Below are 72,089 nucleotides of genomic sequence, written 5' to 3' on the forward strand. Positions count from 1 at the left end.
GCATCTGCGGACGGGAAGTTTTGGAGATCTCTCATTCCTGAGGTCACCATACACTGGGAGCCACTTGAGGGCACCTAACAGCAACAGCAACAAAGTTGTGTTCTCGTGTTAACACATTGCTGTTGTTTTTCTAGACCGAGGAAAGCTCCTTTGTCAGCCGTCCTCCCCTTCTTCCCAAACCCCCAAAAGAAATCAGTAAAGATTGTGAATTATTTTTTTTAAGAACACACGCACACACCAGTAAACAAAGAAAGGAATCTCTGTTCCATCCTGGTAATTATTTCCCCATTAGAAATCAATCAAGGACGTTCATTACCATTAGCAAGATGGCTCATAATGTTTCCCCACGCCAATCGTGTTAATGGAAGGAAAGGCACCCTCTTTTTCCCACCCCCAAGGTGTCAAGGGAGGGAGAGGAAAACAAACAGCATCGGTTAATGGCGCCGGGCATCCTTCACTTCCAAAGTAAACAGATTAAATGTTCATAAAAAGAATACACTGGGTAATGGTGTCATTGTGTGAAAAAGAAGGCCTGAAAAACCTTTAGCGTGAGAAAATCCTGGTGTAGAGATACACCTGGATAGAGGCAAAAGGAGTAAGCTCAGTTTCACTGGCACTGCCCTGCATGCCAACACCTGAGGTTTACTCTGTGGAATCCACAGGTAGAATTGGAAAAGTCCTTATCGGAAGCTCCAGAAGGCCACGGGTTAGCACACACCATCCAGAGCTGAAGGGTCCACTGGTCGAACTCAAAGCAGTTGAATGACTCTGGTTACATGGTACCACCATGCCACCCGGAATACACCCACATCTTCTCTAAATTTGGGAGCTAAGCAGGACAAGCCTAGCCCGTTTAGTACTCCGATGGGAGACCACCGAGGAATAATGGATGTGTCACTACTTAGGGTAAGGACAGAGTCATTCCTGAAATCCCAAAGAAGCATTCCTGCCAGTCAGAGCTGACAACACCAGGCTCAAGGGAGCACTGCTCTGATTCAGTACAAGGCACGCTCCTGTGCTTCTACGCTCCTCTAAGCAGCACGGTGTAGTGGACAGAGAGGCAGACAAAGGACTCAGAAGAGCCAGAGTCAAATCCTTGCTCGGCCCTGAAAAGTCATGGCAGGGTGGCCGTGGTAAATCCCTCCTCAATCATCTCACTCTCCTTGAAAACCTTATTTGGGTCGTGGTAAGTTAGGAACGTGGTGGCGCTGTGAGCTAAACTGCAGAAGCCTGGGCTGCAGGGTCAGAAGACCAAGCAGTCATAAGATCGAATCCACGCGACGGAGTGAGCGCCCGTCGCTTGTCCCGGCTCCCGCCAACCTAGCGGTTCGAAAGCATGCAAAATGCAAGTAGATCAATAGGGACCACCTCGGTGGGAAGGTAACAGCGTTCCGTGTCTAAGTCGCACTGGCCATGTGACCACGGAAGATTGTCTTCGGATAAAACGCTGGCTCTATGGCTTGGAAACGGGGATGAGCACCGCCCCCTAGAGTCAGACACGACTGGACAAAAATTGTCAAGGGGAACCTTTACCTTTACCTTTAAGTTAGGAACAACTTGACGGAATCTGAACAAGGAATGAGCAGAAATGTGGAGGGTCTTTGAGGTGACTCATAGACTGAACTGCACCCCTTGAGTCCTTGAGAACTGTATTTGGCCTTTGCTGGGCCCACCGACCTAGAAAACATCCAAATCCTTCCCAAAATGAATCACCCTCAAAATTGTTTCCGGGGCCAAATGGAAAAGGCGTCTCCTCCAGACAACCTACAGTCTGGGAGTGACGCAGAATTCTCCCACTTACTCATCCAGGAAGCCTTTATACCCAACAGTGTCTTGAGAAGTTCTCCCTTGAAGGACTCAGCATCTAGACCAGTTCGTCAGGAGACAGGTGGCCCTTTAGGTTACCGTGGCCCAAGGGGTGTAAAACCCTAGGGCCAACATTTGTAGAATGCAGGTAAATCACAGTATATGGTAGCAGTTTGTGACCTAGCTGCTTAGCGATACGCACCTAAACAGTATCACATGCAAGGGCTCTTTCTTGATTCGTAACCTTCTACCTTTTCATTCCCTGTGACCTCCCTGTTTATGGAGGGCCCATTGTGGATGACAGGCATTCTGTCATTTGAGTTGGCTGTCAACAGAGCAGACCAGGAAGCCTCTAAAAAAGTTCCTGATGTAAATACTTCCCTTTCTAAAGGGCTCCCTGGTGCTTCTTTAGTTCCTTCCTAACCAGGAAACTTTGGTTTGTAAACTGCATGGGGGCAGAAAGCTTTCTAATCCTCTACTAGCCCCACACCCACCCCTTTGCTTATGCTGTAAAATGCTGCTTTACATTCGTTAGCTAGGAGCTGCCTAGCTAATGAAAAATTAACAATAATTAATGTTTCATTTGGCCTGACACAAACAGACAAGAGGAGGAGTCTTTCCCTAATTATACACACACACACACACACACACACACACACACACACACACACACACACACACACATTTCTGCTCCTTCATTGTGTCTTCTCCTCCCCGGCTGTATCAATTCTTGCTGAGTCTTTATATTGCTTAACCCAGTCTAATAAGAACATAATGATTCTGAATTCAACTAATGAATTTCTGGGCAAGTGCCAGCAAACTTGAGCTGTGAGGAGAGAGCTGGAGGGCTCATCTAATCCTCCACAGGAAGGACAGGGCAGAGGTGTGTGTGTGTCTCTGTGTGTGTGTGTGTCTGTCTAGCCTGCACAGATTCCACATTTACAAAAAGAAAGAAAAGTACTTAAATACTTGCACTAAAGTAGGGGTGGGCAACTTGTGGGCCACAAGGCCATTTTTGTGGCCTCCAGACAGCCCATCTCACCCTCCCCAACTTAGGAAAAATGTCAGCTGGAAAAAAGCCAATGCCCATGTTTGTGACTACAGAAGGAATCCTAAACAGAATGAGCCATAAATACTAAATACTAAACAGAATGAGCAAGCAAACATCTCTTCTTGATAGCTGGAGGGTTACATATGGATGAATTAAATGCAGATGGGTGAATCTTTTCCATGGTGGCACCTTGCTGATGGGTTACTCTCCGGTCATCATCCCTAGCTACCACAGTTTTGCTGCCTGGTAATAACGGAAGGGAATCTTTGCCAGTCAGAGAAGAAAACTTTGGACTAGGTGTTGTGATCCAGGATAAGAGAGGGAAAGGTTAGTAGCTCTATGACAGAACCCACTTCTGGCACAGAGAAGGTCTCAGTTAAGTCTCTTTGGTGTCCCCAGGTAGAACAGGGAGAGGCTTCTGCTTAAGCTTTAGAAAGTGGAGCAAAGGGGTGCTCATACCAACCTTTTAGGGCAGTGGTCCCCAACGTTGGGCCTCCAGATGTTTTTGGACTACAACCCCCAGAAGCCTTCAGCACCACCTCTGCTGGCCAGGATTTCTGGGAGTTGAAGTCCAAGAACATCTGGAGGGCCAAGGTTGAGGACCACTGTTTTAGGGTACTTCCTTTCCAAAATCATGGACCGCCTCTCACTTTCGCTACCACAGCCCTTTTCCTTCCCCCTTAATAAGTAAGGAACTACTTGGAGAAGCATCAGAGATGTTTCCAACTTCTAAATATTGTGAAGGCCGTCCCCTTTCCTGTGTCTGTCCTTATTTAAAATCTTTTCCTCATCTCTTCGACAGAGGGGTGTCCCCTTCTTACTTTCCCACTTTGAGGGCCCAAAAGATGCTTTTGCCAGTTCTGACAGGGCAGGTCAATTTCCCCACCACTCTAGTCAATTTCAGGTCAACCCTTTAAAAATTGCTTCCAGGTTTTCTTTACACCCCTTGCGCTTCCAAGCGCCGGATTTCTGTTGCCTTTCACGACTTCCCCTTTTCAAAGAAAGTAATTAGAACGAGAGTCGTTCCCAGCTCAGACTCGGTCGTTTTCGGTGGAGTTTCCCAGTAATTACTCCTCTTGGCTTGGAACGGCGGGGGGGGGGCTAGTTCAGAGGAAATCACATGGAACGTTGTAGGGCTCCGAGGAAATAACGTACGTTCCTCGAGAATATCCGCCGTTCCGCGTTTTCCTGCATAGCTGCGGTGGGTGGCGAGCGCGTAGCGGCGGGGCGGCTATAAATAACGGGGCGTAATTTACGCGCAGGCGAGACATAAATGGGGTCAACCGGGGGGCAAAGGTAAAAAATTGCTTTAATATAAAACTCAACGAGGTTTCACGGAAAGAGGGAATGACGGCAGAAAGAAGACCCAAGACTTCAGGGGGGAAACTACATACCTGAAATGTTTTCAGGAGCATTTACACCACAATTTCTCCATGCATGCGGAGTCGGAACATAAGGGTGTGTTAAGAATTGGCCCCAGGATTCTATCCCAGGCGGGTTTACTCGGAGGTAAGATCCAGAGGTTGTAAATGGGGTTTACTTCCAGGAAGGAAACAATCAATCAAGCAAGCAGAAGGAATCTGGACTATTCGTGTTTATTAAAGTGAATGTACTCCAGATTAACTCCGGTTGTTGTAACTTTTCAGTTCTTCATTGGAACTTGAAGCATAAGTGGATCGTTTCCGTCACTTAATTATTTAGATTCATATATTTAAAAAGTTGATTAAAACAAACGCTTCCATGAAAGCAGCTGACTTTGAAAAACAAGAACGCACGACTTAAAATAAAGTATTTTACAAAGAAAGCATTTCACAAACCCGCCTGGGGTCCTTTTAAGGAGAAAGACGGGGTAAAAATATTTTAAACATATAAATTAAATAAAGAAGGGGGGGGGGATGAGGGAGCAGACTTCCCACCGCTTGAACGCACGCTTCCTAAAAGAGAAAATAAAATGGATTAGGACCGGATGAGGTCTTACTTACACCTACCGAAAGCAGCAGCTGATGTAAGTCCCATTGATTTCAATGGGTATGCGCTGAACACACTTGAGCCATTTCAACGCCTCTGTTTCCCCTTCGGAAATGAGCGCTTTGTTTCTGTGCAAATATAGGTAGATTTAACGTATGGAATGAACTTGTTTAACTCCAGTGACCGAATTCCTAAAATAGTTCCGCTACGGTCCTGAAATAGGCATGCTCTCCTATTAGGGGGGTGCAGGATTGCAACCTCAGGCTCATCCTGTACCCGGTTTCGAGAGAGGGAAAAATTGCCCCGTCGCTCTGTTCCAAGGAAACCAGCGAACACTCCTGTAGCACCCGAAAGCTTCCCAAACTTTATTCCGCCTAAGCTTTGGTGGAAAGCGCTAGGCAAGGTTTCGGGGAAGGGGGCTGCCACAAGTCCCAGCATGCTGGCTGCGGAATCTGGGAGCTGTAGTCGGAACAGAAACTTTTCTTTTTAGCTTTGTTTAAAACCCACGTCACCTTTTGCGGTGTAGACCGGAGGCGTGCGCGGGCTCTTAAACCGTTCGCCAGCTGCGTTTTCTAAACGAAGTCCGAAAGAGTGGTCTCGGAAAGCTTGTGTGTGTGTGTGTTTTGGGGGGGGGGGACCCATTATAAGGAAACAATTTCTTCCTCCTAAGTCTTCTGCTGGCCGCCTGGAGTCCTTTTTTTAGGAGAAAGGCGGGGTAAAAATATTTTTGATAAATAAATAGAGAAACCAGTGGGGGGATATGGGAAGAGGAAGGTCATAATTCCTAGTTTTAAAACACTAGGACCACCGTGTGAGGGCTGTTTCCTTCTCTTGAACCTATTTTTCTCAAAAATAGAGGGAGAAGAGAGAGAGGAGATAAGAAAAAAAGATTTGTGTGGCTCAAGGCACAGGATCTGTTTCTAGGGAATCACTGAACCTCACCTCTCCTTTAAGTCTATCTGACAGCAATAAAATCGCCTTAGTCCCTGTTTCCTAATCCGCCCATCCTTTTCTTTGCCTCTGCCAGTTGAAGCCAGTCCTCTCTTCAACAGCTGGTGGCAAGGCCAGAGGTTTCCAGAGGCTGGAACTTTTCAGCTCAGGGTGGCCCCCATCCTCCTTCGGCTAAATTCTCTGCCTGGAGGCTTGTCAAAGGACTGGCTTTATAGAGTAACACAAAGGACCAGAAAAGGGGCTTTTTAGGGAGCAAACTATTGACTCCAGGCCCGGCAAGAAGAGAGCATCAGCCACAAAGAGCTTAGAGGGAAAGAAACCTGTTGTTTGCTTTAAAAGTTTACCAGACTGGTTTTCTTTACCTGCATCATTTCCGGGTTATGACACGCGAGAGGGGATTCTTTGAGAATCCCTCTGGTTGAGGGTGTCTTCTACTGGAGGAGGTGTACAATCCACACCCACACCAAAGCACACTTGAATAGCTAAGGTCAGTCTTGTATTTCCATTTAAAATACAGCAACAGGTGTCGAATCCAGCACCTATACCCATGTAAAGTGGGGACAGTCTGTTTCTCCAAGCCCCTTGCCCTCTTATTTTTGGGGGAGGTGGGGGTGGGGATTCAGGTCCTCTGGGCTGCCACCAAAATTGTTTTCCTACCCCGCCATCCAGAACTCAGGCGATGACCTAAGAAGCAATATTTTTCTCTTAACTATTCCATTTGGCCTTCTGGAGGAGGGCAAAAAGCCCCTCTCACTTCTAAAAAAATTCCCTAGGGAAAGGATTTAAACATTCCAGACTAAACATTGCATCCTATACTAAATATAGTGACAGGATCATTACCACCTGCCCCCCCCCCCAAATTGCACAAAAACAATGTGAAAATGTATAGAGGAACACCTGTATTATGTTTTGCACTTTTTCCTGACTTTGCACCCCTGTCCTTTCCATCTGCTCACCCACATGCCCCTCTGAGCCCCTCTGTTCCCATAACTTCTTCTTCCTCTCCTCTCCAGAAAGCTGTACACCCAACGCTAGCAAAGAAGGCACCAGTGCAGTTCTGGATATTGTGTCACCACCAAGGATTCCCTCATCTGCAAAGGCCAGCCGATGATCTGAAGCTCAGGACGCTCTCCCATCTGACTTCCCTTCTCCTGAGTCTTGAAAGCATCTCATGTAGGTGGCCACTTCAGCAACCTTACAAAGAAACTCCACCTCATGAGTCAGGTGTACACCAGGCATCATAGAGGAGCTTAAAACGAGATACAATGAAGGACACCATTAGGAGGGCTGAAAGCAAAGGAACTTGCATTGACTTCACCTAACCCAATAAACTCAACTCTGACTTGCAGCACTCCAGCATGCACCTATCCACCCACCCCACCCCATATTTCAGGCCAGGTCATTTCCTAGTCCTATGTGGAGATTTCTGATAGTATCTAGCTATCTCCCAACCAAATACTAACCAGGCCCAACCCTCATGCTTATCTGCCAAAGTTGGACGAGATCTGTGTATTAAAGACCGGCAGGATACCCTTTGAACCCTGATCCCACTTCTTCCCTTTGATGGGAACTGACTGGCTCTAATGCTAGATGGGAGTTCTATTCCACATGGTAGTAAATCAGGAAGGGGGAAACAGGGTGACTTCAAGGCTGTATTTTCTCCCTGCCAGCTGAAATCTTGGATCTACAGCCAAAGTCCGGGGTGGATAGCATAAAGCCAATGCTGAACCCAGGAAGTGAGCACAAAATTGGACAAAGAGGTGACCCCCCCACACACACACACATATAAACCTCTGTGCTTAATCATCACCACCTTAGAACTCCAGAGCTGGAAGGGATCCCCAAGGAGGCCTCTCCTGTCAAGGAGACCCACTGGGGTATCGAACTCCCAACCTCTGGCTCCACAGCCAGAGGCATATTGAAAAAGTAAAATTTAAAGGAGAAGGGGGGGTGGAGCTCCATTGTTGTGTTTGTTACAGAACCAAAAGGCAGAAACTCCTGCCAACTCCATGCCAGTCTCGGGCCCATCAGCCTTGTATTCAAGTCTTCCTTGACAGACCGCCAACCTCTAACACACCTGCTTCTTCGCTTGCCTCCCACCCTCCCCGAGGCTTTTAAAATATGGCAGTCTCTATTTGCCGTATGAAATTATTAACAAGGACACACGCTCACCACCACCCCCTCCCCGACAATCAGGACTGACCATAAAACAACACATTGCTTATTAAGCTAAAATTAACAGCCCCCCTAGGAGCTAATTAAATTTCTTCTTGGAACCCCAGTTCAGAAAAGGAGAGAAAAAGCCATCCAATTTTAACCGTACAGCAGCCACTGTCCACATTATGGTTACAAATTGAGAAATCGGCGGTTTATACCCAGCCGTTATTTTGATTTACAGGTGCACGATTAAATGGCAGATCGGAGCGGTCTTCTTCCCTGCCCGAAAACAATGAGGGAGGGACAGAAAATCATGCCTGCTTCAGATCATTTCTGAAGTCCTTTAGTTTCTTCCACTGGTTTTATTTCACATTGTTTCGATTACAATCAAAAGTTATTTTTTTTTAAACCGTACTTTGATAATAAAAGTATCTGTCCTTTTTTTTAAAGAGTGCTGCAAAATTATAGCATTTACATATTTGAAAGGCTGTACACAAAATAATACTTGCAAATAATGCTACTAGCAGCTATTCCCTTGCCCAACTTTCTGTTCTTGTTCTGTTTTAATTAGACAGGTGTATAAAAATGCTATTGGACGGAGCGAAGACCATACATAAAACCGTTAAAAAACCCCTTCCCAATACGGAGAGCATTCTGCTGCAACTTCAGGAGGGGATCTCGCCTCCTCCTTGTAGAAGTTGTTCAACCCGGCAGTCTTATCAGAGGGCTGTTCCTCCTGACGGAAGCATCTCCCCTCCCGTTTTGAAAAACAGCACAGAAAACAATCAAGGGCAGAACAAAGAGAAAGATTCCAGTTCGTTAAAGGAAAGGTTTGGTCTTATACTCATCTTTTGGAAGGCTGTGTTCTCTACCCTTCCCAAATCGCCCTCTGAACAGAAGGGAACCTGCATCAAACAATTCTGGATATGACATATTTATTCCCCTTGTTTTATCTGACTCTTCCTCTCTCTCTCTCTTTTTTTTTCCCCAAATCCCTCCTCCCAGATTCAGATCACCTGAACAACACCCTATGCTTCCTCTAAGAAGGGGGGAAAAATCGGTTCAACCAAAAACCCAATTTAAACATCATTAAACTCAACCCAGAATTAGTCTCTGCCAATATTCACACCTCATCTTACAGATTATACTTCTCGGCATGTAAGTTGGGCCACAACGGACGACAGCAGAAATTTTTAAAACAAAACCATTTTAAAACAAATTGTAAAACAAAACAAAACCAAAAAGCCTCAAACATCAAGCAGCCTTTAAATTCCACAATCACTCAGATTTACATAGAAATAGTGAAAATGAGAACTTGGCTATAATAGTTCATGTCAATGTGTAGATATATATATATATTTATATTTATATTCATATTTCCCATTTGCTTCTTAGCACACAGCACAGTTTGCATTGAGCTCTTTTACCATGGCGCCCATGTATTCAAAAATATGCTTTTTTTTAAAAAAAAGTTAAACTCAGGGAAAGAGTTAAAAATATATCTAGAATGTGAGAAACAAAATCAGGTGGGTTGTGAACGGATAGTGCAAAGTAGAAACCATACAAGGGTCCTCAGTATTTGGTACGGGAACGGCACTGAGGTGGGAGAGGCGGAGATAATAAATCTGTTAAATGGAGAGGCAACTAATTCAATTTGCAAAGGAAAAAAAAAGGAATATTACTGAAGGACGGATTCAGGTATCTTCTGTCTGTTGCTGCCTTGTTAGAGATCTTCCAAGCAATGTACACAAACCTAAGTTAAGGGGTTAACTTCTGCCATAAGTAGACATTATCCAGAAGTTTGCTGTTCGAATCTCTTTCGATCCAGTTCAGGGGGCCACGAAACACATCTCAGACTTTCCTCCTTTGCTCCTCCTTGAGCCGACAAGTTATTTAAAGAGGGAATACTAGAAATCCAGAGAAGGTGGAGTATTTCCAGCCCCCCATTAAGTTTCCTCGCTCCAGTTTTAAATAAGCTCGGTCTCCTTTCTCCATCTGGATCAGGACTCCGTTGCTGGCAGCTTCTCGGGTCACATCCTGGTCTCCAGCAAAGGCAGAAATCACTGGCCACCCGTTGAGCATCAAGCTCACCTGAAATCCGGGAGAGAGGAGAGAAGAAAATAGGACAAAGCCCCCATCAATGAATGGAAAGGGGAGAAAACAGCAGGAAAGTGTCAAAATTGAGGAAGTTATTTTTAGTATTAAGGGAAAGCAGATCCCAATGGAATGCATGTTTTCCCTATCGGTTATTTGATGTTCAGCTGTTACGGCAAAGGAATGACACACACACTACAATCTCATCTGCCTTTTCTCAAAAGAAAGCTTCCAATCAATCCAACAGGTCTTAATCTCAAGGCTGTAAAATCAATGGGACTCAGCCACCCACTCAAGCCTGGGATCAACTTAACACAAGCTCCATCCATCCTCTGTCCCCCCCCCCCCACAAGCCTCTGTTGCTATCAAACCCGTTGGGTGTTTTCCCCTGCCCCCCTCCCGACCTCTAATGTGGCCTATTAAATGTCTGGGCATAAAAATCTTGTACAACAGAATCTGTGGCGGGGGTGGGTGGGAAAGGTGTAAGAGAGGAGAGAAAATAGAAAAGAAAAATCATCAATAGGAAGGGGGGGAAGCAGTTCCCAATAATGCATTCCAGATAAGGATTTTATCCATTTCTTATAAATAAATAAATAAAGGTCAACATGTTCACTAATTGCAGCTGTCAGGAGGAAGTACTCTTGAGTGGGAAAACAACTGGTAAATTTATATATAAAAATTTAAAAATTGGCCATCCATGCCACTGTAACTATCTTTACCATCGCCCCCTCCCTGATATTAATCTGGATTTGCATTTAGCAGATGCTTCCCCCCCCCTTTTTTTCCCACCCAGAAGGGCTCTTCTCTGTTGTGTGAACAAATGGAGCCATCGGAAAGAAAGAAAAAGAAGACAGGGATGGAGGAAAGGGAACCGAAATGGTTTTCTGGGCTACCGGAGAAGCCCTGTGTTGGCCAGCCCAAAGCATCCCAAGATCGGGTGGCAAAGCACGGAGACGATCTGGATTTTTGTGCCTCGATCAAAAGCAAGCGTGGGTGCCTTTCATGTGGATGCCAGCCCTTATCTTTCAGGGAGAGAGAGGATTGTGTGTCCTTCTGGAAAGATGGGCTCTCCCCCCTCCCTCTTGCTCACGCTCCCAGATGAGACAAGGGGGATCAAGGCTCTGAGGCCCGAGGCGGCATCTCTGAAGTGGATGGGTGTGTGTGTGCGCACACGCTGCTGTTGCTTACTCCTTTGTAGAGCAGCAAACCTGCTGAATCCCAACACCGCTGCTTCATGCCCTATGGAGCTGCAGCTTTCTCCCTGTCTAAGTGGGTGGGAGGACGATGGGCGAGAGGGACAATGGAAGCCTTCTTCATTTTGATACATCTACTGCCAGCAACGGAAGGGCTGGTCAACCATGATGCCCATGACTGCAGAGGTCAAACCTCCCCTTTTGACAGGGCAACAGTGACTGATAGCTGTCAAGGCTTCTTGATCGGCAGAAGATTGGTATGTCAAATATCAGCCATCCTCAGATTATGGGAGAATAAATAGCGGGGTGGTTTAAGAAAATGCCTAACCCTTATCCCCCATTTTCATCTGAACCCCATGATCCCCCCCTCTCTGAATTATCCACAAAGGAAAGGAGGCAGGCCCCCCTCCGCCCAGTCAATTCAAGCAGCCTCTAGATCTAACCCAAAATGTAGCAATCACCCCAACCGTCACTTGTGAGGCTACTGTCAAGGCTTCCCAAAATGTACATTTCACACAGGTACGGCCAGATTCTATATTAGACACAAAGAATGTTCATTCATGGCTGCAAGTCCTACTGAATGCAGCACATCTTAGAGAAGATGCATGCAGGATTAGGGACCTTTTAGATCCATTATCGGATACAGAGCTTTAGCCACAAATGTGCTAGACCCAACTACATGGCTAGACAGAAAGGAACACACCCCAACTCACAGAGCCTGTGATCATCAAAGAATATGCCAGGAAAACAGTTGAAAGGACTCTCGTGCAAGGCATGATCTGAGACAATAATCCAGATCAATAAGTATTATTTAAATAGCTGAAGACAAAGGCTATCAGGTGTCAACCTGGAAGGCCTACAGCTACCAAATGCTCTCAACCAATGACTCAACCAGACCCAGCCATAGTGGGGGGGGGGGAGGAGAAAGGGAGTACTAACAAGCCGGAAAGAACACCAAGCCAACCTGTAAATTCCTCCTCCTGCCTCCCTGCAAGAACTGTGTTTTTTTGGTTCCATCTCTGGAAAGATATTTCCAAGGATCATAAACCCTCACTCTACTCTGATATCCCCAAACTGCCTATGAAGGAAGGTGCCATAACCTTGCAGGCTATTCCCAAGCCAGTTAAGAGAGAGGGTCTCCGTTCTTCTCCGGCTACTCTCCTCTTTTCTGATAATAAAACTGACTTAATGCAAGCTTTAAGGCATATGCAGACTGCAAAGCTAGGGGTACCCCGTCACAAATACTTCATCAAGCCCAGAGAAAGAAGTAAAGAAATGTGTAGTTGTGCAGGACTATGAGAAATGCACAAAGTGATGCTTCAACAGTAGGAAATGTACTACACTCTTGGGATCCAATGGAACAAAGCAACCATTCTTCATGCATTCATCTTCATCTCTACCCAGGTTAGTTTTATTTTACTGGATTTATATTGCAATCCTGTGCACACAGAGACTTACAGTAGTTCTGACTGGGCACGCACAAGACTGCAGTTACTATAATCTCCCTCCTTACTAGAAAGGGGTTGAGTGCCTTCTATTTAAGCAGCTTGGGATGTTAAGAATGTTACAGATCTTATCTTACACTCAGATAGGCAGAGGCGTCAAAAAAAATATTAATTCCACATGGGAATGCATGCTATAGATGAAGTTTATGCCAGAGGGAAGTTGTGGTGATTTGGGGGGCAGCAGTTAGAGGGTGGGATAGGCTGTAGGTGTAGATTTCCATGGGAAATGGAAATGGGCAATACCTAAGCAAACATAATCTCTCTACAGCCTAGATGTCCAGTTCATGTCCATCCCCATCAGTTTGCTTGGAACCAATGCCAACTTCGTTCAGTGGGGTTTACTTGGAAGTAAATGGCATTGGATCACAGGCTGGGTGGCATGAAGGTTGGAGGGACTGAAATCTAGTGCTCCCCCCTCCCAAGGCAAGTGAGAAGGCAGGAGAGCAGGTTTAATTGTCTGCTGATCTTAAATGCTCTGCTTGGAAACCTCCTAAAGGATTTCACGCCGGGAGAATTCCCTGTTCAAGGGGTTAAAGAAAATGAAGACAAAGAGGCCTGGATAAGAAGGCCTGGAAAGAACAATAAAGTATTTTTGGAAGATGGGTTTTTAAAGCTCCGCAGGACAGACACGTACAGCCTGATTGCCAAGGGTTTTGAAAGAAGAGCTGCAACCGTCTGACAGAGCCCTCGTTCTGCCCGGAGCAGGTCTCGGCTCATTCCTCAGTTCCTAGACAGAGCTGGAAAACTTCCTCTGTTTATCCCTGAAAACCTGCTGCTAGTCAATGTCTAGATGAATCAGTGGTCAGACACAGGATAAGGCAGATGTCGGTGTTCTCATGCCCATGACTCCTAAATTCTTGATTTTGTAAGGGGGGGGGCTAAATGACCAGTTCTTTACCATTTTATTTGGTTCTGCCTGTATAAAGGCAGAAGGAAAGTTGCTCGTTGGGGTGGGGGGAGAGAAAATGCAGCACTAGGGCTTCAGCAGCTGGGGAGTGGGGTGTCAAGAGGCCTCGATCTTAATGAATGTTGACTGAGAAATAAGCCCCACTGAATTCAAGGGGGTTTGTGTCATCCAAACCCACAAAAGATCAGAAATAAGTCTCTGGGAGTTTCATTGGGTTTCTTTTTCTTATGTTCGGATTGTGTCTCTTTCACAGCCAACCATCCCATCAGAGTTGGCTGGAGGTTTTTTTGGGGGGGCAAACCTAGTCATCCTATCCGGGCCTCAAAAAGGAAAGATTGGCTAGCTCTGCCCCCCTCCCCCCTCCCCACATCCCAGTGGCCCAGCTCCTCCGAATCCCAGCCCTCTCTGACCTGGATGGTCTGCCGGTTGTACACCTTCACCACGTGAAAATTGAAGCTGTAGATGCCTTTTCGGGGCGCTATGAAAGTGCTCCGCTCCGAATCAAAGTTGAGTCCGATATTCACTAGTACCTGGGGGAGGAGAGAGGAGAAAAGGAAGGAGAGAAGTGAGATGGTCTTGAACAGCTCCCCATAGCCGGGCCGGTGGGACCCCCTCCAGCTGGGACAGACCTTCTCTCCCCCCCCTCCAGCCCCTTCCTTCCAGACATGGATTTAGAAAGACCCTCCGGTTGCCTGGTGTGACACCAGCCCGTCCTGGCAGGAGGGGAAGGGCGCGCCCGGGATCGCCACCCGCGGGAACGCCGGAGCTTTCTCCGCCGGCGCCGGGGGGGGGGCAGCCCGCCAGCGCCCCCAAATCGGGGGTCCTTCGCTCCCTTTGAAAGCTGCCGGGGTTGGATTCGGACTGCCCTCGGGGGATGCTCCTTTCCCTCCGGGAACGAGATCGGCTGAAGGAGATTTTTATTTCCCGGGAGGCAGAGGGAGAGAAAAGGGAGCAGTCGCCCTTCCCGTCCATCTCGTTTCCCCGAGGACCCCTTCTCGCCCTTGCCTGGTCCCGATCCCCCCTCCTCTTCCCTCCTCGATCCCCCCCCCCGGCGAAGGGGGCTCGTCGGGTCCCCTCACCTGGTCGAAGTAGATGATCATGGTCCGGTTGCTCATCTCCGACGGCTCGTGGTTGGTGCTGCGGATGGCCGAGAAGGCCACCTTGGCGCTGCCAGAGCGCACCGAGATGCCCAGCGCCGTGCCCGTCGGGTCCGAGGCCGGGTTAGAGTCGCACACCACCAGGCACTTGCCCTCCAGGATGATGGGCTCCGTCTCGTTCTGCCCCACCGCCACGCCGGCCAGCCAGGCGAAGCCCAGCAGCTCCAGTGCCAACATCGCGACGCCGCGACCACCACCACCACGACCACGACGCTGCCGCCACCGCCCGCGCCGCGTCCGAGGCGGGCTCCTTGCCTTCCTCCGCTCTTCCTCGGGCTTCTTCCCCGGCCCCTCCCGCCCCCAAACCCGCCGAGCCCCCCGGGCTAGCTGGCCAGCAGATCCAGCCTTCCCCGAAGGGGCGGACAAGCGGCTGCCTCGGGCGCCTCGTCCCTCCTCCTCCTCCTCTTTTTTCCCCCCCTTCCTCCCTCTTCCTCCCCTCCTCAGGGTCTCCCTCGGCGGGGCTAGCCCGGAGCCGACCGCCTCGCCCTAGTCCTCCCGAGCCGCCCGGATCGCCTCCCCTCGACGGACGGCGAGCAGCAGCTGCGACGCGGGCGGCCCTTGGCGCAGCTCAGGAGCGCTCCAATGCATAGCGCAGGAGAGGATATTTTTTGGGAGGGGGGAGGAAGCGAGGAAGGGCGGGAGAGAAAGGGTGGGGTGGGGGGCGCAGGGGGAGCCCCCCCAAAAGATGCTGCCTGTCCGCTGGCTGGCTGGCTGGCCGGCCGGCTGGCTCGCTCGCTCGCGACGGCAGCGCTGGCCAAAGAAACCTCGCCGCCGCCTCCGGAGCGCACAAAAGGCGCCGCGCCGCCCTCCTCGCCCCCCTCCCGCCTCGCCCGGCGCCGCCCCTCCGCTCCGCTCCGCCCGAGCCCGGCGTCAGCACCGGTCGCGCCCGGCCCCGCACCGCCCGCGGCCAATCGGGGCCCGGCGCGCCCGTCGCCAGCCAATGGCCGCCCGGTCCGCTTCTCGTCCTCCTCCGAAGGCGGAGGCTGGGCTGTGTCAGATGAGATGCTCCGAGGCCGGTGGAGAGGAGAGGAGAGAGCCGAGCCGCCGAAGCGCCGCCGAGGCGGAGGGAGCGCGCCGGGTTTGGCCACGGCTTCTTTTTGGGGGGGGGGGGTCCCGGAGCTGCCTCTCAAATGCCCCAGGTAAGGAAGGGAGGGATCCGGATCGTGCGTGGGGGAGGGAGCAGGAATGAGCCGATCCTGTGTGTCTGGGGGGCCCGGGGTGGACTTGGGGCTGAGACCCTTCCAGATGTTGGCGATCATAAAACGTCCAGAGGAGAGGATCGCTTCCACCCCCAGAGTTGGAATACTTTTTCTTAAAGCGGCAGGGAGGGAGCGTGGAAGGCTGTGTGAAGGGTACCTTATGACACGTGTTGGAACCTAAGAGGAAACTAGGGACCCTGACCGAAGGGGCAGAAACTATAAAAGGAAGATCCAGGCCTGGATAGACCCCATGCTGTAGCTTTTCTGATTCCTCTGCCTGGGTCGGATTAAAATTCCCATCATCCTCAGTTGATGGGGATGATGGGAGAAGCAGCAGCCAGATAGCACATCTGAAGAATGCCAGGCTGAAGGCTTTAGAAAGTCTGGAAGAGTACCAGCCAGGAGGCACTCTGTATATGCCCAGAGTTTCTGTGGCAGTTTCCCTGTTTTGTTGTCTGTTGAGCTTGGGTGACTCCAGACAGAAATAAACTCTGGAGTTTGAGCTAGTTTTCTCAGTTGGTGGGGTTTTGGGAGAAGAGAAGGGAAGTGCCTTGGAAGAGAAGGGAAGAAAAGAGAAGTATGTGAGGAAAGAAAGGTGGTGTATATTAAATATATATCTGAACATGTAAATTATGAGGAGGGAAGTGAGAAGATACAGCTGAACACCAGGTTTCTGTCTGTGGAAAATGGAGAGAGAATGCAGCTTTAAGTTAAAAGAACTAGCCATGTCATTCAGGAGTGAAAACCAAAGTCTGTGTTGAGCAACACCTGTATTGGATCCCTAGAACATTAACAAAGAGTGTCAGCTTTCCAGCTCCTACAGGATTCTTCACCAGACACTGATGTTATAAGAATGGGAGGACAGAGGGAGTGGCCCCAAAATTTGGTTTAGAAAGTGGCCAAATGTTCTCGAAAGCAAACTGGCACAGGAGAGTGGAATTTGAAGATTCAGCCCCAGAGGAAGGCGTCACAGCATCATCCTACAGGTTCTGCCCTCCACGTCAACAGAAAGTGATCTGTTGATCTTGTAAGTTCTGCCATTGACTTGGCAAAGGGACACAGCGTCCTCCTGGTTGGCTTGGAGCCAAAAACCGGACAACAGCATTAGTAGACTTTATATCAACCTAGTTATTTGTTATCAGGATAAGGGAAGGATGGGAAGCATTAGAATTTGAGCGGTTTGGTTCCAAACGAACAGAAGAAGTCTAGGGACCATGTTTAATGGGATGAGACATTGGGAATAGGATCAAAGCATGAGGTGGACATTAAGAGGGAAAGAGGAGATTGAGTGAGGGGGAATGGATGTGAAAAACCCTAAGGACTGCTCAGATAACCAATTTGGACATGCGAAATCTGGTACCTCTTTTTTTTCTCATTTGAGCATGCACGTTAGATTAGAGTGAGCTTCTAAGGGTTGGTTTGTCTATGGAACTCATCACTTGAGACCCAAGTCATCAGGCAATAGATGCTGCCTCTCAACCACCCATAGCTACATCTTATATCCTGTGGCAGAGGAACAGTTGTGGGTCTAATTTTGTCCTTTTCTTCAGGAATACAAAACTAAGTCTATTAAAGCAAACATCAGGGGTCTTCCTACTGTAAGCCCTATGATGTGTGTCCGAATTGAGGACAGAGAAGTGTGTTGCAAATAAAACCCCACCATTCCATAGATCACTTCTTTAGACTGCTAAAATATATTAAAAAAATAGTGGAAAGGAAAACAGAGCCTGGCAGAAAAGCCTTGGAACCTACACCTGCATTAATTTAACAGAAATATTCATGTAATTACAAAATGTGATGAGAATAGACCAGGGTGGTTGTATTTATTAATAGAGGGAATTGTCACAAACAGTTCAGTACAATGTTGTCATAGTTCTAATTCATTGCCCTTTTATATGACATGCAGGAGACACTCTGCAGATGAAATGCTTAGGGGGGGGCAAACAAATTCAAGTTTCACCAGTTATACTCTTTGATTATTGGCCTTTATATTCTACCATTCCTTCAGTAACCTCAAGGGGGAGCTCACCTTTTTGATCCTCACAACAACCACAGACCACTGTATAATAACCCTAATCACTTCCACTTCAATGATCTATTGGGGGGGGGGAGAGAACCTTCAGCTCACTGAAATTTTGTAACTTCTGAAGATTTTCCTGGGTATCTTAACAAAACCATTGTCTTTTGCCTTCGTGAAGCAAAACACACACACATACAGCAAGCATAGCGGGATTGACTGATCGACCAAAACAGAGGTGAGCAACCCATCCGAGGCAACTGAGAACAAAGGCTTGTTCTCTGCTGCCCCTAGAGGACAACTCTAGAGCTAACAGACAGAAATTGGATTTTGGTGGAATGTTAAGAGAGAATTCTGAACAGTAACAGCAGCTGAATGGTGGAACCTGTTCTGGAGAATGGGAGCCCATCTGTCATTGAAGTTATTGAACAAGATGCCAGGAAGACCATCTGCCAGGGATGCTCTAGCTCTTGAATTCTGCAAGGAAGCAAAGGGCTAGGTTAAGTGTCCTGCCAATCTCCTTTCAGTTTGGTAACTCTGCAGAACTGGAATTATTGGAAAGGTATCTCATGGACTGCATGTACCCCATGGTGATTCCTGACAGTTCAGTGGCGCTTTGTCCCCGTTTAGTGAGCACAGTTTCCTCTTCTTCAGGGTCATAGTATGAGGAAGTCCAGTTATGTTCAATGGGGCTTGCACCCAGGTAAATATATAACCCCCAGGGTAACTAGGAACATGGGGGGTTATAGTCCCCAAGAATCCCCATCAGCATGGCTACAGGCTGGCTGAAGGATTCTGAGAGTTGTAGTCTTAAAAAATACCTTCTCCAAGCTCTGTCAAAATTTTAGCCACTGTCGTAACTGCCCTGTCCTCATGACGTCCCACCTGCCATTGTGGGTCTGTCTCAGGAGAAATGATCTAAGGAGATGTTATCAAGACTTTCCCCCGGAATTTTGGCTTGGGGGTGGGTGGGTCAACGTCGATCATCATTTTGTAGGCTCATGACTCTGGGCACTGTGAATTTCTCCTCCTGCTTGTGTGCCGCTAAGCTGGAATGTATTTATAGAAGTATGAGGTCTACGTGGGTTCAGAAATGGCTTTCCATAGACAGGTTATTGCCAGCATTGATTTTGAACTGGAGAGCACAAAATTGCAATCTGGTGTCACAAACGAAAATGGATTCCCTGTTCTTCTTGGAATTGAACTGTCAGGCCAGTGTAACCCTCTGCTGCCCATCTGATAGCAGGTCTGTTTTCGAAAAGCCAAATTCAGAAATCTCAGGTGGAACAAGGACATCACATAACGAAGCCCTAATAAAATGTAATGACTTTGAATGAAATAGTATCACTTTAGTTTGAATTAATAAAACCACATGTGTTAAAAACAACAACCACCTTAAATACATGATGATTTTTCTATAGTTTCTGTTCTTGTTTATATACACAAAACCACTGGTGTAATTAAATATGCTTCAGGCCTTAGAGAACTAATTACAGAACTTTAAATCATAATACAATAGATTTCTTTCATTCCGGAATTCAGTTTAACTTACCAAATCGTCCTCTAAGATTCTCTTCTGATTATTTTTAAAGAAAGATGAAGAAACACATTCAATTCTCTATTTCCGTTTTTTATTTCCTCCTAAATATGTTGAGTATTAACGGAAAAGGATTTGGTCCCCATTAGAAGTGGGGGAAAAATTTTTTCAATGCACACAAAAAGAGTTAACGAATTTCGCCCTTCCCAAATCTATTTGTGGTTTAGAGTGGAACTAAGTTTGCAATTCAGTTTTTTTTTAAAAAAATGCATATATTAGGGAAATATGAGTCGAGTAGCATAAGAGAGGCAGCATGTTGAGTGCATTATATGGGGGATAGTCCTTGTTAAAATATGTGGCTACATTAAGTGAGAAAATGCCTACACATTGTAGAGGCTCTCTTTTCAAATTGCAGATGGATTTGGTAGGAACAAACTACAGTAATTTATTTATTTTATTTATTTATTCTATTTATATCCCGCCTATCTGGTCAATTGAGACCACTCAGTAAGGGATAAACTAGAAATTAAAGCAATAAGATTTGCTCAACCCTAGACCAACTTGTGATCAAGGGTCTTCTCATCCAAGAGTGGAATAAGTGGGTTTGTGAAGTTTCAAATGGCTCACATATTCTGCTTTATCTAAAGCAATGGTTTCTAACTTTGGGTGATAGATTAAAACTCCTAGAATCCTTCAGTACTAGTTGTGTTGTCCAGGATTTCTGGGAGATGACCATCCGGGGACGCAGGGTTGGGAACCACCAGTTTAGAACATAGAGACCTGGTGAACTTCAGTAGAAAAATGCCAATCTGTATATAGAATCAGTGCCATAATTGTATGGAGGCCGCAGTAAGTGAAGTGGGGGAACTGCGTTTATGGATGATGATGGAAATAGCTTGCAGAAATTAAGCGCACCTGGATCCCAAACAAATATAACACCAGTAGTTTGTCAGGCTTTGATGTATCCCATGGACTGCTAATACTGCATTATCTAAGCTTTTTAAGACCCTGCTCTCTGAGAGAATAAAGTTTGTGCCATGAGGCATGGTATACTACCTGCCGAAGCTGTCGATAAAAGATCTTTTAGCCGATAAACTGTCTGCCTTTTGACCGACTGGTCAATAAAATGACTACATTAACACATGTTTCTATATTGCGGGTTTGAAACAAAGTCATAAGCTTTCTGTCTGTTTTATGTGGGTAAATCAAGAGCCATGGCTGTAATTCACAGGGAAGCATGCACAGCCCTGGCATGGGGAGTGCATGCACAAGCCCAAAAATGGCAGGGCTGCCCTATTTACCTGCGAGGAAAGGATTTCGATGATGCCATTTAGCTTTAGCATCCATTTGGTCAAATCTCTGGAGGCAAAAATGCTGGAACTGAAACCATCCTACTTTGGGCACATCCTCAGAAAGCAGGGTTCTATGGAAAAGACAATCATGGTGGGAAACATGGAAAGGCAGCAAGAAAAGAGGAAGACAGAATAGGAGATGGACTCACTCCCTAAAAGAACCACAAGCTTGAGTTTGCAAGAGCTGAGCAGGGCTGCTGAGAACAGGGCCTTTTGGAGATCATTCATACACGGGGCCGCCATAAGTTGGAAGCAACTTGATGACATATAAGAATAACAACAATAACATTTGGTGATATTTAACAAGGTTGCTGGAGGAAGAATACAAGCAACCAGAGCTTGAGGAAGTTACATATTTCAGATTCAAGTGCCCAGAATTTCCCAGGCAACATGACAGGTGCTCATTATGGCTGACGAATTCAGAGAATTATAGCCGTGAAAAGTTCCTTTTCCAAACTTTGCGACTTCACGTTGCATCTCCTTTGGCCTTCTAATAAAGGTGTTTTGCGAAAAGGACTTGAAACAAGTAATGTGAAAAACTGCATTTATCTTTAGGAAACAATTTAGTGCTTAAGTTGAAAAGCAGCCAATTTTTATACTTTACAGAAGGGAGTGCGAGCTTTGAGGGGGAAATCCCTTGCTGGGTATCCTTGGAGAATTTTCTCCCAGTGCTAACCCTGGCTTTGGACAGGACAGCAAGAGAAGGAAAAGTTATAGCACAGTAATTGTCTGGGACCGTCATATATATCAGGCCCATCCACTGAAGCTGATTGCATTTTAATAATACTCCAACATGTCAAATGAAGAAATGGGTTCGTCCTTAGGTCCGGTTTGGCCCTGGAGCAGACCTTTGTGTCTTTCGAGATACCTTCTCTGAATTGCAGAACTCTCCAAGGTGCTGAAATTGTGGCCACTGTTTCAGCGCCTCGGAGAGGTCCTGCTGGGATGTGAATCAGCAGCCGCTCACTGCTGGCAGTTAGTGCTTCCATTCCCAGAACAGCGAATGAAGCATTCACATCTGCTGTCCCACCAGCATAAATCACTGAATCGATTCATTTGTTAAATTAATCTATGGGATGGGGAAGTAAAGAATGATCTCAAGAAAGAATTGGGAAGGTTGTCTGCGTTTTATAAAGCTCTGTGAGTGCATGTGTGCAAATCCACGCATCTGTTTATGCCAGTACAGTTGGGCCCCTGTATTCACAGGGGATTGGTTCCAAGCCCTCCGTGGATGCTGAAAAATGCGGATTATAGAGAACACTATTTTAAACAAACATTATACATAGTCTCTGTCTCCTTCTAGTGGCCAGTTCTGGTAACTTCATCTTTCTAGGATATTTCTTTTAATATTTTCGGACTGCAGATAAGTGAATCAGCAGATACCGATCCTGTGGATACAGTGGTCCCACTGTATATGAAATCCATGGGTTGATAAATATAGGTCAAGATACAGATATACACATATGTGAGTAAAAAGCGTTCCTAAAAATTGGAGTTGGCAATGCAGTCATTTGCAAGGCTATGTAGAATTAATCCACCTTGAGTCCAATTTGGCTTTCCCCCAAGCAAGTGGAATATAGCACGTCTGCCACTATTGCCTGGCTCACACTGGAAGAACTGTTCTTTTAAGATGATGCCTGCAAAGAGGATCATCCACCTCTTTCGAGCTTCAGAAATATTGGTTTTAACCCCGGGGCAAACAAGGCCTAATTTGGTCAATGGAGATTCATTAACTGAACAATTAAAATTAACCAGGTTGCGTCCCTAGGATCAAATGGGAAGATTTCACCTAATTAATTAACATGGCATGTGTTTTTAAAATCTGCAATTAAGCCGCAATTGATTCATCACACAAATGGATTGATTACATTTTGCAGCTCCGTAGTTCTCCGGGATGATATATTTGTTGAGCTGTTTCCTGCATTTTTCAGTCTGAAGGAAAAGGAGTTGATTTCTTCTCTACCTCTCCTCTTTACTCAGCTGTTGCCCCACAATCAAAAGCTGGGAGGAGAGAACGTCTTTCAAGGAGACAGCCACTTAATCCAACTGGGTAGTTATACAGGAGATGCTAGAAAGATGGTGGAGCTGGCTGGATCGCTCTGTGGTTGAGGTCTCTGGCTGCAGAGCCAGAGGTTGGGAGTCCAGTTCCTCACAGTGCCTGTTATGAGGAGAGCCAACCTGGGTGGCCTTGGGCAAACTGCACAGTCTCAGGAACCCCCCCCCCCCAGAGGAAGGGAAGGGGAAACCACTTCTGTGTGTTCTCCACCTGAATAACCCTGAGGGTCACCATAAATCAGAATTACTGTATCTTGAAGACACAGGATTATTATATGTTATATCTTTTATATATTCTATATATATACAATTATAATATTTTATTTATATTATGAAGCTGGGAAATATATATAATGATACCTATTCATCTCTCTCCCTCTCTCCCTCTCTCCCTCTCTGTCTATCTATGTATCTAGCTAGCTAGCTAGCTAGCTAGCTAGCTATCAGTTTAATAGTAGTGACTAAGGGAAATTAGTTGGCATAGAAGCGAGAATTTGTGATGTGCGTCATTTGACAATGGTGTGAAGGTACGATATCAAATTATACATTGCCAGTGAATGGCCTGTGCTATAAAAAAAAACACAAGCATTGCACTTCCATATACAGATTCTTAAAATTGCATCCTTTCTTTTCATCATCCCTCTGCTGTGGCTATTTTGCATGCTTGTAGATTTCCGTTACAGGCACGTGTAATTCAAGAGAGATGAAGGTTTTCTGGTTCACGACCTCGACAAGGGGCAAAGCTCGTGATCTTAAGCCTCTGCCTATGTTTATGGGCAAGAGAGAGGGGCACATCTCTGTGTCAGCTTTCCCCAGAGGAACCAGCCATGAGGCTTGGCAGATGACCTGGCAAGGAACGCAGGGGGGGGGGGGGGGAGAATAAGCCAGTTGGAATTCCACGAGCTGACCAGAAATTGATTGGGCCTGAATTAAAAGTTGGAGCACTTTCTGAAATTCTTTTATCATCAGTGCAGAATTTTGCAGAAATGACCAACAAAGGTTCGAGATCCGAACGTTTGGAAGTGCTGTAGAATTTGTCTGGAGCAAATGAGGAGGTGTGACAGGGAAATGGTGAATATGCTGTCTTATTTCCCAGAAAAGAAACCATCTAAGCCAAACAGACATTCAACAAGGTTAAGAGGAAGTATTTTTTTTCACAGACCTTGTGGTGGAACTGCGGAACACCCTGCCACATGACGTAGAGATGGCCACCACCTTGGATGGCTTACAAAGGGATGAAAGCAATATATGGTAGATAAAGTTGTTGTCATGGGTAGCAAGATGTATCCTAAATATCAGAGACCAGTTGCTGAGGAAAGCAAGCAGAAGCTTTGATTAATTTATTACCGAAAGCGAGGCTCGAAGCCTGGTCGAGAATTTCTCATCCCATCCTCTGCAATTTCTTCTGCCATGCTCGTGGGATCAATTTGCTCGCAATCTACCATTCTTTTGCAGCTGTGTTAAAGTGAAAAATAGCCGGCCATAACTTTAGGAAATGGTGAGGGGGTGGAGAGAAAACTGCTGACTTGTAATCTGAAGGGAGAGTCCATCATTTATACTAATGAGCTCACTGTTGGGGAATTTATAAGATGTTCTCTCTTTTTTAAAAAAAGAGAGAGAAGTAAATAACCTTTAAATAACCCCAGATCTATTTGTATTGGAGATGTATGTGTGCAAAGATTTGGGTGTACAGACCAACACATAGGCAAACGCCTATGTGCCTACAGTAGATCTTGTAACAAGGTAATCTTAATAAGCCCAGAATTGCACATCTGGAAGGCATCCTATGGATCCTTGAGTCCAGTCCCCATCAAGGAGGCCCAGTGGGGAATCGAACTCCCAACCTCTGGTTCTGTAGTCAAGGACCTAAGCCACCATGTGTTCCTGCTCACTTGCAACCATACCCTTTCCATTCCCCACCCCTAAGAACCAGTTTCCAAGTCCTGCGTGCTAAAAACCACTCCGCAGTCTATGCTCTCTGAGCATGATCTAGGCCATCCTGACTGGTGGATTCTGGGAATTGTTGTCCCCAAAGGGGACCTGTTTAAGCTGTAGTGGGTTGGGGGCTACGTTGTAGCCTATGGGTAACTGGGTACATTTGTGTAAATACATTTTATTGTTGTTGCCAATGTATATTGTCATAGCTTATGCTCTGAAACAATGAAGTTTGGTTTCCTCGGGCAATAGCTTCAGACAGTACCCATAAAGTCCAGCCATGAAATGTCTCATAAGTCCTACTTAGCTTGTAGTAGGCAGCTACTCTATTCTGGGACAGCAGAGCGGGGCATGTATTGATTCCCAAGGAGGCAGCAATGGCCGGGGACATTAATTTCTGATGCAGTGCAAGCGGCTGAGAGCTATTCCCTGAAATAGGTTCAGCATGTTGGATTGCCTCTTTAAAATTCGGACCAGAAGCCCAGAGCGGATGCACTGCCATTCCCCCACCCCAAATCAAAGTAACTCCTCTTCATTGTCCCGTCATTCAGTTCTGTGCCATATAATCTCATCCATCTTCTTCTTGTCCTTCTGTTGATGGCTGCTAACAAGTGCCAAGAACCATATATATATGGCGAGCAAATGAAAAGAAGATCCTTTGATCGTTACATCTAAGTTAGCCTTTGCTCATCAAGTCTGAAGTGTTTAATTACCAGATCATTGAGCACGTAAACTGTGCAAGTCCCTTCTGCATTTGCCCTTCACATTCAGCGGAATCGTTATTTTATTTTTCCTTTCCTGTTTACAGTACTGTATATATCCATAGAACAGTAGTTCGCCTTCTTGGGACCCTGGATGAGGTTGGAGGTCTGCTCCCTGGAAGACCCTAAGATCTGCAGGATGGAAAATCTTTCATATGACCTATAAGTTTCAATACGTTGGGTGCCATACTGCAAAGTCAAGAGGAGAGGGGTTTGATCACCTGCTGCTCTTACAGGAAGAATAGCCAGCCTCTGTGGCCTTGGGTCAACTGTCTGGTCCCAGAGCATCTCCAGAAGAAGGGAAGGGTAAACCACTTTTAGGAAATCCTAAAAGAGGATTGCCGTAAGTCGGAATTGACTTGACGGCACATAGTCATTATTTGTTCTATTGATTCATTGCAATGGCCAGGCTCCTTCTAGGCCTTAGTAACTTGAGAGGTTTATCATGTCCTAACCAGAGCTCAGCCTCTAGAGTCTTCATTGGCAGAGTGTTGGCTACCAACGCCCCAGGGCTACATAGGCTACCAACGCCCCAGGGCTACATAGGCTACCAACCCCCCAGGGCTACATAGGCTACCTACACCCCAGGCTAAATCCTTAACCTGCTTCCTAGCCCAGCCATTTGCCTAATGCATGTTATGCCCTGGCCACCTTTACCTGTCCAGCTGCAGAATTTCATCGTCCAGAAAAACTGGGACTTCATCATCACATTTCTGTTTCTCATTTGAGAGCTCAGCTTCGTTGTGGATAATTTATCGGCTTTTAATTATATCAGGAAAAGCTTTCCCCTCAGTTTTAGTCTGTTGTGGCCAAAACGCTGACCACACATGAATGAAAGCGGCTTTAAAAAGAAGAGGAATGACGGCTTTCATTGATTGAGCCCGTTTAGTGTTGTAAGAATAAATGCCGAGAAATTATGGCAATTGGCCTTCATTGTGTAGTTGTTGTTCTCAGCTCAGCTACACACCCAGACTTAAGAGCTGTAAATTCTCTAAGGTCCACCGTTCTCAGAGGTACATCTTGAGGGATGTGACAGGAAATATCTTGGCAGCCGCTCCCAGAACTTTACTGGGACGGGCAGTTAAGGTGAGGCTGCTGAGAAAGAATTTTTTTTTAAAAGGATGGGCGCTGTACTTTCTTTAAAAAAATTATGCTTTTAAAATGGTTTTCAGTTCGCTTTTGTTAGCATTTTGTAATTTCTGACCCTCTGTTTTAATGTCACTACTTAGAGAGATTTCTACGTAGCTCTCTTTCTTTTAACATTCCTCTGAGCCACCTTGATGAGTCACCGTTTTGAAAGGCAGGTGGGGGATAGATGGAAATTTTTATATTGGAGGCATTTAAGAGAAACCTGGACCAACCATCTGCCAGATCTGCTTTGATTTAGATTTGTGCATTGAGCAAGGGGTTGGACTTGAATTATTCTATGATTCTGTGATTATTATCCTAGATTCTTTTGCCACTTGAGGCTAAGCAGGTGATGATGACCTTGTGAGCTTTCTTTGAGCAACATATGTGAAATGGGGGAGGGGGTTAACCAGGGAGTTGTAGTCCAAAACAGTAACTTTTCCAGGATCTGCACAGGCTCATACTTGCTCCTGTGCAACTTTTCCCTAATCTGCACATGCCAGTAGCTGTGTGTGTTTGGAAGGACTTTCCTAATGCCTGGGACAGATTTTTTTTCTCCTGTGGAAAAGGGTCATCTCCATTTTCTTCTTCAAATGTGCACCTGGGGTATTGGGGATATTTGTGTGTTTGTGGCCACAAAACTGCATTGGGTGGTATTTCTATAGCCAGCAATCCAATATGGAAGTAAGGGGAGGTATAAACACACTTTTTTTTGCAAATATGTTTTCTCATTTGTGAAGGTTTGCCTGCATTGCATCTCTGGAATGCTAGCGGATATCCATTTCTATCAATGGGGTATTGATAATGCACAGTTTGCCCCTCATTCTTCTGATCCTTAATTTGTACCATCCCGTTCCTCATCAGCTTAAAACACTTTTTAAAGAACACACCGAAAATGTGCATGCATTTACATGTGCATGTCTCCAAGTGCACATATTGTTTTCCATTATGTTATCCTCTTTTTCTGCTCTCCAGCCTTCGGAGAAGTACGTTGAGTCAAAAAGAGGACCTCCGTTAGGCTCATCAAAAATCACAAACTGCATAACATTCTCCATCGGTTCCATGTAGAAGATCTAAGTGGCAAATGAGTTAATGATCATGTGCCACTAAACTGATACAGTAACTTGACATCATCTGATGTAGCAGTATTGTTTTATACAACAAGCAATAACAGCCCCCAAGAATAATCCGTCTGCTTATTGATTTTGGCTTGTTTAGTGTTACTGCACTTAATCAATAAACCCCCAAAGTATCTCATTGTAAACGGCTGCTTTGGTTACCCTCTCCAGTAGCTTTTCAGCTGCCCAGAAAGAGGGATCGATTCACTGAATATGCTGTTCCATATTCGTCCTTATGAAATGTTTGTATTTCTCCATGTGAGTTATATGCTGGTAAATGGCTTTTCCAATAGATCGAGGGTTCTTCTTTTTCTGGCTTCCAAAAAAAAAAAATTACCATTATTTTAAAAAATTAACAATATGCATTGGAACACAGTCATGCTATCTTGGGAGATTCTTTCAAGGTCACCAGTGAGGGACCAAATGGGTTCATAAAACTTTCAATTTAATTCCAGAAGATACTGAAAAAGAGCCAACTAAGTAGTTCCAAAACTGTCCGCCAGCCTATATGGTTGTGGGATTTTTAGAGTCGTTTCCTGCTCCTCCTCCATGTCTGTCTATGATCTTCTCTGTCAGATGATAAGCAGGCTGTGATATCCGTGGAATTTTCAGGTAGAGTTCAGAAGGCCAATTTTTTGAGCACCGGGGCAACTGGAATGTCATGATCCAATGCTATGCTACAGATAGCAAGTTGTTAGAAGCTAGAATTCCCTACCTGACTGTCGTAGCACATGCTTCCTCCCTTTCTATATCTTGCAGATGAGCTGCCCCCGCTTTGTACCTGAGTTTTGGGGGGGCAAATGGGGGCTTCGTCCCTCTGTGACCTCTAGGAGTAACTAGCCTCGATCTGAGCTCAGGCTTGGAAATCAATACATTGACACAGATATTTCTTGTAACAGACTGGCACACCTATCCCCTTCACCTATGATTCCTTCACCTGTTATTTTTTTAAAGAGGGAACTTGGTGTTTAAAAATATTTGTTTCTGTCACAATCAATTATTCCTGGAACGAGCAATGGGGTGTCGAAAATCAAACCAAAAATCCTCCATCGGAGAGAGTCCGTAGAATTGTTTGTGCTTTCTTCCCCCATTCCAAGGAACCCGAGATGCTTAAAAAAGAAAAAAATAATAACATCAGGGCCATGCGCTGGCCTTTCAGAGATGAAAAAGATGCATAAATTGATCTCGGCATGCGACACCGGGAGAGGATTGGCCTTTCCGATCTTTGAAGAAGACCTGAGAGCGGGTCCCATTTTGCCCGTCATTCCAGAATTAAAGGGATTCACTGATGGAAAAGGATGACCGTACATCTAATGTATGGGAAGAGTGTAGAACTGATGTGCAGATTCACAACTATGTTGCAGTACCAAAGGTGGCTTATATTTCTAGAAGAGCTCAAGCAGCAATGTCACCAGGTCTATTTGATTCTTCTCAGATACAGTGGTGCCTCACTTGATGACGTTAATCCGTTCCAGTGAAATCGCTGTAGAATGAAATCGTCGTCAAGTGAAAGTAAAAAGCCAATTAGAATGCATTAGAAACCAGTTAATGTGTTCTTCTAATGGGAGAAATACCTCATCGTAAAGCGAAGATCCTCCATAGGGTGGCCATTTTCTGCTCCCTGTAGAGTGAAGAATCCGTCCCTAACACAGCAGGCGGCCATCTTGGGAACCTGACGATCAGCTGTTTTGATCGTCGTAAAGCGAAAAATCGGTTCCCGAAACAGGGAAACGATCATCGTAAAGCAGGTTTTTGCTATCTAAACATTGTTTTGTGATAGCAAAAACCTAATCATTAAGCGGATTCGTCTTCCTAATCACCTAAAAAGATAGTGCAAGATGAATAAACCTGGTCACTGAAAGGGGATAAGAAGCCACTCAATTCATCCAGGTCTATTGTACTACCCACTACATGAGCTATCAAAAACTTAAGTAGTGGGTGAAAAAGGTTCTAGAACAATTCAGGAGTTGTGGGGTATCAATCAAGGTGCTGTATCTACCTAATGAATTCTATTACTCTCTCATTTGCCTTCTTCAGGTCTACAGGATGTCCTGTCAAAGATGGTTAGTAAGACGGAAGCCTGGTGAGCAAACTCAGGGAAGAAACAGGCAGAAATGACAACAGCAGCAACTAGAAACAGAACTTTCAGTACCATGGACAGCTCACAGAGAAGGCACAGATGGGTCTTCTTAACAGTTTGTAGCAGCTTTCCAACTTAAACTACAGTTCCCATCAGCCAGCTGAGAATGATAAAAGCAGTCATCCCAGACATCTGGAATAGGCTGTCCAGAGGAAGCTTGAAGTAATTATGTATTATTTGGGCCAGACAATAAAGAAGGATCTGGGTAGTAGATACAGGCACACTGAGTCTCTTCTTATTCCATCTCTTCCCCACTCCACCACATTAATGTTCTTTCTTTTCTTACAGGAATCCAAAGTGCTTTCCAATAAAGTATAAGTGAAGCGCATAAATGCAAAGAATAAAACGGAATAAATGAACAATATATTAATTTCCCCCAATGGCACAGTATAACATACTAGCCTCACAATATAAAAAAAGCACAGCATTATTCCCATGCTGCTCAGAGAATAATTGAGTTGGAATGGGCCTATAAGGCTATCAAGTCCCAATGCAGGAATCCGAATTAAACCAGACCTGGCAGGCAGTTGACTTTTTTTTCTTGAATGGTTCTAGTATTCAGCACCACCCAAGGTAATTGGTTCCATTGTCATACTCCTTTAACAGTTAAGAAGTTTTTCCTGGTATTCAGCCGAAATCTGCCTTCCTGTAATTTGAGCCCATGGTTGTGTGTCCTGCAGTCTGGGATGATTGAGAGCAAACCCTGCCCCCTCCCTCTGTACGATTACCTTTCAAGTCTTTGAGAAGTGCTCTCCTATCTCCCCTCCTCCTCCTTTTGTCAAAGCTGTACATGCCCAATTCTTTCAGCCTTTCCTTATAGGGCTTGGTTGTCTGTCTAGGATTCTACATGACTCATTCCAAACTATCCAGTGAAGAAATGAAATTCTGCCTACTGTAACACTGCCTGTGCCATCCCTCCGGCTTCTGTGTAGAGTATGCACGATGTAAGGGTTAATCAGATCCTCCCCTCCAGTCTTCATCTTTGCCTGTGTGACATCTTGCAGGGATGAGTCAGTAATCCCCTTCCAGACAATGCCCAACAGGAGCCCTGCCTTTCACAAACAGCCTGCAGGCACATCTTAGACCCAGCTTCTTGCTCCCCTCCCGCCTTATTTGGACTGACATTTCTTTTCATTGAGGATCTGCTCCATGCTGTTTGGCAGCCCCAGCCCAGCGCATGGCCCCTTCTGCTTTTCCATCTTCAGAGAAAAGCCAGCACTTCCCCCACGTCAGTCAGTCACTGTTTTGGAATGAAATTGTCCATTGAGCACGGCCAGGGATCACCCCCCTCCCTTCCCCTCCCACTGAAGATCTTGAATCCGTGCAGGACCCCCTCATTGTTAATCAGGTACAAGAATAAAAGAGGCAAGCCAAAATATCAGGAGCGGAATGAAAACCATCAGGGGGAGAAAGTCCCCCAGCGTTACTTTTTCAGAGGTCTTTAACGGCAGGGCCCTTCCTTGGAGACGGATTTTCTCAGAGCCCTCATAAAAGAAGGGACACAAGACGTTTTTATGATTCTTAAACCTCCTCTTTTCTCATGTTTGTAGTTTCTGAGAGACATAACCATGTTAATCTGCTTCCAGATAACGAAACTGAAAAGGAGAAACGTGGCCCCATTGGGACCAACAGATTTATTTTAGTCTGAATCTCCATGGATGGAGTGGAACAGCATCTCCCAAAGTTTATGCTCGTATAAATCGGGCAAGTCTTAAAGGTGCCACAGAATTCTCTCCTTCTCCCCCTTTATTCTTCCTTGGGTTTTGTTGTGGGCGAGGAGGCCTTCCAGAAAACCAGCTTGCCACCCACCCTCGTGTCTCTCTCCCGTCTCCATTCTGCTGACTGCACTTAACCTCCAACTTTGTCCCCTGTGTTACAAGGTTTATGGCCAAATGCTATTATATTTTATTGCAAAACGCAGGATGAAGCAATGTGGGGTGTGCTTTTTTAAAAAACCTCCCTCCACCCAATGGCGGCATTAGCATGATCCCAAGTGTGGCATCTTTGCTCCTGCAGTTCTTTGGTATAAATAAATACCCGAAAAGGAAGAGCAATCTGTACCCCCGCCAGGGATAATAAAGAAAAATAATATGCCATTGATTTTGCTTGGGGTGTCTAAATGTGTTTTTATGATTGTATATGTTTATTGCTTTTGCACACTAATGCCATGAATTCCAGGCAATTAAAATGGACATGAATTCCAAAGCATTTAACCAGGGGAAATCTGCCTTCCAAATGCAGTGTATTAAAAGTTGTAATAATTTTAGTGATACTGGGGCTGCAGCAGAAGCGGATAATCTTGGCTTCCCACTTAAAACAACAACAGAAAAACTCTGCTGCATGAAACTAAGCTTTGAGAACAAAAGGGTCAAGGTACGTCTTCCTATAAACTGGGAATCATGGAAGTGAAACAGGATCAGGATTGGGTGTTATTTTTCAAAAACATTCTAGTTTCACGAGAATATTCTACTCCTCCATTCAGTATCAGAATATGTATCATGACCCACTGGGTGATTTTGAATGCGAATCTTACATTTAGCCACCCTAGCGTAGTGCAAGGTCCTACCAGTTCCATATTTGATCAGTTTGTGGTGGCAATCAGGCATGTGGCTTCAGGAGATGTGGAAGATCCATGGATCCACCAGAAGAATATCTGTGTGTTTTCCCACAATTTCATGCAGGTTTGCAGCAAAAAAAGCATTATGAAAACAAGATAGAAACATTAAAAGGTTCCTTTAAAATAAGATCATTCCTCATGTCCTAGAGAACCAACATGAAACAGATGACAACTTTGCTATGAGGAATCAGGCTTGTTCATGAAAGCTCACCTTAAATTATAGCACTTACAACTTTAAGGAGCCACAACTTTCCCATGGCAGTAGCTTGATTTCTTAAAAAGTTGATAGCCCCTTTCTTCCATCCGTTCTAGTCCTAAAGGGGAAAGAATGGAAGGAAGGAATGGAAAATCAGATAAAGGCAGCAAAACCTGGGGATATTGAGATGGGTTTCTTGAAGATCAGAGTTGGGGCAGATATTTGAGGATATGAACCTCAATCATCTGAATCATGCTTTCAGACATTAACTACTGCAATTCACATGCGCTCCAAGTTGTTTTCTGCCAACGTCTCATCCTTCTACTGCTTAGGAAGCTGACTGGCAGAACAGATAGCTATCCTTCAAATCTCTCTTTTTGAATGGGGAGAAGGTGTCGAAAAATGTCCTGCTCTGAACGCAAAGGTCCCTGTGATTCTGGGGAGATAGAATTGATAACCCATGTTACTGGCTGAGATCCAGTAGAAAGTTGCCTCTAGAGAAGGCCCAATGAATCAATGGACATTACATAAGTGTCGACTTCCCTGATCCCCACTGATTCAACAGGCCTATTCTAGTGGCAACTTACTAGTGAAGGTCAGCCTTTATATCTGCTATGTATCTCTTTGACCATGAAATGAGGGGGGGGGATATATTCTTGACATTTTTTTTAAAATTTAAATCCCCTGGATAATCAGATTCACTCTATGTTCTCTGTTGCCTCTCAGCCTAGACCAGAGTGCAGCCACTTCCTCATGTGTAAAAGTGAATTTTGCACTACCAGGGATCCACCGGGGAATTGTTTTAGCTAATTATTATCTATATTCGGATTGTCATGGCTCATACCTTCAGAGTGATGCAGCTGTTTGTAAATATGTTGTCATGGCATTTTATTCTCACTCCACCCTTCTTTTCTAGTAGTTTGCATATTGACCATGATCATTTATTTTATATTTGTCTGTTACCCACTGATCACTCTCGATGATAAAGAGAGTGACTGATTAATTGATTGACTGACTTTTTTTGAATGGAGACAGATCTTCTACACTGCTACCAAACTGGGCTTGTTCTTGTGTTCTTCTAGAAGGGAACTGAGCGTACCACCAGAGATGGCTCCAGGATGCTCTTCCTTAAAAAAATCAAATAAAAAACACCCCACTAATTTTGAAAAAGCAAATATTGCAAACTGAAAGAACTCTGGCTCACCATTAACTTGGTCTCACTTCAAATGCTGTTCTTTTTCACAGCACAGCATAGGAAGCGCTCAAAATATAACTCATTGTATTCAGTCATGCACACACGCAGAAGCCCGCACACCTTCTGATCTTAAGACGTTCAGATGCATTCTTGAAACTCTTCATTGCGTGGGCATTAGTGTAGAAAAGGCAAGCACAACGTACTGGGTAGACTGGCTAATTAAATTCATCCTTTCAAGAGTCAAAGCAAAACAACAGAGAGCCGGAATTCAACAAACACAGCAGTGGACTGGAACTCAACACAGAGATTTGAGAGTGGACAAAATCTAACTGCACCGGTGTGTTTTTCAAACTGGGTTTGATCTAAAACATTGAGAGCGAAAGCTGTTCAACAACCTTCACAGAGAAGTCCTTTTCGGTCACCTTCACTTTTGTCCTATAATAATAGCTCCTAGCATTTTCAGATTTTATCCTCAATCCCTAGCAACAAAAGAACACAAAGTTGACTAAGTGTTGTTGAGAAAATGAGAGAAACTCCTTCTCTTTCTCTCTGAACTGAGTTTTTTCTCCCAATAAAGAGAAACATCTGAAACAGAAGAGTGGACAATCTACTTGGAAGTTCTCCTACACCTACTTCATATTCTCACTAGCTAGGGTGGAAAGAAAACATCATACTCAGAGAGAAGATAGACACCCTGTCTGTGATGAGAAAAAAAAAATAGGCATTAAGCTATGTCGGCCGGTGGCGGCTCCAGTTCCAGAGGGGCCGTGAATCCACTCCAGATTTTAGGCTGTAATTTCAAGGAGTTATCTGAGGGCTGAAACTATTTGAGTGATAGGGTTCAGTATTTTGATACTGTCTGAAAACATTTTTTTCTACCCTGGTTTCTCAGGATGAATAAAAGTCAACAAGATGCAAAGCCCTAAGAAATCTCCCCCCATAATTTTATACTACCCTACGTGCAAGAGGATTTCGGCTAAGGTGGTGTTTTCTTTTAAAAAGTAAAATAAAGAATTTCCCAAACTGCGCAAAAGTAATAAAATATTTTTGCACATCTGACACGTGCGGCCTTTAGGTTTGCTCTGAGAAGCCCAAATCCTGAGAGGTTTCTCCCAAAACTAAGAGGTCAACAAATGTGTATGTTTGTTGTAGAAGTGACTAAAATAGGGCATGCTTGAAGAGGGAGCCCTTTAGATCATACGTTGAAGAATGTGATTAGTTCTACAGCAATTTGCTTCCTTCCTTCCCTTCCTTCCAAACTGACTCCTTTCCTTCAGCCTTTAAAAAAAGAAGACGAGGGTGTCCTTTTTCTAATCTACTCATCCATTGCCACCACTGCACGAGCAATGGGATGAAAAGGGGAAGGCAGCTGTAGATAAACTGTCTTATCAAATTCCAGCAGGCTCATTGAGTTGCTAGATTGCAGGAGCGATTTTCCTTGTCAGAACAATCAAAGCTGAATCCCAAACATGCCCCGCGGGAGGGATGGGTAAGTTTCTCCTTCCACAGAAAATCCAGAATGGGAGTCAACTCTGCAAAGCTACAGACAAGCAGGGAATGTCATGGGGAGGTTGGACCTGTTTTGGATATTATTAGAGCTGGCCCAGGGGTATGGTCCTGTAAAGTTCAGACTGAAAGCAGGAGCAGATTCCCCACCCCAACAATACTGGAGTCACCAGCATCATGATCATTACTGGGAACCTGAAATCAGACTCTACAAACCATATGTTTATTGTTCCAAATGGACTACAGCCTCTATTATTTCCAGCTGGAAGGTCATTGGCTGAATGGGGACCATGGGGTTTGTAGTCCAGCTTTGTGATGGTCTAGGTGAATCAAAAGGGTGTTAGCCTGTGGAAGACTGCCATAAATACATTGATATTTCTGTTTTGGTTTCAGATTAAGCTTGGGAGGTGTCAATTGAACACATACGTTGATTGTTTGGATGAATAGAGTCAAATGCTAGGATTCAAAGAACCATGTTTAATGGTTTAAATGTCCCCCAAACGTAATCTGCAAAATATGAAAGACTTTAATTAATATGAATTTCATTTCTCCCTTTATCATATCGTGCTAATTGATGTGACCTTCCTTTTTTTTTGTTGCTCCTCTTTTGTAAGTTTGGAAGCAGGTGGCTTTGTAATGGCAGGATTGTTGACAAAAGGTATAGGGTACCACTTGAATTTGGCAGCACGGTTGAGTTTCAGGAGTATGTGTGGAATGGCAGAAAAGTTCACTTGGATTAAGATCAAAGACTGAAATGTTACTTTAAAGTCTTCTCATATTTCATTAATCACTGGGAAACAAAAACCTTTTTAAGCATCTTTATTAGATCATATCTTGAATTATGTGTGTTGGTTGAATAGCAATTTGTTGCTTTCCTTTCAAACCAGATGATGATGATGGTGATGTTCCGTTGGGAAGTTCTTCCCAATGTTTAGCTTAATCTCCATGCCAAACCTACTCAGATCCTTCAACTGCTCCTCACAGGACTTGGCTTCCAGAAGATAAACCTAAGGCCAGCCCCCCCCATTCATTCCTAACAGTCTCTGTTCCTAACTTGTCTAGGCGAGAACTAGTTACTCTGTGCCCATCTCCAAGGCATCCAGCAGTTGCCTGGAGATGACAGAGGACTCCATGGAGGAGCTGGCCACAGAACCAGTCCAGCATGATGCTCCTGAACCTGAGGCCTCCATGCCAACAGCAATTGTGGGGTCTCTAGAAAGTGGCTCTGGAAGATAGCATCATTTCCAGGAGTTCCATGACCCCAGGTACCATCACACAGCACCAGCAGTGTGCCTGTCACAGTCCAAGATATCCCAGGCAGCCTCTCACCTTAGACAAAGGACCCAGGACCCAGCCTGCCACACAGAGGGTCAAGTCCAAAGGCACTCACCACGGAGCTAGTAGTGACCAAGCAGAGGCAGGAGCCAGGTCACAGGACCAGGAGCACAGAGCCGGGACAAGGCATTGAGATGCAGGAGAGCAGCAGAAGCAAGAGCAGGGGCCAAAGCAGGAACAAGAACAGCTGCAGGGACGTCAGAGCTGAGGAGCAGCAACACGCAGCAGGGCCAAAGACCTTTGTTGCTGAGGCCAGTTCTGGGAGGGAGAACCACTCCTTAAATAGGGCTTCCCTCCAGGTCTCCAGGTGAGCCTCGTGAGTGGCCCAGCAGCTGCTACACAAGGTAGGGCCCGATCCTGCAAACACCAGGCCATTCCTGGGTCAGGCTGGCCCCAGTCCTGCAGCTGCTTAGGGCGGTGTGGGCCAGATCCCGACAGCACCTAGCAGGTCAAGGAGCTGTCTGTTAAGACTTCCTACTTGGAGGGATCGGAGGTAGTAGCTGGAGAGAGAGATCAAGGGGTTCACTGGGAGCTGTCTTTGGTCCTGCACCTTCTGGATCTCCAGATCAACCTTCAGCATGATGCTCGTTTGCAGTAACATCACTTGATTCCTCACTTAACAAGCTGAGCAGGATTTGACCTTAAATGCAAGTCCTCCAGGAAGCAAGTTCTTGGCATAATAAATGTATCTTCAGCCATAATGTGCTCTTTTCCATCGCCATAAATCACAAGGAAAATCTGGAGCCCAAATGTCTGATTATTCAGCCCAGCTCTGAGAAAACAGCCGGCAAATGCCCTCCATTTTTTAATTGCTAACATTTAGTCAATAGTTAAAGCAGCGCTGAAATGATATCTGCTTGTTGCTTAATTGTTGGCAAAACTTTTTCTTTTCTTCCACTACAGGCGGGAGGAAAGTTCTGGTGAAATTCATTCAGTGGGGCACAGCTGTAGCGGAGCCTGGATTCAGAGGGTGCAGAAGAAGTTGTAAAACCTGAAAAGGTCAAGAACGACATTCATTTATTCCAGCTGTCGAATAGAGAGAATGCTAACAAAATGAGGGGCTGTTAGAAAAAGCTAATTTTATGTGCATGTTTTGTCTTGATTCGGGGGTGTCTGCATACATCCTGGTTTAGCAAGAGACACCTGGTCAGGTCTAACAGCCAAGGAAACAAACTGGGACGTTCCAGGCCTGTGTCTTAGCCTAGTCATAAACACAAATCTTGTGAACACACACACATACAGACAAACACAAACACACACACAAGTAAGGTTACTAGATCAGCAGCCTCCTAGTCCTCAAGATTTCAAGATGAAAACCTGAGTCTAAAATGGCAGGGAGGCTTTTGTGTTGCCGGTGCGTCTTTGCTGCATCTTTACGCGGTAACGAGGAATTTCTCAACAGCTCACAAAACTTACAGATCTGCCCTCACTAAAGAGGAATAATTTGTCAGATGACAGTCGTAAGCTGACCTTCAAAGTGCAAAGATCCCAAAGACTAGGAATATCTCTCTGAAGATGCTGTTTGTCACTAATCAATGTTCCTGACAAATTATAACCTTTGCGGATATCAGCAGCAGAAAGAGGAGAGTTTAAAGGATGACGTCTTCACACCAGATGTACGTGGACAGGAGATCTGTTGGTATCAAAATGTAGGTGTGTGAGTGGCTGCCACACAGAGCTCAGAATGGGAAATTGAAAGGTTGTTTTACAAAACTCAGGGCTTCACGTGAGCCCTAAAAGGAGGAGAGTTTGTTCTGTTTGGCGTACTGCCTATACCATAATTCTCCATCCTGAGAGTTCTACCTACAGTATTTTACTGACACCTTTGTTGTTTAGTCATTAAGTCATGCCCGACTCTTCGTGACCCCTTGGACCAGAGCACGCCAGGCCCTCCTGTCTTCCACTGCCTCCCGGAGTTGGGTCAAATTCACGTTGGTCACTCAAATGACACTGTCCATCCATCTCATCCTCTGTCGTCTCCTTCTCCTCTTGCCTTCACACTTTCCCAACATCAGGGTCTTTTCCAGGGAGTCTTCTCTTCTCATGAGATGGCCAAAGTATTGGAGCCTCAGCTTCAGGATCTGTCCTTCCAGTGAACACTCAGGGTTGATTTCCTTCAAAATGGATTAGTTTGTTCTCCTTGCAGTCTAGGGGGCTCTCAAGAGCCTCCTCTGGCACCACAATTCAAAGGCATCAATTCTTCGGTGGTCAGCTTTCTTTGTGGTCCAGCTCTCACTTCCATACATCACTATTGGAAAAACCATAGATTTGACTATGCGGACCTTTCTCGGCAAGGTGAGGTCTCTGCTTTTTAAGATGCTTTCGAGGTTTGTCATCGCTTTCCTCCCAAGAAGCAGGCGTCTTTTAATTTCGTGGCTGCTGTTACCTTACAAACAACTAAAGGTGGCTCACCTGGGAGAAAGGCCTAAATCAGAAGGCTGTGAGGCTCAACTAGGCCTAGTTCTGCCCAAACCTCCTGCTCAGAAAGCAAGCTCCCAGCTAGCACTGGGGCCAGGAGAGGAAGAACTCCCAGAATGGAGAATTATGGTCCAGAAAATCCAAGAATCTCATCTCTGTTGGCCACATACAATCAGTTGCCAGGAAGCTAATAAACTTTCTCACCGTAATGGACATTGAGAAGTTTATTGAGAGTTGCTTTATTCAAATCTGCTGGGAACTGGAGTCCAGCTATACATGGCTAGCGCAACCACAGCCGAAAAACCCCACCAGCAGGCAAAAGCTAAGACTGGCCCTTGGGCAAGGTCATTAAGGGGCAACTTTTTCTCCACATGTGGCTCGTTGCCCAGAAGAGGTGATCGGTTTGCCAGAACGAATGGGAAAAGGCATTGGGAAAACAGATATCCAAAAGCAAAAAAAGAGGGGGGTTGTAAATGAAGGATGCAAAATAATCCACAGCCATCTTATTTATTTGTTTTATTTATTTCATTTATATCCCGCCCATCTAGACTGAAGTCTGCTCTTCGTGGTGGCAAGTGGTCCTTCCTTGAGCGCAGAGTAAGAGGAAGGGCTGTTAGCGAAAAATCTGCCGGCTGGCCCAAACGGCAACGATAGCCACGGAAAGAAGGATGCTCACACACTGCGATGATGTGTGCGTTTTCAGGCCATGCAATTTAACAACCCCTACTCAGCACAGAATTCCTAAGACGGCCTCACGGTATAAATCTTCATAGCCCCAGTGAAGCCCTCTTGGTCAAAATATGTCAATCAGAGGCTCGCTTTTCATTCAGAGCTTTTGCTGCTCAAACCCCACAACGGCATATTTTATTCTCTCCTGTCACAAGACTGATTGTCATTTATGATACTGAGGAGACTTACATAATGCTGGCTTTATCTTTGGAGCAAGGATGTGAAGGGTCGTGAGCTATACAGAGCTGCGGTGGAGATGTCATAAGGTAATATCAAGTGCTTTTTTTAAAATAACAATAAAGTTTCTAGTCCTCACAGATTCAGGGTCAAATTATAACTAGAAGGGGATATATAATCACCATCATCGTAGAACTGCAGAGCTGGAAGGGGACCTTTGGATCATCAAGGAGGCACAGCGGAGATTCAAACTCCCAGCTGCTACTCAGTATGTTCTGGATAAGTCCACTTCTGTCACCACTGACCATTTCGCTTCAGCCATTTTGAGAGGTGGAATGATAGCTGCTTCAGTTCTTTTGACACACACCCCTCTCTCTCTGTCAAACTTAACATCGTGGACCACAGACACCTATTTAAATATATGCAAATCCTTCTCTCGCATGTCTTTATGCAACATTTTGAGGTCACCTTTTTTTTATCCATCATGCAGACCTAACCAATTTATGTATAGATAGCCCATCGTGGCTTGTTTTTAGCTGCATCTGTCTTCTCTTATTGCATTTGAATGGCTTTATTTTTCTATTTTAAATAAAAGATTTATGCCTTAGCTGTCAGATTGTGCCTATATTTGAAAATGTAATCTTGTTTCTAGGAGTCAAGATTAACTTATTAGATTTAACCGTCCCGTGTGTATCCTCCAAGATGGTCGGAGTATATTTTCCGAGGGAACACACACAGCATAAACAAACACAACACACTTCCAACTTAAAACAAAAGATTCTCTCAAGCTGCAAAAGAGATAAATTTGAAAACAGGTTACCTCTGATTTTGGATAAACGGTATTGGAGATGGTGATGATACAGGGTATATACAAAATGGGGCAGAGAGGGGTTTCAAACTAGCTCCTGGAGTATCTTCCATACACCATCATCAGTCAGCCAGAAACCAAGACGAAGAGGAAGGGAGATCAGACATGGGTTGGCCCCATAGTTTGGTCTAGTTTGGCGATGGGCTGGTTCACTCCTTTTTCAAGTGACCACATGACATCCAGGACATTGTGAACTGGCTTGTCCTGATCCATGCCTACCCCCAAATCTTTTTGGGTCCCCGTCAGGGACTAGTGGGTGTTTTGATGCAGGTAGACATGCTCCGTTTTGGTTCAGTGCCAACATGTGTGAGCGTGGGGACTGAACCCAAGCCAATATCTGGCCCTGGCACTTGGCTTAAGACACTTCATGATATTGGGAAATTAAAAATTTCTGTCTGTTCCCCCGTGGAGGGGAGACAAGAGGATAACGCTTAATCAGTGCTGAATATAGGGGAACTAGTACTGTACTTCATGGAATTTAGAGACTACACATCGAGTCCCCAGCATCGCTTCGACTCTATGTACAATAAGATGCTTTTCTTTGCTTGCCTTCCTGCTGGTATTATCTGTTGATATTGCACTTTTCTCCATTTGTTTTTTTTTCCTCCTCTACACTGTCATTAAGAGTTGCTTTTCGTTATTGTTTGTTTGTCCAGGTTTATGCTCTTACGACGATGTTTCTAAGCCACTGTCCTCAGAAGGAGTGGGGAGATTTTTTTATAAAAAAGAGGGTTTTTAAAAAAATAAATAGATATAACACTCACAAGAACAGGAGAGTCTTCCTCACACTTTCTGTAGCACATATTAATACCGTTAAACCACAGGGGGATTCAGAAAGAAGAAAAATCTACAGAGATAAAGCAGATTTCCTGTAGAGAGATTTCCTACAGTTAGGACTGCTTCACAATGGAACAAAATAGGCTAAATATGGAGTGGGCTCACTTTCAAAAAAAGACATTTAACTAGGGCCAGAATCCTGCCATAAGTGGTAAAGCCACTAGGTGACCCCCAAAAATCCTTCTTACATGACAACAGCCGTGTTTTCTTTGGGAGAGCTGGTAGGTTCCTGGCATCCCATTCTTGCAATAATTCTACTCCAGTTCCCACTGTTTATTCTCTTTTTGAAAAAAAAAAAAACATTTACAACTCACCTTTTTGTTGCAAGAACATAGGGTGGGTTACACAGGGAAGAATAATTCGTCTGTATCCAGAATGGTGGTGGGGAAAGTGAGGCCAGATATTGTTGGACTACAATTCCCAGCATGCCTTGCCATGGGTCATATGGGCTACATTGCTCTCCCATGCTGTGGATAAGTGGCACTGCTAACCAGACCTACAATACATTGGTACTGTAATATATTCCTCCTGTTACCTATCTCGCACTTTGCAAATATTTTTTCCAGGCATTTTTGGCTCATTTACCTGAAAAGGTCTTCAAAATGGGACGAGACAGGTACATGAAATTCTCCCTGGATGCCACCGATTTCCTGGATTTGTTTATATCTTACAAATGCTTTGAAAGTTTCTTAGTCCCTAAAGTCGTCTCCAACAGCAACAGCTAGAGATGTGGAAATCAGCACAGGGAGGCTGAGTCTTCAATTGGAACATCTGGCTCGGAACCCGTTTGGGGGCACAGGTAAGCTTTCAGTATGGCCTGATCATCAACGTTGACTTCACAGAGTCTTCTGCAGGGCTGTCATGAAGGTGAGGCAGCTGGGGCTTTGTGTCCCGGACTGCCACATTTAAAGCCTCTCCCTTATTGCACAGCGGGACACAACAGAAGCCTCCCCTAAGAGTAGGAAAGCGTTATGAATATCCTTGAGTGTTACTCCCCCAAATTGGCAATGGTGTGGAGCTGGCCAGTCCTTCACTCCCAGAAGCATTGCCCCATAAACTTAATTTTAAATTGTGCAATGCTCTGGAAGGAAGGAAGGAAGGATTAAAGAAAGACAGGGAGAAACAAGGAAGGAAAGAAGGAAGGAAAGAAAGAAGGAAGGAAGGAACTGATGATGAAGGAGCTGATGATGGATAGAAGGAAGGAAGGAGTTGATGATGGATGGATGGATGGATGGATGGATGGATGGATGGATGGATGGACCACCGATCACACCTTGGTTGTGCAACCAACTCTTGCAAACAATGCATGGTGGTATACACAATGGGGAAGCTGGTGTTGTTCTTTGGAGGTGGGTATTACACAAGCTCCATTCCATGTCTGGGTGACAGATCAGGAGACTTGCCTAAAACCAGGAGACTCTTTCCATGTTGTCTACAAATGAAATCATGCAGCTGTTGTCCTCCAGGCTTCTGTCAACACTCCTTTTATCACACAACAGGTGTTCTAGTCAGCGCTCCAAACAATTGGCTCGGGTAGATATGATCATGAAACAAATCTTGCCAAGGATGGAGAGGCTGACAATGGCATCCTTTGAACTGTGATCATCGAAAGGAGGTAATGGGGAAACAGATATCCCCAAATCGCTAAAGTGGGAGCCCTGTTTCCACATGAGGAGAGGGTTGAGTGTGAGTACCCAGGAGGAGAGAGAGAGAGGTAGAAAAGAGGCTTGGTAGGAAAAGGCTGGGCTGAGGAAGGCAATAGACAGAGCATGGATTGGGGAAGGACACAAGGGGCTCATAACCCAGGCAGAGAGAGGTGCTCAGTGTGGTGGAGCATGGACTCGAGACCTGGGTTCAAATCCCCGCTCAGCCATGGAAACTCACTAAGGACGATGGCACTGGGAAAGCACTCCGTAAACATCTCACCTACTTTGAAAGCCCTGCTAGGGTCACTGTAAGTCAGACGCAACTTGATCTCTCTCTCTCTCTCTCTCTCACACACACACACACACTCACACACACACAACCCAGGCAAGATGACAACATTCCCTAAGGAGAAGCAAGACCAAGGAATGTTTCACATCTCTTCTTCAAGGAGGCTGAAGATTTCCCACGCCTGCCTTATTTGCTCTTTGGCCAGGCCGTTGAGCAGCTGAAGTCCATTCCAGGAAAAATCATTTTCCTTTTGACTACCAATTCCAGAATCCAGCACTGAACATGGTGACAGTCCAAAGGCATGGGACTTCTGTAACCCAGAGAAGGGACTTCCCCTGTTCCAGGTCCCAGCTAGTGAAATATAAAGAGAGGAGAGGAGAAATTCATGCATTCCACTGTATTCCTCATGTGGTGTATGTAATATAGAACGGGTGGTGTGTTAGCTACTCATCGTAGATGTGTGGCTTGAAACTGGAGGGGGAGTAAGGGAGACGGAGATACATTTCAGTTAAAGATGAATATGATTGTACTTGTAATTGCATTTGTGACCTTTTGGAGAAGTGGGAGTGTTGAAGAAAGCAGTTGCCTAAAAAATAATAAAGTCAAAAGTAGCCAATCCAGCCCAATGTGGATCTATTGATCTTTGCTTTCTTTTGTTGTGGTTCAAGTGCTCCGCAGTGAGATAGTCTTCAAAATTGCGCAATGCATCTATCTTTTCTCACATTAAACTATCTCAGTATTGAAACCTCGGGGATTCTTGAGAAGGTGAGCAGATTTATTACAGGCTGCTTTGCTCTTTTCCCCCCCATTGGGAAAAATATCACGTTATGTACATATGTACACTCTGTATCCAAATTTGGCACAATTTGTGTCTCGTAAAAAAGAGAAAGGACATCAGATTAGACTGTATGCTTAACATGTTTTTGAAGCCTCGATGAAAAGAGTCATAGTGTGCTTTCCATCACCTCTGTATCTCGAGCCATGCTTTGTTTTGTCATTGGTTGCCAAAAAGCAAACACAGGCTCACTTTGCATAGCCAATAGCTGGGACACACATATCTGAGGAAAACCCACTGCTGCAAGGAATGTGTGTTAACTGCAGTTACTACACCTTTTCCCCAACTTACAGTTCCATCTAGAGCACAAGATTGTGGATCTATTCACACAACCTGTATACAATTTATTTATTTATTTATTTATTTATTTATTTTATTTATATCCCGCCTATCTAGTCCCTCAGGACCACTCTAGGCGGCTTACAACAGACATATAACAATATAAATAAAACAATTTTAAATAAAGGGAAAAACATTAAACAAGATGGGGCAAACACTAGGAGAGGTTTCCCTGGAAACATTGGTAGGGCTGACAATTAAACACAACTCCCAGTCAAGGCTAGACACACCTCTGCTCTGGCAAAAAGCAGTTAACAATCAAAGGCAGCTCCTGAACTTTGTTTCAGAACTGGGGCCTTTCTATAACTTAGTCTTCCAAGACATTCACTACGACTACACCTTCCGTGCAGAGCAGTAACTTACTGCCACATACGTGAAAGAGCTTTAAAGAATAACCCCATGCCACCCATAACATCTTGTGAGCCTTTTCCCTGCAATGTTGCTGTATCAAACACAAGTAAAAGCTCTACACGTTACTCCTGAGGTTGAGATCTCTGACACCTAACCTTCTCACTACCTACAAGGCTATCAAAATGCCATGAGTATCAACCATGAGCATTTCAGGACTGCAATGCAATACCTTCTTACCTTGCTGAATTTATTAAATAGTATTTAGTTCTAAGTAGGCTTATGTAGTTGATATCAGGCTGTGGAGCCAGAGGTTGGGAGTTTGATTCCCCACGTTGCCTTCCTGGAGAAGAGCCAGACTGTGTTGCCTTGACTAGGAGTCCCCAGAAGAAAGGAACGATACTCCATTTCTGAGTACTCCTTACCTAGAAAACCCCGGGAAGGGTTGCCATGACTGAGAACTGACTTGACAGCACACCATGCATATTAAGTTTGTATATGGTTGCATTGTGCAATACATCTTTGCAACACGCTGTAACATCTTGGTAAGAGATGGGCATGAACTGCCAATTTGGAAACTCATACCAGGTCATCCTTTGTAAGAAACTGTTCTTTTGAAATTTCCAGCTTCTCCAGCAGGCCCCATTCAGAGGCAACATCTGGAGGAGGTGGGCAGAGAAGCTGCCTCTGAGTGGGCACCTCATGGAGGAGGTTGGGCTGGGAACCACTGAACTTTTTGTTCATGCAAAGGAGAAATCAGCAAATTGGTGGTTCGTGTCCATCTCTATTCGTATTGATTGGATTTTGGCTTTCAATGTGCACTCATGAGTTATACGACCGAGAACTGATTTAGATACAAATGCCAGTACAGTCCATCTAAACAAAGGTAACATTCATTGCAATGAAGAGATGGAAACAGAAAACAATTACACATCCAATATTTTTTAAGTGTTAGGAGAAGGGTTATAGTGCAGTGGCAAAGATTGCAGCTGCAAATTTTGCTGTCTCCAGCTATTTATTTATTTGGAGTATTTATTGACTGGTTTTCTGCTTGCCAGGGCTCCCAAGGTGATGTGAAATGAAACAGGTGAAGGCCAAAATCCAGTTCGTTGTTGCCATGCATACATGGTGGTCGTTCTCCTAGCATTTGTTGCCAAGGCAGTATTCACTAACCTGCCACTCACCTGGAAGCCAGGCACCTCTTTGACTGTGTGAAGTTATTTTCCCAGCATATTCTTTAGCAATAATGTTAGAATAGCTCTTTTTTCAAAGCAATGTTTGAAAAAGCCAACATCCTTTCATAAGCCAGACACCAGTTTTATGGCCAAAGACCACATGGAACAAAGCATCCTTGGCCGTTTGCTAGAAACTCAACAGAAATGGCTCCAGGCAGACTTCTCATGGGAGGGAGCTCCACAACTAGATGGAAAGTGAGACTGGAAGTGACTTCTGCCTGGAACCCTGGAGAAACCCTTATTTATCAGGGTCACCAGCAAAGAAAAGGGATGGAAAATCCCATTTAGCCCAAGGACTAGATTTAATTTCAAAGAAGTTCTTGAGAAGTTCCAGCGACGGGACCCAATCGGCCAGCCTAAGATGAAGCAACATTACATTATGGGAATACAAGAGGAAACTGCAGTTAGTGTTTTCTTCAAGGTCTATTCAGAGTTTTGACTGTGTTTTACCATGTTTCTGTGTCTGTGAACAATGGAATGGAAGCAACAGAGTCGTAAAAATGTATTAACTCATTATTTGCTTTTTGCTGGCTTTCTTTTTGAAACACAGTCACTACCACCCAAAGCATGACTGCCGTGTGCGTAAGGAAGGCAGAACCAAGCTGAATAGGGTTCTGTGGTCAAGGTCACACCTGCTCTTGTCAATGTGACCTTCACTTTAGTGAGGTATGCATTGCTACACAGTGGGTTGTATTATTAGATGCATGCAACGGGAACTTGCTTTATCTCATAGCAACCTTGTACACATTTCAGAAGCTTTGTTCGACATTAAAGCTGCAGCTGTTTAGTATGCGCTTGAATGAATGTGTGAGAGAGAATATAAGTGCATCGGCTTCTTCTCAAGCCATAGATTTGATCCCATACATACACACAACTTCTTCTAGAATTGGACTCTGAAGACAGTTAGATTGTCCATGCCCACACACAGTCTAATATTCAAAATGGGTTCAGCACCCAGGAGAGCTCCTATGAAGCTCAGATCAAAACCCAGTGTGGATTCAATGCCTCCGTGAACTTGGATTCATCAGTTTCCATTGAAAAATGCAAGTATCCTGGTATGTCTCCTACGCCGTTCTCTTTAACATTTGCATAGATTGCTGCAGAGTTTGGGATTTCTGGAAAAATTCACTTTTTGTGACACAGTAGAGATACAGAGATCTGCAGAGGAGAATAACTAAAAGCTCCCCAGATTCCACCCATTTCTCATTAACTGGCACTTAAAGTTTCAATAACTCATTCGGAGACATTTGTAGGAGAAAGAATAAAAAGATTCCATTACTTACAATTGTGAACAGATCAACAGCAAACAATAAAACTGTTTCCAACAGACTAAAGAAAAGGAATGCGTCAACGTCCAAGATATCACAGGTACCAGGAGCCAGTCCACCAAGCTGGGTGTCGAGTCCAAAGACACTCACAGAACAGCTGGCCATGACCAAGTAGAGGCAGGAGCACTGGGCTGGGAGCCAGGCCGCAGGACTGGGAGCACAAAGCCAGAATAAGGCACCAAGATGCAGGAAATGAACAAAAGCAAGCAGGGACCAAGGCAGGGGCAGGAACAAGAACACTGGAGTCAATATGCAGGGGGCCAGGACCAGGAGAGGCAACAGAGAACCACTCCTTAAATAGGCCTTCCCTCCAGGTTTCCAGGTGAGCCTCATGAGTGGCCCAGAGCTGCTACACAAGGTAGGGCCCGATCCTGCAAACACCAGGCCATTCCTGGGTCAGGCTGGCCCCGATCCTGCAGCTGCTTAGGGCAGTATGGGCCAGATCCTGACAGAACACTCAGCAGAGAGGCGGGGCTCTCTTTGAATTCAGAGATGGGAGGGAATGATTGGTTTGGCCGGCCTAGACTGACAGTCAACCCAGCCCAGTCCAGGCACTCAAACTTCAGGCAGCATGCGAGGTTGCACATAAAACTCCAACACCTGATATGGCAGTGTGGCTAAGAGGATGGATTCCAATTCATGAAGGTCCCGGTCCTCTCCCCGACACATTCGGTTTTGGTCCCACCATTAGCTATCATCCTCATCCCATCCACTACCATCTGTAGTCTCAGTAAATACATGACTGCTAGTCTACCTTACAGGGTCAGTGTTAGGACTGTGACCATGTTACACAAGTAGAACTTCTGCAGCTACTATTTATTTATTTATTTATTTATTTAACCAATGAATATACTTCTATTAAAAAGTAAAAATCTAACAAAATTAAAAAGTAAAAATCAAAAAGCAAAAATTTAACAAAAATGGTCAGGAATTATGTGAATGATTGATGCTCCCCTAGGAAGTCCATTTAGTCCTGTAAAGCCTTATTCGGCTAAGAGAGAGAGAGAGAGAGAGAGAGAGAAATCTGTATTGGTTTTACTCGTTCTTCATTGGAACGTTTTGCCTTCCAGGAAAGAAAAAGAGAGAGAAGGAAATTAAAAACACACCTTAGTTTTCGTAACAGCATCGCCATCTGCTGCTGCATTACAGCATCGCATTCAAAGCAAGCAGGCATTTCTGAAATTGTGGGTATTTATTGCTGGTGTATGAAAGGTAATGGTAGACATTGGGGTCATACCGCTGATAGCGTTTTTAGCAGAAAGGGACTGGGTTTCCATTGAGGCGATTAAGGTTGGTTTCAGCTCTTCTGATACCGATTCATGGGTCAGGTTTAGTGAGTGAAACCGTTATTTTGGTGAAAAGGGGTTGCACCTTTTCCAATAGAGGCTGGCAAGATTTACATTTGACCCACTGCAATCAAAAGAAATGCACATATTCAACATTCTGAATTATTGTCAAAAGTATTCTAGATCTCTCTCTCTTTCTCTCTCTCGATTTAGACATGGGGAAGAAAAGATGTGCTGTCAAGTCAATTTTGACTTATGCTGACCCTTTCCAGGGTTTTCTAGACAGAGAATACGCAGAAGGGGTTTCCCCTTCCCTTCCTCTAGGGGGCGCCCTGGGACTGGGCAGTTGGCCCAAGGCTACCCAGGCTGGCTCTCCTTCTAGGAGGCACAGTGGGGAATTGAACTCCCAACTTCTGCCTCCACAGCCAGATAAATAAACCACTGAGCTATTCAGGCAGCATAGATAGATGGATAGATCGATAGATGGATAGATCGATAGATGTTAACTGTATTATGAATGTTTGCTGTACAATGACCTTGTAATAAGAGGGGAAAGTGTTTTTTTAAACGGACTGTCAGAGAGACTGCAGTGCTGAATCAGTTGCTGGCATCCCGGCAATTACACCAGTGGGGTTCCTTTGGCCATTTCATTCCCAGCACATCATGCGCAGCTTTTTGTGCATGGACAGCCAAATATTTTGTGCCCCTAAAGTCACTTTTCCCCAGCAATCCATAATGGGATGAAGTCTTTGTGGTGCCCAGTTTGTACCTTAGAACCACAAATAGCTTGGAGTCATCGTTGTCGTTGTTGTTGTTGTCATCGTCATCATCGTCATCATCATCATCACCATCATCAAATCCCTTAAAATGATGTTGCCACCTAGAGAAAAGTGGCCGATTAATGGAGATGGAGGAGGGGGAGAAATATCTATTCAAAAAGGCCCTTATTTTGAAGTACTCTAGGCACATTGTTGGCGGTGACGCATCAAGTACATCTTTTGTCCGAAGCTGCCTTCGGTGCGGGCGTTGATAAAATAAATACCAGCAGGTTGTTCACGAGGGTTAAAGCACAGTGTGCTCGAAATGGTGGATGAATAGTGAGCCTTGAATGTTGGTACAGAAGGGAAGCGGCAGTTGGTTGCCCCATGGAAAGGCTGATGCCATTGTTTGGAGGACGGCTGGTCCATCGGTCCATTTTGTGAATCAGGAGGAGACAGAAGGCTGGCGCTGTGAAATATTCTAGCACATCTGCATTTCTGTTACACAACATCCTCCCTTTATGTATGAGGAGGGAGGTGTTCCTTTTGAAACTCTTCCTCAAGTGGCTGCTTATTTGACCAACCTGAACGTAGCTGAATATTTAAAGACTTCCACATAATCCATCGGATGGCATTGCCTTCTCATTGCCTTGCCAATGATTTATACCCTGCATGATTTAGGTCTCTGGCTGTAGAGCCAGAGGTTGGGAGTTTGATTCTCCACTGTGCCACCTGGGTGAGGAGCCAGCCTGTGTGGCCTTGGGCAAGCTGCATAGTCCCAGGGTGTCCCCGGAGGAAGAGAATGGGAAACCACGTCCAAGTAACAGCTGGATAGCTCAGTGAATTAGGTACCCAGCTACAGCACTAGAGGTTGGGAGTTCGATTCCCCTCTGTGCCTCCTGTGAGTAGACCCAGCCTGGGTGACCTTGGGCAAGCTGCACAGTCTCAGTGTTCATTATCATCATCATTATTATCTCTCCCAGCACAGTCACCCAAAAGAAGCTTGCAAAATGATTTAAAAATCAAAACCAACAAAGCTAACCTGCAGCCTGTTACAGCCAAATGTCCTATCATATTAAAACAACCATGATATTCAAACTGTGTAAGAGATAGATATTTCCCCGCCCTAAGGAGTTCAGCCATGAAGTGTGTGCTTCTTGACCGTTGGGTCCAACACCATCCAAGAAAGAAAAGAGAAGGTTCCCCCTGGAGCCCAATGAGCGACAGCTGCCGGTCAGAGATGGTAATATAGAGTTACAAATGGACCAAGGAAAAATCAGGAAAAGGCCGTATGGTCGTGGAAACAAGACATATGCAGGAGTGAGTGATATTATGCTTTGGGTGCAATCCTGTCTCATGTGCAGTCTTGGGCAATGCATTGATCTTTGTCCCTGTTGATGAACTAGTGAAGTCATAGCACTGGATGGAAAACCACCTCAAGGGGCAGATCCTGGTCAACACAGCCATCGCTGTCTTGCATCCTTCCTCCCAAGCCTCTTGGCCCTTCCCCTCTGTTGGAAGAGAGATCAACGTGTGGTCACACAGGCTGTGCTGTGTTCCCTAAACTAAATAGAGGTAGGGAGGACAACATTGACGAATTGCTGGTGTTAAAGAAAATTCAACCAATTTGCCCAATGTGTTTCCTCCTAAGGAATTTGGGGAGGGGGACCACCCTCAGTGTGACCTCGACCATGGCTGGTGACTCCCATTTCAGAGGTTTCATAAATCCACTCCGGGTTTTGCTCTGGGTTTTAGAGGCACTCCCCAAGGTGCAGAATCCAATCCCCCAAAAAGGCTCAGGACTTGGGACAAGGCTTGCAAAAGGCAAATCAAATTACGGAGTAGATTCACAGCCCCCCTAAAATGGGAGTCATCCACTACCATAGGGGCGAGCTCTTTTTTAAAAAGCTGCACACATCTTTTACACACATTGTCTCTTTACGGCTTCTGGCCATAGGCTTTTACAAAGGCGGACTTACATCAAAACGGAAAAGCAGTTCTTATGTGTTGCTTAACACACAAACACACACACACAAATTATTGCTGTGGGTCTCTTGCCATACCACATGGCAACAGGGCGTGTGTGCTAGCTCTCCAAAAGAGCCACGGAGACAACCGAGAGTCTAGTAGGACAGGAGAACAGAAACAGCCGCACATTTCTGAGCCCAGACAGATGGCTTCACCTTAATAAAAAGGTGTGAGATTATAGGTGCCTCGCCTGCCCCGTCGTTTCTCACCATATTTCTGGCCATCTGTGGGAACATGCTGTGGAGACGAAAATTACCATTAATGCTCTTTGCGAGCACGAGTTCACAGTTCATTGACTGTGCAGTCAGTGGCACCCGAAAGTGTCAGGGAAAGCATTCATCCTTGGGTTTATGTGCGCTGGTGATGTGCACTGACTGGAAAGACACAGTGCAATCTCGGGGCAAGCTGAGAAGCATGTTGAACAAGGAAGAGCAAACCGGCTGAAGAGGAGGGAAAAAACCCCCGCATGTCTTCTTTCTTAACTCATGCGCTGCCCATCCGAAGCAGCAGCTCGGGTGATACTAAGGACATGGCGGGAGATTTGGGGACAAAGGACGTGCGTTTTGGGTTTTCTGGACCCAAATGCCATTGTTCTCCATTCTGGGAGTTCTATCTAACTTGTAGACGTGTTACAAACGTCTGAATGTGGCTCACCTGGGAGGAGGGCCTAAATCGGAAGGCTTTGAGCCATAGCTAGGCCTAGCTCCACCCAAGCTTCCTGTTCCTGCCCCAGGGCTAGCTGGGAGCTTTCTTTCTGAACTTGGCTATGGAGGGCCTGTTGCTGTATTGCTCCACCCCCCAGTGTGAACATGAGGACCTTGTTCTACCCCATAGGCTCTCTGGAACGGCACAAACAGTCCTGATTAGGCCCAGTAGTCCATGCGTTTGTCCGAAGACAAGGCACATGTCTCGTTCGAATGTAGTGTGAAGCTATGGTTTAGCACAGGGCTGCACAACCTGTGGACAGCAGTGGGCTTCCGGGAATCCCTGAAGATCTCAGTTGGGTCCCTACGGGTGCCTGTCTGCGCACCCGTCATTGCCATCAAGCGCATGCACACAACCCTTGACCAATCCTCATGCTGTCCACGGCGTCTCCTCCTGCCACCGCTGCCACGACTACATCTAGCAGCAGAAAAAGAGCTGTGTGGATCAGGATCCCTAGCGGGCAGGGAGTGGGAGGAAGGCTCTCCTCTTCCTCTCCACATGTCTGTGTGCCTCTGTTTTAGGCTTGACTGTGCCTGCTGCGTAAGAGAGGGAGGGTGTGAGTGAGGGTGCCAATGACACTCTCTTTCTTCGGGGTTTCATCATAAAGAGTTAGTCCCATTCCTGACACAAAACAAAGAAGAGAAGAGATTGCGAGGTGGGGTGGTGGCGGCTTGGGAAGCAGAATTACTTCTCTAGGAAAAGGAACATGTTCCCACGGAAATGAATCACTTTTCGCAGAAAACAATTACTCATCTGTTTCTTTAAAATGTGTGTGTGTGTGTGTGTGTGTGTGTGTGTGTGTGTGTGTGTGTGTGTGTGTCTGTGTCTGTGTCTGTGTCTGTGTGTCTGTGTTTGTGTGTGTGTGTGTGTGTGTTTTGGGGGACTTTTCCAAGGATGGGCAGGGCTGACTTAAGGCTGTGGCCAAGCCCCAACGATTCTCGGCATTCAAAGACTGGATTTATTGCCACCTAAAGGAATGAAAAAAGAACAGGTTTGGAAAAGGAGAGCTTTTTCACCGGCAGGCTTCAAGATTTTCTCTCTTTTCTTCCTTTTTTTTTTTTCTTGTGATATTTTTATTTGGGCTCCCCCCCCCACTGCCCCTTGGCTACTTATTTGGGCAAATCTCTTCTGCGGCTCTTTCTGGAAGCCACTCCTCCACCAGGCCAAGGACCTCTCCTTGTGCCGTTCAACTGTTGTGAGCAATCCCTCTGGAGTCTGAAAAGTTACTTCTTATCAGTAATTTGATCCAGTTCCCTTTTTAGAGGAGTTTGAAGCATCGTTGCATTGTTGTTTGTTGCATTTATGGGAAAGTACCATGTCAACACTGCTTGTTGCTTTTTTATTTTTAGATTTTACAGTAGAACAGTAACCCACCCCCCACAAAAGCTATGGAAATGCCACTAATAATGATAATCATGTGCCTCCTAGTCAATTCTGACATGGCAAACCTGTTCAGGGTTTTTCAGGAAGAGAATCCTGAGAAGTGGTTTATCCTTCCCTTCCCCTAGGGACTGGCCCAAGGCTACCCAGGCTGGCTGGACTCATAGGAGACACAGCGGGGAATTGAACTCCCAACCTCCATCTGTGCAGCCTGATACCTAACTCACTGAGCCATCCAGCAGTTACTCAGAAGTGGTTTTCGTTTCCTTTCTTCTGGGACTGTGCAGCTGGCCCAAGGCCACCCAGGCTGGCTCTTCTCCCTGGTGGGCAATCAACTCCCAATCTGGCTCTTCACCCATATACTAAAACCATTGAGTTATCCAGGAAGCATTAATTTTTCTAAATACCTACCTCAGAAAACGGGAAAGCTGAAGCAGGTAGAGTTTGGCTCAACACACACAATCTCATTCTCCTTATATGGCTTATTATGTTGCTCAGTCAACAAAACAACAAAAATCTTTACACGACTATGCACTCAGAGGGCTGAGGAGTGCAGATTTTTTTTTAATATCGACCCCTACCTACCTACATTAATCAGGAACATACTTTAATGAAAACCTAATTAGTGTCCTTTTTTAAAAAAAATACATGGTAGGTGCAAACCACATAAAAACCAGCCTTTGCACTCACTGCTGTCACTAAAACTACAAGCCACATGTATACCATAAAGATCAGATGCAAGGCAAAATTAGGTGATTAGCTGCCAGAGATAATTAAGCATCACGGGCCGCTTAATTTATGCAGATCAAGCACACTGCCAAAACAATCTCTATTATGTGTTTCTTGAAAACAAACCTGCGGCTGTAACGAGGGATGAGCGCATAACGACCCCGTGAGCAAAAAAACGAAAAGGGAACAAAGAGGAAGAGAAATGATTAGCCATTTCTAAACGAATCGCGATTTGCTGAGCGAGATCTCCAAATTTAACTTCATTGTGTGAACCTATGCTGGCATTTTGAACGGGCAGATAGGAAACATGGATGAATAGAAAATAATAATGTTTCTTAATAGCAGCAACAGAATGGGTTTACATCTCTGGCCGCAGAGCCAGAGGGTGGGAGTTCGATTCCCCGCTGGGCCTCCCCTTTCATCTTTGCAATTCTGAGATGATGATGATGATGACGACAGTCATGATGAAGTAGACGTTCGATCCCAGGAGAGTTTTCCTGCAGATAACCGCATTTCCATTTCCTTCATTTTCCATGTAATTTTTTGCAGGTGAAATATTACTCTATTTTATTTCTCAAGTTGTGATTAGAGGTTGGCAGAAAGCCACTGATTCGGTGGTATGCGCAGGTTCATTGGATGGCCGAACAGGGGTTCAGTGCTTCCCCTCCCTCCCTCCCTCCCCTTGAAGGTACCCATTCAGAGGCAGCCCCTGGAGGAGACAGGGTAGGGAAGCCATGACACTGCCTCTGATTGGGAACCCAGTGGAGAAGGTGGGGCTAGGAAGTGCTGAACACCCATCCAGCTGTTCAACGAACCATCATGTACTGCAGAATCAGTGGTTCATGCCCATCTCTAGTTGTTATTAACATGTTTCATTACATGGCTGAGAAGGGTGTGTGCAGCCTGTGAACCATGACCTTTAGTGCATTGAGATGATTGAAACTGGGGCACAGCCAGAGTTCTATGATTGAGCACTGGTTTCTTATGCAGAACATCCCATGAGCAATTCTTGGGGCATCCAGGGAGTGGTGGAAAAGACCCATATCTGGAATCCTGGACAGCCAACACCTCTTAGGGTGGACCAGCCTTCCGCCACCCGGCTCCCATTTTGGACAACACATCTGGCTGCTGAATTCTAGAAGCCATAGACTCAAACACAGCTGTGCATGAGTTTGGGCAAGACTTTTGTAGACAATATGATGCAGAAGAAGCAGTAGTCAGATCCAGAGCCATAAGAGACACGGCATCTACCTTCACAATTAAGAAGTGATGACACATTGCCTTGCCTGTGATGCATATTCAAAGCTGCCTGGATATAAACTCAATAAGCCCATAGAGCTCATTGTTTCCTGACAATGGGCAAGATTGCAGTGCTTACATCCCTTCTGGTCTCGGGGGGGGGGGTCACTGAAGAATGACAACAGAGGGACCCCTCCAATGGCTCTCTGTGTAGCACCCACCTGGGCTTTGTTATCAAGAATGTTTCTAACCTTTATATGGCCTATGATCAATTCTTACAATCGCAGGACTAGTCTTAGTTTTTGACAGGCAACCCAACAGATGACCGGTCCAGATAGTCCAGGTCATCAGCCTTCAAACTTTGCCCAAGATTGTCTGAAGGAAAACAACCGCCTCAACCATCAATACAATCTCAGAAAACAATCTCTAATATATATATAAAATTTTGTTAGAAACAAATTCCTGGCTTGAAAAGGAGAATTGGACACCCAAGGAATTAAGGCTGCACAAATTTAAGCTTCCCAACCTTACCACTGCTGCTACAAGCTCACCAGAGAACTTTCACAAATCAAATCATATTAAAACCCAATTAAAACAGAAGAAAAATCTGTGGGCATGTAATAAATCTCCATCCGGAAAACAAACTCTCAATTTTATTAAAAGCATGAGTAGACACACACAACTCAACAAGTTCTCTAAATATATATTTATATATATGGGGTCTGTGTCCATTGCTAACACTCTTATGCTTTTAGTCATCTGTGGGTGTGAACAACTAGTACGTACACTCTTTGCCTTTCTGTGTGTGTACAAACTGCGACTGTGCAAAACGTACAGATCTCAGGCATGTAAAAGCTGGGCCACACCCTCTCAAAGCTTCAGATGAATGCATGGAAGGAAGCATCCATCCAATTCTAAACTTGGATATTTCATGTGGCCAGAACCATCCACACTCATTACGTAGCTCATCTCCTCCCCACAGATCCTAGAGCCGGCCAACACATCTAGCTCCACACCCTTCACTTCACTCCAATATGGCTTCTCCTAACTTCCTGTATGAGCAATGTTATCACGTTTCCACAAGGTGGCACCGGCGTCTGGAAACAGGATGAGACGGTGACACGGAGGCATTCCGTCTTTCAGCGGCCAAGGTTCACCCTTCGCAGTCTTTCAACCATCAGCCAATTTATTTTAGTTTTCATGTGTTGCCGTTGGGCTGGGAGGAGGGGAGAGAAGAGACGCCTTTAGGTACCACCGTGAAGAGCCATGGCATATTTTGCACGCAGTTATCTCTGACATATACATGGGATGTCGTGATAAACATCTCTCTCTTTTTTGGCTAAAATATGTACTTCTTTGTGCACCTTTCCCTAAGATGCATATTTCTGCACAAAACCTTTGAACTACGAAACGGATCAACTGCCAGCCCTCAAAAAGACACACCCCAAAGCACAGCTTGGACAAGGGACGTTATCAGCTGCAAACTTCAGCCTCTGCCTGCTAGTTCTCAGATTATTAGAACTGCTGGAGAGCCCTATGGTTTCGGTCTCTGGCTGCAGAACCCGAGTTTGGGAGTTTGATTCCCCTAAAGGGCCTCCTTGACAGAAGTTGGAATAGATGCTTCCAGCGCCTCAATTCTAAGATGATTATTATAGTCCGGCCACTATTTGGAAGTCTGATCCAAAGTGTAACTGTGCAGAAGGATAGAACCCAAATGTAGATGATGATGACAATGTACATGCAAAATGAACCCTAAAATACTCTGCTAAATGAACCACCTTATCCTAAGCATGAAATAAATTAGATATAATTCCTAAATTGAAATATCTATATTTAGACCAGAAACGGGCTTCAACTGTCATGCTGCAGCAAATAACATAAATATATTGATCATTTCTCCTTTAATTAGTGGCACACTTCTCTTAATTCCTGCAACATGGTTGTGAAGTCAAAATGGATGCGTCCCAACTCACTCGGCGCTTTCCCCATTAGCTCCATGTCTAATTCTTTAAATAATTACATACTAAATAAATTAAGGAAAATCAAAGGGAAACTGCCTATCTTTAGGAAAACCAGCTTAATTTGGCATGCTCTCTCAGTGCTTCTCAATGCTCCAATTCTTTTTGGCTTTGAATTATGCCACCAATTTTCTCTTTCTGGAGTTAATCTTTGTAAATAATACTAAACGGAATCTGGCGCAAAGCGAGGTGTGAAATCCTTAAGCTGCTAGCGTCTATTTTATTATTATTATTATCATTATCATTATCATTATCATTATCATTATCATTATCATTATTATTATTATTATTATTATTATTATTATTATTATTATTATTATTATTATTATCATCATCATCATCATCATCATCATCATCATTATTATTATTATCATCATCATCATCATCATCATCATCATCATCATCATCATCATCATCATTATTATTATTATTATTATTATTATTATTATTATTATTATTATTATTATTATTATTATTATTATTATTATTATTATTATTATTATTATTATTATTATTATTAAGACACATTGGTGTCACAGAAGCTGCTTTCATCCGCCCCCACCCAACACTTAGCCGCATTTGGTTAGGAAATTGTTAGTTACAAATACATGCAGGCGTCTACATTGTTGCAAAAATCAAAGGAGGAAATTTGGAGCAAAGAAACCACAATTAAAAGTGATATTTATTTCCAAGGCTGAAAAGCTCTCATCAGTTGCAAACGGCTTTCAACCATTGAAGTGCGCCTATAATACTAGGGCTGTAGTTTGGTAATTCTAGACTCCAACGCTAATGATCTTATGGGGGAAGTCTTTTCAGACAGCAAAGCTGGCTCCATGAAATGTAAGTTAGAGAGCCGGTGCCATATCGGCGCCAGCGCTCACTTGGTTAAGACCTTTCTCAAGGAATTCATCCAGGCTTTGGGACTTCACGTTGCCTGGGACAGCCATACCATTGCCATTCACCTCCCTAGGCTTCCCGGTCCCTTCTGAATGTAGTTGCAGTGCTCGACGATCGTTCAAGGAGAAATTGATTTTCCCAGAAACAAAATATTGTGGCCAGAGATCCCAGTTGCAAGGCAAGGTATCCGAAGTCTTAAACAGGCAGGTGAGAGCCATGACGTTTGCAGAAGACCTCCTTCTTCCTCTTCTTCTCTTCCTCCTTCTTTGATCCAGGTGCCGGAGTCTCCGGACCCTCTTATTATTCGGGGTCTTTCTCAATAGGTCCCTTTGCTTCCAAATCGACCACGGCCCCACTCTAGACAGCTCAACTGCCTTTAGAACTCCCCTTCGCATCCTGGCCTTCTTTCCCCAAACCACAACACTTTCATTTAAGATAGCAGCCTTTCTGTTGGAAATAGCCATGATGGTTCATGTCGGACACTGCCCTCACCCTCCTCAGGCAACATGGCAACCAACCCAGAGCCTGGGGGGGGGGGGGGAAACGCCCATGTTTTGATGGCCAGGCAGGTGGTAAAACGTCTCAGCAGCTGCGGGGGTTGCCATTGCTCATACTCAGGTGTGGAGTCTGCACTGCCTTGGAGACAGAAACACACAACACACCAAGGGTTTTTCTTCCAAAGCGCTGGATTCCTGGTGGGACTTACAGAAGGTTCACAGCCCATTCCCAGGGAGTTTTCTTCCTTGGAACATATCCTGCTGCCGCCAGAGTCTTGGCGATAAGAAAGCTCATGAGTTATGAGGCTGGTGTTCCACTCACAGAGTGATGGGCCTGAAACCATATATCCCTCAGCTCCCTCTCCTTATTCCCCCCTTTTTTAAAAATTGTAATTTTTAGGAACTGGGACAGGGGGAAAGGGGGAATCTGAGTGTCTGTGTTACAAGCACTAAAGCATCAAGTGATTTTTGCTTCTCCGCTTGGCTTAAGGTAAAGGTAAAGGTTCCCTTTGACATTTTGTCCAGTCGTGTCTGACTCTAGGGTGCAGTGCTCATCCCTGTCTCCAAGCCATAGAGCCAGCGTTTGTCTGAAGACAGTTTCCGTGGTCATGTGGCCAGTGTGACTTAGACACGGAACGCTGTTACCTTCCCATCAAGGTGGTACCTATTTATCGACTCGCATTTACATGCCTTCAAATGGCTTGATTGGCAGGAGCTGGGATAAGCAATGGGAGCTCACTCCGTTGTGTGGATTCGATCTTACGACTGCTGGTCTTCTGACCTTGCAGTACAGAGGCTTCTGCGGTTTAGCCCGCAGCGCCACCACATCCCGCTTGGCTTAGGTGCACCTTTTAAAGCCGCCAGCACATGAGTCTGACATGTAGTGGGCAGTTTCGACTAGAAGAGACACTGAGACTTCAGGAGGCTGGTGGGGGTCCATCTGATCTGGGTTTCAGGCTGAACTTTAAAGGAGTTCTATATAGTGAGCCACATTCTGTTTTGGCTTCAGCACCCTGGATAGCTCTTAAACCTCACTCCCCTGACACTGCAGCCTCCGAGTTCTGCCAACTGAATCAAAGAGATGCATGTAAATATTGAGTCATAATCCAGCACTGGATACAATGGGTGGGCTCTAGGTGGGAACTCAGAATTGGGATTGGGCCATGGGCTTGTCCCTGGAGATGCCCAGGCCCTTTCTACGTCCTCATATTCCCCGATGCAAAAGGCAGAAACCTTACCCAGACGGCATCCACTCCACGTTCCACAGCAAAGCTGGTATTGACTTAACATCTACTTGTTTTATTGCCACGAGTTTATTTCCTACTGTCTTCTAGCCTTTGGAGCTTAAGGGGCGATGCTGAAGCACTTTGCCCCATTTATTTCAGTTCCTTTTGTCTGAGGAGCTTGAAATTATAACATTCTTTCATGGCTAATTTAGTGGTTTTCTCCTTTTCCGTTGGGCAAATATTGATTTTCTATTAGTGTTTCTTTCAGCCAGCTGTTACAGGTGCCAGCTGTTATGGGTGATGAAGTGTGTTCAGGAAGAAAATAAAAGCCCATCTACACACCAAAGCTGAGTAAACAAACCACCACCAGCTTACAAAGGCCGCTCTGCTTGTTGCAAGTCATTCCTCCCGCTGGCTTTCTATTTTTTCAGCAGACATTACAAATGACGCCCCCCCCTTGCCGCCACACAAAGTTTAGACTGGTACACTCTCCGTTGGGTTGGACAAGCTCAACGGGTCTGAGCGCCGCACCAAGATCTTGAACTTGAAAGTAGAGTAACTGGAAATGATTGGAAACCTGTTCATTTCTTTTTATTTTAAAGCCAAAGAAGTGTGAGCCTCCGTCTTCTAAATGAACAAAATACATTTTGGGGTGCAGTGTTTTGGGGAACACTCCAAAACCAGATGGAGCACAAGCCACCCACGGATCACCCCAAGCTAGATCTTACAGTACCGTTCATAGTCCACCAACTCAGGTTTCTGCGACTTGATTCTGCAGCAGGTGTGCATAACCTCTGGAATATTGTTTCAATTATCCCCAATGTTTGCGGCACACCTCAAAAACAAAGGATAAAAATGCCACCACATTTCCTTGGGTACATATACTGAAAATGAAGGTATGTGGGTTTTTTTTTTTAACCATGGTGGAAGCCTCTAGTTGGTTTATTTTCTTTTTAATGGAAAGACCTAAGGAGGTGGCGTACTGCATTTGTGATGGAGATGGATCGAAACAGTTGTCTGAGCTCATTTCTAAAGTTCTAACAAAGCAGCGGCTTTAATGAAAGTGGTGCCACTAACCACTCACATTGTCTCTGCTGGCAACTGCAGAAGCAAAACGCAGTAAGCTCATGGTGCCCTGAAGGCAGACATTAGAAATTTCTCTATCGAATCCAGCAGAGAAGGTTCTCTGTTGAATGCCGCCATGCTGTGATTAGTTAATCATTTAAGTACATGGTGGTTTTAATTAACTGCCAGCGTTGGCTTGGACATCTGTTCTGGAGATCACGTCTGATCCTCATTGTTCCAGTTCGCAAAATGTTTGAACAATCCAGATTTTGCATCATGCCACTACTCATGTCCGTAGCATGTTGTTAAGGCCAGCAATGCACAATATTAGCACATAGTGTGTCTAGATGCATGTGGCTGGGTACATCCAAACTAAGTGGGAGTCAGATAATGTTAGATTCAGGGCACAGTGGTATTGGAAGGGGGGAAACCTTCATTAGGGAATAATATGGCTAGCAATTGATAATATGTATTGCCCAGAATCTTGCCGAGATTTTACTCCAAAGTAAGTGGGATCACTGGAAGGACAGATCCTGAAGCTGAGGCTTCAATACTTTGGCCATCTCATGAGAAGAGAAGACTCCCTGGAAAAGACCCTGATGTTGGGAAAGTGTGAAGGGGATGACAGAGGACAAGATGGTTGGACAGTGTCATCAAAGCTACCAACATGAATTTGACCCAACACCGGGAGGCAGTGGAAGACAGGAGGGCCTGGCGTGCTCTGGTCCATGGGGTCATGAAGAGTCAGACATGACTTAAAAACTAAACAACAACAAGTGGAATCATATAAGCCATGGTAGTAAACTGGCTATATGCTGATCATGCACTTAGGTTCATGACCAGGCACTCAACCAGCACCTTATGAATCAGGTCCAATTTGCTCCTGCAACACATACAGTTTCACCAACAATGGGGTAAATCCTAACAGGGTTTTGGGAGTTGATGGCTTCCATTATTTCAAAACAAGGTAAGCAAGCCCTGACATGCTTCAAAGGCTTTGTCCTCATTTTCCTGAGAGGCTGTCTAGATGTCTGGCCTCAAATCCTGCTGTGTATAGCTTCGTCCAGTCCAAGGATGGGTGCAATGGAGCCAGGACTTGATGGAAGCCTGCCTTTACTGTTCCCTTCTGATAGACAAGAAATCCCCCAACAGACATCAGGGTCTAAATTGAATCATTAGTCTCAACCACAACAGATCCATTGAATCAATGGCTAAACGGTATGTCAACACTTACATCAATCCCATTGATTCAGTGGGTTTTCTGTAGTTTGGTGCGAATAATTCAATACAGGCCCATGTTCTTTTTCTAGTTTGCTCATGTTGTGTATTCAGATCTCTTGATAAGCCCACTGGAACAAAAGTTCAAAGTATCACCAGCTTACGGTTGTCAATGTTTTTGTTCTAGAAAAACATCCTTCGGAAAAAGTGCAGGGGTGTCTCATTGTCATGAAGCAAAACTAAGTGTTTGTCATCTAGAAAGAAAACACATGCATTTTTACACCCCGAGTGTTCCGCACCTGAACAACGTTGTTATGTACGAAGTTCAAGGGTGTTTCCTGGAACACTTTCTCTTCTGATGACATCAGAGGAGCGCTGTCACTTAGGTAACTAACTTTTGTTCCCATGGTAACCACAGCCTTCGAAACCTGCCATGAAAGGACCCTGACCAAGTAAATTGGAGTTTTGCTCCCAAAACGCATGCTGGTAACAGCACAATCTCATTCAGCAGGACAGCATGAGGGCATATTTAAAAAGAAAGAAAGAAGACGACGAAGACGACAACGAAGAAGAAGGAAGTAACTGGAAGTTTGGCTAAAAGGCCATATGGGACTGTCGAAAGGAAGAGGGAATAAATCTGGATAATCAAAATTCTGCAATAATTAAGAGTTCACGTACTATAGAATATATATCGTATTTTTCTGTGTATAAGACTGTACTTTTGTCTAAAATCTTTAGACTAAAAATTGAGGGTCGTCTTATACACGGTAGTAAACTGAGGAGAAAACAAAACCAAGTGGAGGGGAAAGCAGAGATCAAAGCAATCATGCAGTGCTTTGATCCCTTTCCCCCTGCACTTGCTAAGCCCCACTTAGATTTCTTAATTTTGGATTAGAAAAGTGGGGGGTGTCTTATACACAGAAAAATACGGTAGTAGACAGACAAGACATCCCATCAATGGCTGAAATTCCATTGTTCAATTATGTGGGTGTTAAGAAAGTTTGGAAATTGTAGAAGAAATCATGGTAGGGCAGAAGCAATGTCCTGGGCAGGACTTCCACAGGCACGTCACACAACAGTCCCAGTGTGAATCACACAATCAATTGTGCAATTGCCACCTGCGCTGTGCAATCGTGAGCCACAGCAGCTCAGCAAAGGAGAAGTCTTAGAGTCCCCTTGGATGCAGCCATGGCTGCTAAGGAGGTCTCAAACGGATGCCATTGTTTAATGCAGAGGCGCCTTCTCTCTCGTGGCCCTATCCGACTGACCTCCCATTGAAGTCAATGTCCAGAGTTGATGTTAGTGATTGTGGTTGTTCCATCAGTTCATCACCAGCTCAACAAGGATGTAACAAAACAGAACACCTGAAAATAAGTCCTGATTTTCCTCTTCTAAGCACCCACCTCCGTACAGAACCACAAGCATTGCCTGCTTGGCTCTAACTTGTGTCACAAGAAACTGTCTACACTCTTACACATGGTACGCGTACAAACTCTTTTAATATAACAAACAGGGTGAAGGAAAAGGTGGAAGCTGGCAGAAAGGAGGGAATAATGCCGGATGCATCCATTTCATGCTTCAATGTGTTGCTTCTGTATCTTTACAATGATTACTTACACAAACACACACACTTCTGAGAAGTCATTTATTTTAGGATATGAGTTGGGTGTTTATCTCTCTCTCTCTCTTAATTCAAAGCCTGGAAATTAATTGGTAAAAAAATAGATTTGGTACCCTGATTCATTAGATTCCTAGCAACACATTACAATTTTGTTATTTGCGTCATTAAAAGCAGAATGACATGATTTCTCTGTTTCTCGTTAGACCATATCTTCAAGGTTATTTCGACCAATTCTAGGTAGTATGTTAACATTTAATAATATAATGGCCCAAATCCTGTTGCTTAGTGTAGTAAGTCACACTAAATAAGCCCATTGAATCAACAGAGATTTAGCAAGTCAGCGCCTTCATAAGTACCATTGATTCAAATGAGCCTACTTTTTTTAGCATAGTAAGTCACAGTTACAGTAGGCTCATTGCAGTCATTGAAACACATAGCGCAATTGTCTCATCAAATCCCCATTGATTCACTACACTAAGCAACAGGATTTTGGTCATTGAATCAATAGGCGAATTAACCAACTGGTTAGCCTTCTTAAGAAATCAGCCGGTTAGATTTCTGCAATAATTGAACATTCCCATTTTAACACAGTGGAAAAAGCTCCTGCACTCTGATTTTGCCACTACATGTGAAGTCATGAATTAGTCGCAATGCATCCACAGAGATCCAGGGAATTATTGCATGCGAAGCAGTTCTCAATATAAGCTCCTGGCACTTAGTCCTGGAGGTAAAACAAAAGGAGGTCAGAAAGCTTCTTTTGGATCCCCAGTTGCCACCTAGACCTTCCAAACCCCACAGATAATTAAGCACGATAGGTAGTCTTTGATCAGTTTGAGTCCAGAAAATGAATCTCTTAACTCCCGGCCAGCTTTAAGGCCACACTAGGGAGTCATATCGAGAAAGCTGCACTGTTCCTGTCTCAGCTAGACGTTTGCTTCAGACAAATAGCCTTCAATTTCCAACAAAGTTCTGAGACACCCTGCTGATTTTTATTTTTATTTTTTTTTCCCTTTTCTAAATTAAATTATAAGATACTGCAGCACAAAAAGAAAAAAAAACCTGGCAGCAAAATTGATTTAAAGATAGAAAGGACATTACAGGCTGATGGCTCATTCACTGGATTGACTTTTTTAGAGTCTACTGTAGAGGAACCCATAGATCTGAACCCAGCTGGGAGTCTTCAATTAGAGTAGACATATTCTATGAATAGGATTTACTAAGAGTTGACTATTTGGCCCTTGATTCAATGAGACTACTGATTGTCTGCAGATTGTCATCTTGCCCATATCTATTGCATCATGGACTAAATGAGAACATCTCTTAGGTTCTTCCTCCTTTTCTTAGAAATTCCGAAGGAAAAAAACAACACATTTGTATCGCAGTCTTTTCACCCAATCTTTGGTTTCCTCTCTTTCCATTTAGCTTCCTTCGCACAAAGCTCAATCAGTCACTGGAGCGCTCTAATTAATTGAAAGCACAATTTATGAAGGGGCCCACGTATTTTTATTTGTGATCGTGAAAGGAAATTGTCGGTAACATGTCTAAAACAGCCACGCGGGAGTGATCCTGAAGTAATTGCGTGTGAAAATGTAGCTGTGAATCTCAGTGCATTTTCAAACGTCCCTCCTTTATTGCTGTGGAAAGAAGCAAGCTGGAAGCAATCACAGAAAGAGAGGGATGGGTTTCAGACATGATGGCCCCGGGTTCTCAGAACTCTTGATGGATTATTCCATGGTGGGCTGGCTGGAGCTGATGAGAATTATAAGTCAGCACACCTTGAGAGTACTAAGATGAGCAAGGCTTGCAAAAGCTTGTGGAGTCCAGATTCAGTATGTAAATCCTCATTATCTTCTCATTCATGAAACTATGAACGAAAAAAATCTATTCACCTAGAAGTCGGCAAGAGACACATTTTTTTGCAGACTAAAATTTGTAAGCATGATTTTTGTGCAAATAATGGAATCCACAGAAAGCTACAAAAGTTGCTGTTCCATTTCATAGACTTCCTAAAGAGCAAGCTTTCGATGGGTTGCTTGCATCCTCCAGTCCTACTGTGCTTACTCTGATGTGGGCTTTGCTTCTCAAAGAGAAAAGATATTAATTGCACACAAAGACGTTTATCACAGAGACTTTGACAACAACCCGAAGAAGTCCTCATTCGTCTCTTAGGACTGACACACAACCTATGAAGGTCTTGATGGAGGGTTGTGCCACGTTGAGACCGACTGAATCTAAGCAGATGAGAAATGTAGTGAGAATTCTCTGCAACCCCAATCCAAATCTTGCAAAAGTTACTTTTCAAAAGTTACAACTCCCTGAACCACTCGGCCAACATAGAGTCCATTTACAGATAAACAAAGGTGTTAGCTTTTTTAGTAGAAAGGGGTTAGAGCCTCATTTAGCAGCAAATTTACGTTGCTGACTCTCCTAAGACTTGTATCTGGCAAACCATATAATCTTTTAGGAGAGAAAGAGAGAAACAGGTCTTGCCATTAAACCTTCGGCCCAGCTCCTGTAATTTTCAATCATTTGTTCGCTTCTCTGTCCAATATTTCTAACTTTGACCCAGTACCACCAATAGCTCCTGATCCCAGTGGAAGTGAATCTCTCCAAACTACCTTGTTTCATCAGGCTATTAAGATGTCTAAAGAGCCCTCGGAGGCTTAGATTAGTAGTTTTGAACTTTTTTTTGGAAGAAGAAAAAAAAATTGGCTTTCATCCACCCTTTTGAGAAATGTTTGCGGGTGGATGATTTTTCCAACCTTTCCAGAGATTTATTGGTTTAATTTAACACCAGTCTGAAAAACGGAAACAGCCTTTTCCATCCAGCTTGAGTTGGCTGAAAAAGGAACTATGCCTCTTCCATCATCCCTTCCTCCTCACCCTGAGCATGCCAGATCCTACCTGATTTGAGAAGCTAAGCAGGGTCCAGCCCGGTTAGTACCCAGATGGGAGACCCCAAGAGAAAACGAGGATCCACCATCAGGAGGGCTAGACAAGAAAGCAGATTTTTTCAGATCATCCATGAACTGTCAGATCCACTTTGATTTCCTGCATTGAGTAGAGGGTTGGACTTGATGGCTTTATAGACCCCTTCCGATTTAATTATTCTATGATTTTATGATTAGGTCCTCTTACTCTGGGGCTTTTCTAATGAAACCACAGCCCCTTTTAATGTTTCCAGGTTTGTTGCCATGATAACACTCCCAGGAGTCACGGAATAGCCCCAGATTGTTACATCATGGTTCTTGTGATGTGTAGTTGCTTCTCCATCATGGGCAGCCACGGGCTTTAATAGCACCTCAAGAAAGAACTGGGCATAATAACGATGCAGCTCTTACCCAAGGACTGCGTAGGATATCATTGTGGTGCAAGGTCTCCATAAGGGGAGGCTTTGCATCTTCTCTAATGAAATCATGGCAGAAAGGAACTGGAACCCATTGTCCAGTAGAGGAAGCATGGATTGGCTTGATAACAAAAGAGCCAAAGCACTGAGGGTCTCCAATGATCGGGAGGCTTTTCAGGTATGGAAGGTGGCACCTCTTGTATTTATATGCCATTTTAAGTCGCAAGGTAGTTGGAGGTAAAGGTCTGCTTTTATCTGAGCTGCTTAGGGTCATACTTAGGCACCGAGTGTGTATTCCCTACCATCATTCTGTTTTCTCTCCAACAACGGCATCTTCTCAGATCCGTGCCTCAGCACTCAGCCCTGCAAATTTAAACCAGCTTTAAACTTTCCAATGATCAATCATAAAAGAAAGCACATTAAGTGCAAGATCCATAAGTGAAGAAAAGAACTTGCTTTATCCTGGCCGCCCCCAGTGATTTTCCATGGTTGAGCAAGGAATTGAACCCAGGTCTCCTGAGTCTCAGTACATTACTCATGTTGCTCCATTTAGGTGGAGTAGGATCACCAAAAATTACTGCTCATGATTTTGCTTTTTTCCCCCCTTTAGGTTGTAAGCTTGAGATTCACAGTCTCCTTCTCTTTCTTCTGTCCAGCTGAAGAAGATTAGGCGTTCCCTTGATTCCATGAAGATCATGAATGAGAACATACGCAAGCAGGAGGAAAGGAAAATGAAGAAGTGGTTCAGGAAGCAATCGTGGGCCTCCCCTTCTTCCTCCTATAAATCATTGCAGTACAAGGTAGGCGTTCGTTTTGGAAAAGCCAGTTGGCAGTGAGGAACAAAACATTGCATCTGGCTCTCTCCTTCATCCAATTTTGGGTTCTGTATTTCAGTCGCACTATAGTATCACCTAATGTTGGGAGCCAATGCCACTCCTCCAATGGATCTCAGAGTGCATCTGGAGCCACTGGTCTGTCTCTGAGCCACTGAGCTAACAAGAAGGCCACCTCTGCGTATTTGGGGGACATTCGGAATCACGCCAAAGTCAGCAGTATCCTAAAGATGGGATTGCCCTCTTGGAGAGATGGGCGTTTCCTATCCTGTTAACATTGACTTCACAAGCCTTACACATGCAGACCGCCATACTGATTGGCGGGGTCTCCAACCTGGAATTCCCAAACCCAAGCTCAGATCAATAAATATCACTTGGCATAAGCTATGCAGCAACTGAATAAATGTTAAATTCTCTTTCCTGGGAATCTGGAGACAGAGCGGAGATAAAGAATTGGTTTTTCAAAAACTGGTCATTGTTGTTGTTGTTGTTTTCCCCCCAGCTTCCTCTCAAAGCAACTTTAGGATGTGGCAAGGTGGTAGAAGGTGCCAATTAAAATCAACCGACGCACCCTTTCCTTGGACCCTGTCCAAACATTGCTTGCATTCTGTGAAAACAGTGGTTGAGAAGACACCTAGATCCTCTTCACTGATTCAGAAAAAGGTCTCATCACTAGCCTTTAAACCCCCTCAGATTGTATTTTTACTTAAAGGAGTGGATTGCATCCCTCGGGGAATATTTGTCTCTTGTTCGCCATCTGTCTCTCCCGTTCCCTGGTGGATATCTTTCTTTTTTTTTTCTTTTAAGGGAAAAGGAAGCTCTCCTTTAAAGAACAGCATGCTTGCCCACCAGATGCCAATGAAAAGGGGAAGCATGCATATAAGCATCTAAAACTACTCCATTTAAAGTGCATCGTGATAACGAGTAGGCATCTGTTACGCAGGATAAGAATGTTCGAAAACTGCCTAACTGGATCAGCCCAAAATGGTGTCCGGTCTTGTACTCCATTCCCATAAATGTCCCTAAAACAGCCCGGTCCAATTACAGGCCTTCCAAGAAAACACTAGAGATGAGCAGGAACTGCTGGTTCAGACGTTCGGGCTGGTTCATTTTTTTGTCCAAACAGATTTGGACGCTTCGCAGCCCCACCTCTTCTGGCGGGTACCCAATCAGAGGCTGTGCCTGGAGGAGGTGGGGCAAGGAAGGCAGGATACTTCCCCGAGTGGACACCCCCTAGAGGAGGAGGGGGTGGGAACACTTGTTTGGACGAAAAACATACTGGCCCAAACAGCTGAACCGGCAGTTGATGTCCATCTTTAGATAGCACCAGTAAATTTTCCCCATGCAATTCCCCAGCTGGCTAGGTCTATTTTGAGGGCTGTCTAGAATGAGGCAAGGAATCTCTGGCCCTTCAGATGCTCTGAACTATGGGTCCCATAATGCTATACCATTGGCCTTGCTGACTGGACTCCTGGGAGCTCACGTCTGAAAAGACCTGGAGGGCCAAAGATTTCCTACCCTTGCCTAGAGCTTGGAAGAATTACTTTGTTGGGCTGTCATTCACATTGGCGTTGACAGTTAAAGGTTGCCAAGAGGAAGTGTCCAGAAGGAATGGACAAGCTCACCCCTAACAGCAGGACAAATGCACATGTGGTCAAACTCTCCCAAGTTTGGAATAGCTGGATCTACTGATTCAAGCTATTTTCACTTGAAGTGGAATGGCCAGATTCCGTTTCTGGAGTGAACAAACTCAATGAACAGATCAATCTGTCTCCAGAGCCCAAACTGAATCAGAGGGGTGTTAAAAAGCAAACTTTTAACAGTGACTTGTATGTATCTCGCCTGCCTAAAAGCTGGCGGCTTGGCTCCCCTCTTTAGAGTCTGCCATGTCTCCAGCTTTTATGTGCATCAGAGTGAAAAATGAAAAACTTAGAGCCATTTTCCAAATCCATGGGAGATTTACCAATCAGTTTGGACCCAGGGCACAAACTGGGGCTGGGATACAGCCAAAACTGTTCCTGACCAAATCAGGATACTTTCCAGAGCCTCCAAATCAGCCTACAAACTGAGGGGAGGGTCAGTGGACAGCTGTAAATTATTTGGTAAGACAAATGCTTGAGGAAGGATGAGTTATGGTAGAACGGCCCCTTGTGTCATTGACCATTGCCATTGGGGACACACAAGGAATGCACAAGAAACCACAACTGTATTTTTAGAAGTTTTCATTTTTTCCACTTGCATGCCACAAAGGTGGAACAACAAGATGTCACTGGAACAAGTGACATCTGCAAGCCCTTTCCGAGTTCGACATGTGAAAAGCAAGACGGAAATCTAATAGGCAAATGAATAAGTCATGAGACATCATTCTCTCTCTCTCTTTTCCTTGCTAGTCATCCAGCTACCCCGAGCCTAGCCAAGATCAAAATACGGAAACGAGGCCGATGTCTGGGAAAGAATCCATCGACATGCCCTGCAGCCAGTTTGGTGACCACTTGTCCAATTTCGTGAGCTTCCTACGACTCCCAACCAAAAGGATCATTTACGGTAGGAAAGGCCATTTCATGAAATTGCCCAAATCCCCATTTCTGCTTATGTGTTTATTTACTCATGTTTAGAGAAGGATCTTGCTCAATGTATTAATGATCGTGCATCATCAAGTCAGTTCTGGCTTATGGCAACTTTTTTCAGGGTTCTACAGGTTGAGAGTAATTAGAAGAGGTTTATCATTCCCTTCTTCTGGTGGAAGGGAATTGTGCAGCTGGCCCAAGGCCACATAGGCTGGCTCTACCAACAGGAGGCCCAGTGGGGGAATCGAACTCTCAGCCTCTGGCTCTACAGCCAAAGACCAAAACCACTAAGCTATCCAGCCAGCTCAGTGTATTAAATGTCTCAGATTCACTGGATAACCAACAAACACACAGTGAAGCAAAATTGCTCTTCCTCACCTGTGTTGTGTCTGTTGTGTTCCAGATCGGAAGCCTTCCAAAGATCGCACACCCTTCAGTGGAATGGATTTCCCCACGCAGACCATCTCAGCCAGAAACGCCAGTGCTCCTAGAAACAGCATTTATAACAACCTCCCGCCCAACAGGGAATCCAGGAAGGGGAGCGGCCCCAGGCAGCTAAACGTGGACAACAGCATCTCGCTCCAGGAAGCTGTGGCCTTGTTCCCTTCTTTGCAAAGGCTGTCGACGAGAGGAGACAGGTTCTCACTTTCAACCCTCCATCCTCACAATCCCGGTGCGGGGTTCCCCACTTTGCAGAAGAAGCTCAAGAACATGCTGGAAAAGGAACGGGAGGAAGAGAAATTCAAG

General features: G+C 44.9%; 1 protein-coding gene and 1 long non-coding RNA gene across 2 annotated transcripts; one reads left to right on the forward strand and one right to left on the reverse strand.

Moving 5' to 3' along the window:
* Nucleotides 1-8,280: 8,280 nt before the first annotated feature.
* CBLN1 (cerebellin 1 precursor) lies at nucleotides 8,281-15,099 on the reverse strand. Its single transcript, XM_020788245.3, has 3 exons — nucleotides 14,712-15,099; nucleotides 14,043-14,162; nucleotides 8,281-10,024 (listed from the first exon to the last, which is right to left on the reverse strand). The coding sequence occupies exons 1-3, from the start codon at nucleotides 14,964-14,966 to the stop codon at nucleotides 9,827-9,829; spliced, it is 573 nt and encodes a 190-aa protein (XP_020643904.1). The 5' UTR covers nucleotides 14,967-15,099; the 3' UTR covers nucleotides 8,281-9,826.
* Nucleotides 15,100-15,624: 525 nt separating this feature from the next.
* LOC140702151 (uncharacterized) lies at nucleotides 15,625-30,252 on the forward strand. The gene is made up of 2 exons (XR_012081205.2): nucleotides 15,625-15,928; nucleotides 29,929-30,252. It is a non-coding gene; the product is annotated as an uncharacterized LOC140702151 (long non-coding RNA).
* Nucleotides 30,253-72,089: the final 41,837 nt, after the last annotated feature.

The sequence above is a fragment of the Pogona vitticeps genome, chromosome 10 (genome assembly GCF_051106095.1).
Source record: "Pogona vitticeps strain Pit_001003342236 chromosome 10, PviZW2.1, whole genome shotgun sequence".
Classification (NCBI taxonomy): Eukaryota; Metazoa; Chordata; class Lepidosauria; order Squamata; family Agamidae; genus Pogona; species Pogona vitticeps.

What these genes read in the sequence shown, in the direction of transcription:
- CBLN1 (XM_020788245.3), bottom strand. Translation starts at nt 14,966, where the DNA reads ATGTTGGCACTGGAGCTGCTGGGCTTCGCCTGGCTGGCCGGCGTGGCG. An exon ending in TGATCATCTACTTCGACCAG is followed by an intron (nt 14,163 to 14,711) that starts GTGAGGGGACCC and finishes CTCCTCCCCCAG; the next exon opens with GTACTAGTGAATATCGGACT. An exon ending in ACAACCGGCAGACCATCCAG is followed by an intron (nt 10,025 to 14,042) that starts GTCAGAGAGGGC and finishes CCCGGATTTCAG; the next exon opens with GTGAGCTTGATGCTCAACGG.